This window comes from Lactuca sativa, chromosome 9 (genome assembly GCF_002870075.4).
Source record: "Lactuca sativa cultivar Salinas chromosome 9, Lsat_Salinas_v11, whole genome shotgun sequence".
Lineage (NCBI taxonomy): Eukaryota > Viridiplantae > Streptophyta > Magnoliopsida > Asterales > Asteraceae > Lactuca > Lactuca sativa.
In genome coordinates, this window is record NC_056631.2 from 54,060,236 (window position 1) to 54,132,324 (window position 72,089).

General features: G+C 36.8%; 3 protein-coding genes across 4 annotated transcripts; 1 reads left to right on the top strand and 2 right to left on the bottom strand.

Annotated features, from left to right (window-relative positions):
- Window positions 1–25,946: 25,946 nt before the first annotated feature.
- LOC111921304 (cyclin-L1-1) lies at window positions 25,947–28,526 on the bottom strand. Its single transcript, XM_023916878.3, has 7 exons — window positions 27,974–28,526; window positions 27,541–27,699; window positions 27,317–27,398; window positions 27,083–27,223; window positions 26,818–26,987; window positions 26,457–26,730; window positions 25,947–26,341 (listed from the first exon to the last, which is right to left on the bottom strand). The coding sequence occupies exons 3-7, from the start codon at window positions 27,383–27,385 to the stop codon at window positions 26,153–26,155; spliced, it is 843 nt and encodes a 280-aa protein (XP_023772646.1). The 5' UTR covers window positions 27,386–27,398; window positions 27,541–27,699; window positions 27,974–28,526; the 3' UTR covers window positions 25,947–26,152.
- A 2,784-nt stretch (window positions 28,527–31,310) lies between these two features.
- LOC111921188 (putative E3 ubiquitin-protein ligase LIN-1) lies at window positions 31,311–37,733 on the bottom strand. The gene is made up of 16 exons (XM_023916754.3): window positions 36,796–37,733; window positions 36,652–36,706; window positions 35,815–36,174; window positions 35,639–35,724; window positions 34,328–35,566; window positions 34,087–34,231; window positions 33,736–33,993; window positions 33,341–33,653; window positions 33,126–33,250; window positions 32,943–33,062; window positions 32,731–32,862; window positions 32,527–32,649; window positions 32,332–32,442; window positions 32,100–32,243; window positions 31,772–32,008; window positions 31,311–31,691 (listed from the first exon to the last, which is right to left on the bottom strand). Exons 1-16 carry the CDS (start codon window positions 37,731–37,733, stop codon window positions 31,674–31,676), a joined length of 4,404 nt encoding a protein of 1,467 aa, XP_023772522.1. The 3' UTR covers window positions 31,311–31,673.
- Window positions 37,734–43,896: 6,163 nt separating this feature from the next.
- Window positions 43,897–45,951, top strand: LOC111921187 (uncharacterized). Of its 2 annotated transcripts, XM_023916752.3 has the most exons (6): window positions 43,899–44,334; window positions 44,651–44,699; window positions 44,791–44,842; window positions 44,971–45,134; window positions 45,247–45,360; window positions 45,618–45,951. In XM_023916752.3, exons 1-6 carry the CDS (start codon window positions 43,964–43,966, stop codon window positions 45,798–45,800), a joined length of 933 nt encoding a protein of 310 aa, XP_023772520.1. In that variant the 5' UTR covers window positions 43,899–43,963; the 3' UTR covers window positions 45,801–45,951. The 2 variants fall into 2 exon arrangements, with proteins under 2 accessions (XP_023772521.1, XP_023772520.1); XM_023916753.3 differs by lacking the exon at window positions 45,247–45,360 and having other exon boundaries at window positions 43,897–44,334.
- Window positions 45,952–72,089: the final 26,138 nt, after the last annotated feature.

Consider the following 72,089-nt stretch of genomic DNA (forward strand, 5'->3'; position numbering starts at 1 on the left):
ACAATTACAATGTGGGGAATTTGAAGGAATAGAAACATCCAATCAAACATTATACATTGTTTTCCATCTCAAGTCATGTTTTCTATGTGTGTGATGCAGGGGAATTCATTTGGAATTTGATTCATAAGTGTATATGAATTATATATTGTTTGTTCTTGGTTGAACTATTAGCTAGCTATGCATTGTGTTTCATTATTTGTTGTTATGTCCGCTAATATGCTAAACGTCATAAACTATAAATTGGTCGGTTGTTATATTCAAACATATACGAAAAAAAACGAACATAAATGGGCATGAATATCTAAATTAAGAACCATACGGAAATAAATGAACATACACATCCAAATCAATAACGGATATATATATATATATATATATATATATATATATATATATATATAGATTAGAAACAAGTTAGAGAAACGATAGATTGGTTGGAAATTAAAATATAAACTTAAAGCAATAAAACATATCGTTAAAATTTAATGAGAATAAACTTTATTGAAAATGCATTTGAATTTATAGTATTACTTAAAATAAAACACATAGCATTAACATTTTAATTGAAATTATTTGAAATATATCTAGAAGATTTCCATCGTAGTCACTGTGATATTTTATTGCTCATGTTAAATATGATACCATGAAAAAAATGTTATACAATGATATTTTATGAGATTTTTTACTACAGTGATTATATAAAAAGTAAAAAAAGAAAAAAAAGAAAAAAAAAAGATGAACAACTTTCAATGTGTGATTTGATATTTTTTTTATAATATGAGACCTAAACATATTAATTAATCTCTATTCAAATAAATGAATAGTTTTAATCTTCTTTTGTCAAGTGTCACTCTAATACAACTCTTTATTAATATTATGTCATGTGTTATGTAAATATATTAGGCAATTCATTTCAAAATTCAAATTTACATTTTCTAATTATATGTTAAATTTGAAGTTATAATAACTTTAAAAATTTGATATATCTCTTAATTAATAATTTATTTAAAATGACTTATTTAAAATAACTGATTAATAATTATAATTTTTTATTATAAAAGTTTAATTAATTTTATAACCGTGGTTCCTACGGGTTATAAACTAATGTAATAAATATACCTCATTCTAATATTATTACACAAATTTATTTTATTTATTGAGATTGCAAGACCTATACATTGCAAGACCTATGAAATTTGATTTTATTAATCGTCAGATAATTCAAATATAGAAGTATTACAATTATTGTATAGTGTAGATGGAGGAATATAAGAATTCAGTCAAGCAACATAAATGGTTTTCCATTCAACTCACCGTGTCGAATTGTAATAACGCCAAAGCAGAAAAATAATAGACATTAGATACGTTCCTTGTAAATCAACATTCACATAATGAGCACCTTGAACAAAATCGATAACAATAACTCCATGATTTGAGATGTATTGCGGCCCAAGCCAAAGTGGAAAACATGTTGACGGACCATCTTTACTTAGAAAATGAATAATTATACCGTACTTGTTAGCAATGAAAAACTCTATGTACAACATAATCAACCAACGGTCTCTTAGAGCAAAACATGATCAATAGAAATTCATTGAGTGACTTATGATGTTTAAATCGTTATTATAAATCAGAGCGAACTCGTTGCGGTGCCCTGACAAATTATTGTGTAAATCTGATCGAATTTTACACTAATCATCTTGACTATAACCGAGAGACATAACTATTGTATGAAATCCACAAAATCTATCTTTTGTCACGTTTTGGATATTTGTGTCGTATGTAAACATTTGTTTTTGTTATTTTTAAAATTTTACGGCACCTAAACAAATTAAAACTTTACGATAACATATGTTTGATAGTGAATACATATAAATATATATTTTATTTATAAATTTTAAATAGATGAACCATTCTTAGAATTTAAATTAAAAATCTAAAAACTAAAAGGTATGTTTTGAAACTATTCAAACATGTTGATGAAATAGTGAGACGGTAATGATGGGATCTATTTACAAAACTCAAATCCTTATGAAACATCAAAAAGTTAATCATTTTGTTATCAATTATTTATTTATGATCAATTAATCATTAGACATTTCGTTCTTCATATCATTTTATCCATATTAAATATTTCACGACACATGTCAAATCAGTGAGACCTAACATATTGATGTAATCATATAATAACTAATAACAATTCTTATATTATTACACAAATTTATTTTATTTATTGAGATTGCAAGAGCCATACATAGTAAAGTATAAATTTGATTTTAGTAATCGTCACATAATTCAAATATAGAAGTATTACAATAATTGTATGGTGTAGCTGGAAAAATATAGGAATTCAGTCATACAACATAAACGGTTTTCCATCCAACAAACCATGTTGAATTGTAGTAATGTCAAAGTGGCAAAATAATAAGCATTAGATACGCTCCTTGTTAATCAACATTCACATAATGAGCACCTTGAGCAAAATCAAAAACAATAGCTCTATGATTTGAGATGTATTGTGGGCCAAGCCAAAGTGGAAAATGTAACAGCTCAAAAATTTAGATAAAATTTTTCATTTGATATTCAGAAATCACAATCATATTTGTCTTCCCAAAATCTCATTACATAAACTTATGTCCATAAAGTTAGAGTATCTAAAACAATGAATGTAGAATGTTGGAGAATGCTTGATGCGCCATTAAACTGGGCCCTTGCCCTTAGACCCTGAAGTACTTGAAACACCCAACAAACTATAAGGAAACGCTTAGTGAGTTCCCCAAAATACACAAACATATAACCAAATAATGTCATGCAACATACATATATGTTTGTCATGGACTCCCTACATGGTCTTGACCCGGAATGCCATGGGCTACCCCCATGGTCTTACACCCATGTGTCATGGGCTCCCTCCATGGTCTTTGCCAAGTGCCATGGGCTCCCCCCATGGTATTCATATAAGTCATAACATACTAAATAACAAGACCATTGCATATTCAACTATTGAAATCTCATAACAAGTAATTGATGGGTTTTAGGTAAAACAAATAAACTAGAAAACAATTCCTAAGTTCACATGTAACCTACTTTGGATCTATGTTTTATCTATTGAACATACTACTTTGAATTGCAAAACAAGAACCCTAGAGGAGAGAGGCTATAATCGAAATTTACAAACTAGGGTTTAGTATTTACATACCTTTCAATTGTTATAGTAAACAATTGATAATTCCCTTGATCTTGATCTTGATCTTCTTGGAAGCTTAGCACCACAAGTGTAATGCCTATAATGGAATCACACCCAAACTAGCAAGAAGGAAAGTAGAGGAGAGAGGGGAGAGGGAGTATGCAAAATTTCGGCCCTTAGGGTTTCTTCAAAAGAAAAGAGTGACCAAAACATGAACCAGGAGGCTCCTTATATAGCTGAGGGATCTAGGGTTTAGGGGAAACCCTAGTTATCCTTTGCTTAGGACCTAAGCAAACCCAAGGGCCTTATCCAAGCCCCTATGGACAAAATTATTAGGGTTTCCCCTAAAGATTTCATCCACCCTTATCCAAGGGGGTTCTAGAGCCTTCCACTCAACTATTATATAATTGCAAACTAGTCCCTGCACCTTATAATTAATTCTTTTAACCCTGAAATTAATTCTAATTAATTTCTGGCTAACAACTAACTAAAAAATAATTTCTTATTAATATATTAATCTTTTAACATATTAATAAATTCATTTATATTAATTTATTAATCTTATAATAAATTAATATCTCTCCTTTCATAATTTCATTGTCCGGTTGCTAGGTTTGAGGGCAACCCAAAAAGACCGTGTTGCTATCAATTCAAGTACATACCAATTATAGTTATGGGCTTAGACACCTAATCCAACAGTAATGGGTCGGCATTGGTGCCTTCGACTCATTGGTATAGTGAGAAGACTCACGTCAGTCTGCCGAAATCAATAGATGCTCGACTACCAATCCAAAATCTCACACTAAACAAACATAAAAATAACTCTAATTAGGATTATAACTAAATATAGTCAAAGTGCCCAAAATCCTAACTCCAAGTCCCTCCATGATGACCCAAAAGTTTCCCCTTCACTAATGGGCATAGCATCAAGTCCAATTCTATATTGGGCCACAAGAACTAATAGGCTCAATCATACCAACATTGGCCCAAATGATAAATTCAAGCCCATAACACCAGCAAGTCCGACCCAAAACAATTAGGGCCCAAAGGTTCGAAGTCCACAGAAGGCCCAAAGCTTTCTGAGAGCGTACGCCCAATGTACCTCTTCAGTACGCTTAGCATACTAGGCTTAGGGGTTGTACACGCATCGTACAATCAGAGTACGCCCAGGGTACACTATGACCTGCATCCAACTCCATTAAGTCCTTAATGCATGCAGACCTTTCATTCAAATTTCAGATCTTAAACGTTTTAAGGGCCCTAAGGCATAAAGTTGGCAACTTTATGCCCTTGTATGCCTAATATGCTCCCAAAAATCCATTCTAACACATTAAGACCTTTCCAAGGGTCTTAACTCATGCATGGAGCCATATAAATCATCAAGTTTACATTTTTATGCCATAAGCAAGCCAAAGAACCTCAAATCTAACCTCCCTAACCTCTAGAGTTTCCCAAACTCTCAATAAAGGATTTATGGACTCAAAAATGGAATTCTAGAAACCCTAACTCAACAAGCAAAAAGGATAAGCAAGGTGAAAGCTTTTTACCTCCACAAGCTTCCTAAACTGCACCAAATGCAAGATCCAAAAGCTTTTCCCACGTTCAAAGCTTGCTTCCACTTCCTTCTTTTGCTAACACACCAAAAATGAGGTATTTGAGTCACTTTCAAGCTCAAGAGTTGCTTACAAAGGATTTAGGGTTTTACAAGACGTTTGAAAGTAATGGAGGCTGGTTAGGGTAAGGTCCAAATGGCTTAAGAACGTTTAAATAGGGGCCTTGCCCTGAGATTAGAGTTTTTGACTCGAGCCACGTACGCCCCGCATACGTGGTGCATACCCCCGATCAACTTTCCCCCAGTACGTTAAGCATACACCTATGTACGCCCAGCGTACATAGGGATCCATTTTGCAAAGAAAAATCATTCTAAGGGTGAGAAAGGTAAATACCTGGATTCTGAACGATACAGAAAACATGTTAACGAACCATCTTTGCTTAGAAAATGATTAATTATACCAAACTTGTTAGCAATGAGAAACCCAATGTACGACATAATCAACCAACGATCTCTTAGAGCAAAACGTGTGTAACACCCAAAAATTTCATGCCAAATTAAAACTTTTTCAAAACATTTAAAACCATTCATCATTACAAAGTTTGTTTTCAAAATATCTAATATCATAGTTTTCCCAGAAACATAAAAAAATCACGAGGAGTTGTACGATCATGCCTTCGCCTTGCCGCGATCCCCTGATGTACCTGAAACAATAAACTGAAATTGTAAGCTTGAAAGCTTAGTGAGTTTCCCCCAAAATACCAACGTCATACCAATATAACCACAACATATAACAATTACAAATCAGCATGTATAATGAGCCTTCAGCCTGGCTGGACCGCCTCACAGGGCCTACAGCCTATCTGGACCGCTCCTGAGCCTTTGGCATGACTGGACCGCCTCGCAGGGCCTACAGCCTATCCGGACCGCTCTCTGGGTATGTTGGCATACAACACAAAGCAGGACCGCCTCAAACCAACCCCCAATCAAACAACATGTGCACATAAATATCAGACGCTAGCTCATATTATATAACAGTCAAACCGGTCTAACATATCACTAATCATAGCAACATCCTAATAACCGGGATATAGAGCTAGCCGGTCACTAACATAGCATCATCATGTAACCAAGACACTGACCTAACCAGGTCACTAAGCATAAGCATACCATCATCCTAACTACCAGGATGTAATCAATAAACATATCATGCCATAATCCAAATACAATATATAAAGGGCCGGCCTTCGTGCCTTAGACCCATTGGTATAGTGAGGATAACTAACCTTGCAATTTTCGACTCGAAAGATGAGTTCACACTCTCGGATCTCTTTCGAAAACTCCACCACCTATAATCGCCATACAACCGTGTTCATAAGTTCCCAAAATTCCCCCAAATGTCCAGAAATCAACCCATTGTCAAAGTCAAAGTCAACTGCCAAGGTCAACAGTCCACGTTGACCTGAACTCGCTGAGTGCAACTAGACACTCACCGAGTTCCTTGCATAACTAACCCTCTCGCCGAGTCACTCTATTGACTCTCCGAGTCTACGACAATCTTCATCGGACTCGCCGAGTTGTTCATCCAACCCTTCGAGTTCATGACCATCTTCATATGACTCGCCAAGTCTACCATGCGACTCGCCGAGTCCCTTCAGTCCTTCATCCTTACAGGTGCTTTCTAAGCCATGCAAAGGCTCCATATTGCAGATCTAAGCTCTTAGGGCATGTTTATCACGTAAAGTTACAAACTTTACGTGCATGCAAGGCCTTAAAGTCTTAAAATAACAAACCAAGCTTGCAATGGGGGTTTTGCACTTAAGGAGAGTCTCACCTTTGCAAGAGTTTGAAGCTTTATGGACTTAAAGACCCAAGAGAGTTCAGATCGGAAGTTACAACTTCAGATCTTAGCTTATACACAAGCAAAGCTTCCAAACATACTAGGAAAGCCCTAAAATCCACCCAAAAGAGATCTAGAATGAAATGAGCCAAGGTAACAGTCTAATACCTTCAAAAGGGTGTCAACTGGAGTAGATCTCTACTCCCCACAAGTTTCCTTGCTTTAACTTACTTGTTTCCCAAGTGTTTCTTCACCAAGATTCCTCTTTTAAGCTTTAACACACCAAAGAAACACACACACACACACGATTTAGGGTTCAAAGGTGCCAAGAAGTTGTAAAGGGGAGGTTGGGAGAGGCCAATGATCCTTTAAATAGGGTGCAATACCCTGGAATTTAGGGTTTCATATGCCAGCTCCTACTCGTCGAGTCTCTTCTTGGACTCGGCGAGTAGGTCACTAAACCACGTGGATCAACTCGTTGCTACTCGACGAGTAGGGCAACCAACTCGTCAAGTAGACCCTGAAAACAAGAAAATTCTTATAAAATCAGTACCTGAGAATCGGGGCGTTACAACGTGATCAATAAAAAATTTATGATTGACTTGTGATATTTAAATCGTTATTATAAATCAGAGCGAAATCGCCGTGGTGCCCTGACAACTCATTATGTAAATCTGATCGAATTTGACACTAATCATCTTCACTATAACCGAGAGACATAATTATTGTACAAAATTCATAAACTCTATCTCCTGTCACTATCACGTTTTGGATGTTTATGACGTATGTAAACATTTGTTTTTGTTATATTTAACATTTTACGGCACCTGGACACAACTAAACTTTACGACAACATTGTTTGATAGTGAATACATACAAATAAATATTTTATTTATAAATTTTAAATAAATATAAATTCTTAGAATTTAAATTAAAAACCTAAAAACTAAAAGTTATGTTTTGAAACTATTCAAATATGTTGATGAAATAGTGAGACGGTCAGAATGATGGGATGTATGTACAAAACTCAAATCCTTGTAAAACATGAAAAAGTTAGCCATTTTGTTATAAATTATTTATAGTAATTAAATATCTTTTTATATTTATCTGTGCATATCATCTTATTCATCTTAAATATATGTCATCATTTTAGATAGACCAATCATATGTAGAAATAACTATAGAAGGGTATTTAATTTATCATTATTTTTATAATATTGTTGATATATAAGAAAAACATACGACTCGTTGTCACCCCTTTCTAGATTGCACAATTTTAATCGTGCACTTAGAAACACTCGTTTTCTAATTGCTAAAAGCTAGAGATGGTTGTTAGCACAAAATATAGCTGTTGGTATAAAATATTCGAAAATCTTTAGAAAAGTCTTAAAATTTTAATCAAATTTATAATAAAGTCCCAAACTAAATTTTGTTTACAGAAAAACACAGAATACCGGTTAAAACTTCGAAAAAATCTTTTTCGACCGGTTTTGCAGATTAAGTTAGTATTTTGTCTTTTTTCTTTAGTTTGCTTAAAATTTTGAGACTTTTCCGGAAACTACCTGATAACCAAAATATTAGGATTTTTCTGAAAATTACCATAGAATTAATGGATATTATTATTAACAAATCATTCATAAACATAACAAATATTTTTATTATAAAAAAGAAAATACACTTGTTGCTAATTTCTAGGAATAAATTGGTGATGTAAGTACTCATCTATTACTTATTGACCACTACCTGATAACCAAAATATTATGACTTTTCTGAAAATTACCATAGAATTAATGGATATTATTATTAACAAATCATTCATAAACATCAAACTCTCTACATTCCTCCTATGCATTGTTGTGGGTATAATGGTGAGATGTACTCAATGAGTATTCTTCTAATGTTGGTGTTCATATTATGTTCTTTAACCTAACTACCACCCAAGATCCATACCTCACACGGTAACAACCATAGGCTAACAGACATCTATCAAATGTGAAAAAGTGAAACGTGAATGATAGTTTATATGGAAAAAAGCGTAGGGTGATTATCTATTTAAATTGACTTTCAAAGTTTATTTTTCACTATGTTTGTAATTTGATGATTGTTAGCAAATAATGTATGGGGGTTAGGTGATATTTACGTTAAAGAACATAATTAAAGATCTATATGTTCAAGAATCATTATGTAATGATATTTTCTAATAACATGTGATCATATAGCGTCACACCTAATCGAAAGCAGACACTTATTGATTGTGTATTAATAAATATTATCAACTCTTGTATTTAATTGAAGAAACGTACATAGTAAATCTCACTATGACACTGACAACGATACATAGGATGAACATAAGAAGTTTGAAGTGGTCAACAAACAATAGACCTAGTCGACCATTCTATTTCTAGAAATTAGAAACAAATGTATTTCCTTTGTTTATAATAAAAAAAAATATTTGTTATGTTTATATATGATTTGTTAATAGTAATATCCCTTAATTCCATAATAATTTTCAGAATAGTACTAATATTTTGATTATCAGGTAATTTTCAAAAAAGCACTAATATTTTGAGCAAACTAACGAAAAATAACAGAATACCGGTTAAATCTAGGAAACCGGCCAAAAAGGGTTTTTTCAAAGTTTTAGCCGGTAGTTTGTGCTTTTTTTATAAACAAAATTTAGTTTAAGACTTTTTCATAAATTGGACGAAAATTTTAGGATTTTTCTGGAGATTTCCCTAAAATATTTTCAATATAAATAATTTGATTAAAAAACTGAGAAAATATCCATAATAGTCGTTTTTTATTTTAAAAAAAAAATACCACAAGGTAGACAAAAAAAATGATCCCTTTAGCCACATTTTTTTAGACCCGACAATGGGGCGTGTTTGGAGCGAATCGACCTTGATCCAAACCCATTTAACAAATTTTGATCCAAACCCACTCCGTAACCCGCGGGGTTTTGAATAATCAAATACATACCCTTATCCACCGAATCAGTAGATATCCAAACCCGCCCCGTAACCCGTAGGTTTTTTGAATAATCAAACACATTTTACTTAAATCATAAAATCACATTTATTAAATAAAACTAAGTTTTGATTTAGAAAACACATTAGGTTTTTTCAAAGTTTTAGCCGGTAGTTTGTGCTTTTTTATAAACAAAATTTAGTTTAAGACTTTTTCATAAATTGGACGAAAATTTTAGGATTTTTCTGGAGATTTCCCTAAAATATTTTCAATATAAATAATTTGATTAAAAAACTGAGAAAATATCCATAATAGTCGTTTTTTATTTTAAAAAAAAAATACCACAAGGTAGACAAAAAAAAATGATCCCTTTAGCCACATTTTTCTAGACCCGGCAATGGGGCGTGTTTGGAGCGAATCGACCTTGATCCAAACCCATTTAACAAATTTCAAAATCCGATCCAAACCCACTCCGTAACCCGCAGGGTTTTGAATAATCAAATACATACCATTATCCATCGAATCAGTAGATATCCAAACCCGCCCCGTAACCCGTAGGTTTTTTGAATAATCAAACACATTTTACTTAAATCATAAAATCACATTTATTAAATAAAACTAAGTTTTGATTTAGAAAACACATTATGTATTCGAGGGCTTTCTATTAGAATTAAAATCATTATTTTAGTTACTTTCGATTGGTTTTTGACCGTCGATTGCATTGATAGAGAATAGCAATTACATACTTTCTTCCGGTTGATAAATGCCCTTATTGATTTATAAATAAAATGAAATCATGACTCTTGGGAGAAGACTGAAAGTTTAGAAGTTGAGTCCTCGAGTCCTATGTAAAAACAATTTAGTCTTTGACCTTTTCTCTTTGGACTTCTAGTTGGAATTTAATGTAAATTTTAGGCAATATAAAATATAAATTTATAATTCTAAACCTTATATGGGGCGGGTTATAAACGGAGCGGATCGGTGATGATCCATACCCGACCCTTTTAATAAAAGGGTTAGCAGGTACGGGTCGTTAACGGGTAAACGGATCAAAAACTATGCTCCAAACCCGTATATTTATTAAGGTTTTGGATCGGATCAGGGTCAAAACTCTCTCCATTGTTAGGCCTAATTTTTTTACAAATGATCATATACTGAAGATGTAATCTTTTTTTTTGTCATTTTGGGAGCATTAATTGCAAAATCTATGGTTGACTTACAAATAACGATGTTATCTACAATCTTTTTAGCTCATATACTGTCTTCTCATTTTGACTGCGAAAATCTATATGTTTTAGAGGATGTTACCTTATAAAAGAAAGTTTACTATAAAAAAAAATTAGTTTTTCTACTTATGTATTTGTTTATATTGTTTATTTAATTATTCAAATTTTAACTTTATTACATATTACAATGTATTAATTTATTCCAAAATATATTTAATTATTTAGTTTTTTAACTAGCAAAAACGTTTTAGAAATGGGGGAAATCAAAAATAATTATTCGTATCTGTAAGAGATTTTCATAAAGGCTATTTATGAAAATATGTGGATTTTCGCAGCTGTCATCTGTTAAAATCTAGTTTTTCTCACATGTCATCTATGAAAATCTAAGTTTTTCTTACATGTCCATCTAAGAAAATCAAGGTTTCTCAGATTTCACATGCGTAAATCATGGTTTTACTTAGCCATCCATCTGCAAAAATCTAGGTTTTTCTAACATGTCATCTACGAAAAAGTGATGCCATCCACCAAAATCAGAAAATCTTATATTTTCCGACAAAAATATGCATTACGTAATATGATACTAGTAAATAAGCATCAAGCTTTTTGTATGAATAACGTAGAATAATCACTACCACCACTTTAAGTACCAAATGGTTTTCAATGGTATTTATCGAGAGTTTATAGACTCAAAATCGAGATACGTATAAAAACTTTCTCTTTGATTTGATGGAACATATATACAACAAATAGCAAGCCAAAGACAACACACCAATGATGAGTAGATGTGATATTTATAATTTTGCTATGTAATTTATATTTATATTAATTAATAAATATTTTTAATATTAATTAATCTTGTATTTATTTTTATATTTTATTAACGAATGAAATAGTAAATAATAAATATGAAGAGACCAAGAGTGGTGACCAAACCACTATGAAATGATAGATAATGAAGAATGAAATGGCGCAGAGGTAGTTTTCGATATGGAGTGATTGAGTGTTACAACACCCCAATGCCTAATAAGTTATGTTCATTTTAGAACAAATTATCGAAATCATTCTTATGGTTTAGTCAAAATTACGTGTTTGGTCGCTAACGTTTTTTCGTACTCGGACTGTCCTTACTGTTTGTTTTTGTTTCGGATTTTGTCCCGCCAAATTTGAAAAAGACTATTCAAACTATTAATATATTAAAATTATTTAATAAAAGATATAGCTCCCACCATCTTATACCCATTGATACCACCACCTTCATTGTTAAAGATTGAGCACCACTCCACCATCACCAACTGCCATTGTCAACTTCCACGGTAACCGGTAGCAGCAACCGTTAATGTCATCGTGCATCACCACCTTCATGTCACGCCATATAGAAACTAAACACATGAATGATAACCATAAAACATACTCATAAAACCAAACCCATAAATCAGCAGTCGATGCTCAAACAAATCCGAAAATGGTGGATAACATCAAAATTCTAGAAATCATAGATGAATCAAAAAACCAGAAATTGTGGATGAAATCAAAACCCTAGAAATCATGGATAAAATCAAAATCAAACAATTTAAGACCAAACTTGAACCTGATTAATCCAAAAAAAAAAAAACTGAATTTAGAAATGGTATCGTACTCATTACAGAAATTGACTCCATAAATATCATGATGAAATTCAGATAGAATGTTTTTAAATCCTCAAACCTTGCTCCTATTAGCTTGAAACCCCAAACCAAAATCCAAAAATTGAAGTCCCTAACATTACCGATGATGGAAACAAAAACAATGGACTTCCAGATCTTGATTTTTAGATATGAGTTGTTGGAATCAATTCAGGTGATAGCGCAACCACTAGATTTGAGCGGTCAATATAGTCAAAATTACCTTCAATTTTAAAAACGATGATACATGTGGTTAGCGATGATGTAGGTGGCGACGGTGGGTGATGTAGGGTTCAATCGAAATAGAGAATGAAAAAGAGGAAATGTAGTTGTATAAAGGAGGAACGTTGGTGATGTGCTCTTGTTCTCGATCTTTTTCTGGTGATGATGGCTTCTCCCATAGGAGGTGACCGACGTAAAAGAAAGATGTGTCGGAGGAGTAACTTAGCGAGATAAAGAGGAAGGATATGTAGGAAAAGTCGTGATCACATGAATGAGTTTTATTAAGGTGTGGTTATGTGGTTGTACATCAAGTTTATAAGGGTTGTACCTTTGTTTATTAAATAAGGGAAATTGAGTAATCTAACATTTTTCACGTGCTTTTTTAAAATATAACCCAAATTTTTATTTTTATTTTTTTCAAAATAACCACATACTCCGAAATGGGTCGTTCCGGAACCTAATCTAGACTCATTTTCGCGTGGGCCAGCCCATTTCGATGCCTCTCAATGCCCATTCCAGAGTATCCGTACGTGTTTTGGACCTAGAATTTGAATTTCAAAATCCAAAATATAATTTGCATAATCCAGACCCTCAACTTCATTCTGGATCTTGTTCCGACATTCCGACTCAATTGCGATACGCGAATCTGATTCTGATTCTGACCTCCGACACGCAACTCTGACATGGAAGACAACCATTATGACCCGGTTATTTTATGGGTATGTTCTTCACTTTAAGAACCTACTTTTCTTGTTTGTATACCGTGATTATTCACCAAGAACTACTGATCCGAAATGCGTAGAACTCCTCCGGAATGATTTGAAACCGTTCTGGAGTGTTAATTTAATATGTCATTGCAATAGGACCAACCCAAAACTAGTTTATATGTTTAGGTATTGTTACTTTAGATCGAAATGTAGTGCTCCAACACTTAAAAAATCATTTTTGGAAGGAATCGGGAACACGATGTAATGTTATGGAACGTGTCTGGAAGTGGTCTGAAATATTGGTCAGTTTTCGTTTCGAAATGAAGTGTTATGTAACATCCCGAAATTCAAGGACAAAAATTTCATTTTTAATATAAAAAAACCTTTAATAACTTTGTTCCAGACATTGAAACCATTTCAATTAAAATAAATATCAGAGTCTAATCCCAAAGATCACATAATGCGAAATAACATGGGTGAATGCGTTGCGATCGTCCCGAGCTCCTTTTTCTTGAAAACTGAAGATACTTGAAACCAAAACTGTAAACCGTAAGCACGAAGCTTAATGAGTTCCCCAAATACCACATACCATACATATCAACTGGGCCATACATGCCATACATATCAAACATATCCATAATCAAGTAAGGTGGTATGTGCCAAACATAGTCTTGCCATTATGCCACGGACCGCACGTGATCTTTCTTGCCAAGCCTCGGTCTTACAGACAAGTGCCAAGAGCCACCTCCTGGTCTTCCATGCAAGAATCACAAAGACAACTAGCATACATTCTACTTTACTTAGCTAATCAGCGTATAGTGTGCCAGGAGCCACATCCTGGTCTTTCATACATAATAGCATATAGTGTGCCAAGAGCCACCTCCTGGTCTTTCATACATATTGCCTAGGGCTAACCCCCGGGTCTTCCTACCATACATAATAATATATTGTGTGCCAAGAGCCGCCTCCTGGTCTTTCATGCATAATGCTCAGGGCTAACCCATGGGTCTTCCTATCATACATAAACTAAATAGGTCGGTATTGGTGCCTTAGACCCATACACATAGTGAGGAGACTCACCTCACAAGCTGACTGTAGAACCCTACGAATAAACCTCTCGCTACTAGCTGGCGGATCCTGGAACAGCTGGTCTCTCGACTCCCTGAGCTACCATTACCCAAAGTGATAATTAGTCCAAATCAATAATCCTCCTTAGGGTAAAATGACCATTTTACCCCTAGTCTATCTTGTTCCATATCTAAGGCCCAAGGCCATAATACAAAAAGGCCCAACACTAGGTACGCTTTCTAAGCCCACTAGTAGCCCACAGCCCACTAATGGTACAATTTGCTAAATTGGGCCCAATCCCTCTAATGGGCCTTACCCTAAGCCCAAACATATTCTTGGCCCAAAACATCTAACCTCTGATGGCCCACTAAGTCCCAAATACCCAAAGTCCACTACTTGGACCAACTCGAGGCCCATAACACACCGAGCCCATAACTGATGAGTACGCGGGGCGTACTCTTCTGTTCGCTAAGCGTACTAGCTGAAGGTGATGTACACTGCGTGTACCTGCATGTACGCCCAGCGTACTCCTCTATTAAGCTACTTTTTCCATTGAGTGCTTAATACTCCATTCCAGAAGCTACAATTACATATCTAAGTCCTCTTCAATGTCTTAATCCATAAAGTTGATTACACGGTGGCTTGCAACCCACCAAATGAGCCCAAACTTGAAATGTGACAACAAACTTCCATGAAAAGGGATAGATCTCATGCATGATCATAAATGAGCCCTAAAGATTGAAACTTTACTACTTATGGGACTCATATGACACTAAGGGTGACAACCTCGGACCTAGAAAACAAGTTGAGTCATAAAGGTCCATTCTTGGCACCTAAAAGGTCCAAAAACTCCATTAACATAGATTTAAGCATTCTTGAGGAAAGTTTCAGACTTTATACCTCCAGATGATCTGAAATGGAACCACAATCTTGAATCTACTGCTTCCCCTTCGATCCACCACCTTTTAATACTCTTCACTTGCTTGAAAACTGGCTTCACAACACCAAAATGCTCTCTAATGGCCTCCAAAGCTCCAAGAACACTCAAGGGAGGGTTAGGGTTTCGTGGTGGCTGTTTAAGGATGAGAGGGGACTGGTATCTAGGGTGTTATGCTCTTTATATAGTGACATACCCTAAAAATTAAGGTTTAGGGACTCTGAGCATACGTTGGGCGTACTTCTCGTACGTTGGGCGTACCCAGCTAAACACACACATACATTCCTTGCCTGCATGGGCTGCCTTTTCACAAAACTCCATTAAGGGCTAGACAATAACTTCAAAGTGTCATAACTCCTTCATTCTAAGTCTGTTTCCGGCGAACTTTATATCCATGAAAAGGTGGCAAGAAGCCATACGCTCCTAGCCACACCCCCAATCCTAAAACCTTCCAGATAAAACCTGAGACCCATAAAAGACCGAATCGCCCCTACCCTTTGGCATTCAAGACCACAACCGAGTACTTTCAAAATGGGGTGTTACATGTTAACACCTTTTTTATTTGTGTAGCACGACATGGTTTTTGATGCATCCATTACACTATCTTGTAAACCCAAAATCGGTGGGCAAATTCATGAGGCATTCAAATACAAACTGAAATATGAGTGTATGTTCCAGAATTCATGTTGTGGGAGGTGGTCAGACATTCCTAACATAGATGGGATCCTTTGCTTCTACATTACGTCTTTTGCCACGAAGTTATCACAAACCTCCGAAGCGAAGTAGAGGAAATGGTTTTTGAGATTGGGGGTTACGAGCTATTTTTAGGTAAGAAAGAATTTTGTCTTGTCCGGGCTACCGGTTTGGTGACTATTTTCCTGCTTCTGTTTCCGGCGCCACTTTCCGTTCCTATGTCTTTTTTATGGTCGCGAGTAACGTCTTGGACGATGTGATTAAGGTGTTTGAAAAGTCACTTAATAAGTTATCGGATGTGGATGCGGTCCATGTATGTCTCATCTATCTATTAAAGAATGGTTTCAACGTCGGTTGAAAAAATAGCCTGTGTTAGAGGAGATTTCTTTTTACTATCCAACCTTGTTGAATTCAACAAGTATCATGACGTTATTTTATAACTATATATTATAATTAACCATGTCATTACTAATATTTTTTTTTCTATTTTTTACAATTTTAATTGGGAATTTTTTATGTCGTGGATATCCATGGTGGAGGATAAACAATATGTGCAGCTTAATTTTAATTGTGGGCTGTTTAAGTGTTAAGTTTAATTAACCTTGGTTTATTGTTAAATTTATTATTAAAACACTAATTTATTAAGTAAAAATTACTTTTACAAATATTATGATAAATAACTTAGTATTGTCTGGACTCATCCTTATACATGGATTTTGGCATGCGATGATATCTACTCTAATAAATGAATGTTTTTTTGCCACATGTCGCATTCTCATTCAATTTGTCAAATGTAATTTTGTGGTAATTTTGAATTACTTTTTTTTAATGTCATTTTATGAGTTTTTCTATTTTATTAAATTCAACATAATATTTTAATGTAATAATTACAATAAATGTAATAATAAATGGATATCAATTTTATTAATGAACTAACCTTTTAATTTCAAATTTCTCAAATTAAAGTTCATTAGTTTCTTTTTTTATTTATTTAAATTATCTGTTTAAATTTAAAATATAAAAAACATTCAATTATAATAATTCATTATTTTTCTTATTTTCTTATAAATTCAAAGTTCTCAAATATTTTAACCTTTATATTTAAATTTTTTTAAAATTAACCCATGTAATACATAGGTCTCACAACTAGTTTTAGAAATAAATGAAGAATATAAGCGTATTATGGCATATCATTAAGTAATTATTAGGTTGTTTAATTAGAATAACTAATATATATATATATATATATATATATATATATATATATATATATAGAGAGAGAGAGAGAGAGAGAGAGAAAGTTAGGTTCAAATGTTGATTGACATCTATTGTGCGGACGTGTGAGCGGTGTTATTTTGTGAGAATAACAAAAAAAATGTCTTTAAATAATATGAATACGTTCAATCTTACATAAATACTGTCATTATCACACATTCTCACTAGTTAAATCGACTATAAGGTTATCATTGATTTTTTTATTATTCTCATTTTGTCAGAATGTTTATTGAGTCATATTCTGTAAGAATGAAAATAAGTGAAAAACGATATATGAAAACAAAAATGAATAAGAATTAGTGAGAATGCATGAAAATGACAATACTCGTGTGAGTTTGAATGTATTCACATTACTAAACAACCTATTCTCTTAGTAATTCTCACAAAATAACACTGTCCACGCGTCCGCACAATACTTGTTCATCCACATTATAACCTAGCCATATATATATATATATATATATATATATATATATATATATATATATATATATATATATATATAGTCTATATGAATTAAAGATTTATTATCAATTATTCACTTATCTGGATTAGACTATTATTTTAGGCAAATTGTAAATTATCGGTCTAAAGATATCAAATTAAGACGATCTCATGGCGATAAATATTAGGTCAACCTAGCTAAAGAATTGAGTTGACACTGTTGTTAACTCAAGTTACATGTTATTAATATGGTAGTAGTATTTTAAGAACTCGAATTCAACTTTAGCCGCTTTTGTGGTTTATACAGTGTTTTGCTGCATCACGTGAGTTTTTCTCACTGTACTTGTGGGTCGAAGGACCAAGGTCGGCCCATTAGGTTGTATGATGTATCCTGATATATATAATGTTGTTATGTTGTAGTGATTAGTAGATCTGTCGGATTATCTGTTGTTGGTTATATGATTATCTGTTTGTTGACTATATATTTATCTGTGGCATATCTCAACATAGTGCGATTGGGTTGAGGCAATACTGCTCTGTGGGGGAGCCAACAAACCCGCATTATCTGTTACTCATATCTTGAATTTTAAGAGGTATAAGATAAAAGTTGTATTTATTTTTATTACATAATAACTACTAATAAAATCTAATAATTATTTTTTGTAAGAAACTATTCACCAAAAAAGTTATTTATCGTCACCGTTTTACGCGGGCAAACATGTATATATATATATATATATATATATATATATATATATATATATATATATATATATATATATATATATATATATATATATATATAATGTGTGGGCGTATAAAGCGACGACGACAAATAGCTAATCTAGTGAATAGTTTCTTATGAGGAAATAATTATTATATTTTATTATTAGTTATTAAGTAATAAAAAAATTATAACTTTTAAATAAAATATTTATTTTTAAAACTTATATTTTTGTTGTCTATTTATACTATTGATGTAAATTAATTAATAATGATGTCTAGTTTAAGAAATATAAATTAATTAATATACATGACTTTATTTTACTAAAAATTAACTTTATTAATAACCTTTCTTAATCACGCCTTCACATTTTTTATAAGTATTAATGATTTATTTTCGAATAATTGATTTGAAAAAAAAAACTTTGTAATTTATACCTCTTAAAGTTTAAGATATGTTGTGAGCATGGAGGTTTGTCTGCAATGACTCTAAGACATGAGGCAAAGTCTCATGTTTACAGCAATGGATTAGTCGGTGCACGAAAGCTGGCCTGGACATCCCTATTAGGAAAGTTTCATTCGTTAAAAAAAAGTTCAAGATATGATGAATATGTTTTATTATATATATATATATATATATATATATATATATATATATATATATATATATATATATATATAGGCTTAGGTTATTCTATTCAAAGTAATTATTGTGTTATTATATGCATAAATGTGGGGCAATCATTTTTACTTATTTTAAGAAAGTGATTAATACATATTATTGAATTAAAAATAATCGAAAAATACCATCTAATTTAACTAGAAAGGTATTTTAGTCAATTAATATAGATTTAATAAAGGAAATTTGCATATTTTAAGGGATCATAGATTCTATTAAATTTAAAAATCAGATTTTACGAATTATAAGGTTTTTAATTCGGACATTCTGACAGAATATGTTTGAGTATGTTCAAAAATAAAAATATTCTAAAACCATAAAATAATTAAACTAATCTTGAACAAATTTCTTGATCATGACTTTAAAAAATTCTTGTAGAATAACAAATTCTCGTACCAGCAATTGAAGAATTAAAACATAAATTATATTAATTCTTATAGAATACAATTTAACAACTGCTAAGAATTACATTTATTGTTAAAGAATAAAACTAAAAAACTTTCAAATCGGGAAAAAAACATCAAAATCTAACAAATACACTAATTCATTCAAAAAGAATAATGTTGCTAAGAGGCATCGTTCAAATTTCGTAGTCCGTTCTTCAAGCATCAGCTTCTGTGGAAACAAATCCCATGAATAAATTAGTGAGAAAATATTCATATTCCATTACAACATAATTGGAATTTGTGATTCCATTCTGATAGAATTGGAATTCCTTCACCAATAATTATATTAATTTGAGGCATTCTAACAAAATATGTTCATGCTTATCATAAAAAACATTTTTTTTTCTGGTAGAATACTATAAACGAAGAAATACCATTCAGTTGAAGCATTTTAGCAAGCGCTTGGTGTGCATCAAAACAACTTTCAATTTCCTATAAAAATTAGACAATTAGAACAAATTACCAATTAGCATCATTGCCTATTACTTTCATATACATACTAGATTAGGAGAAATACCACAAGCAACTGCAGATCCTCTAATTGTATATTCCAAAATCAGTACACAATTTGTTTCTCCCCTCCTTCCCTCTTCTTCAGCTTCGGTTAAGAAAACCTCCACCGGTGGTGGAGTTATTCGGTGGTCAGGAGGGCAGCAGCCTCCTGCGCATCTCCCTGAACATGCGTTGTTGCTGCTTGCCTTTATACACAACAAAATGAAAATTAAAGAAGTATCATCATGCGTATTCGATGCCAATCAAATGCGTTCAATCCCAATACTCCATATAAAACGAAATCGAAATACTTTGGATTCAGACTTGAAACTGATTTCGACCCCAATAATCAGTAAGTTCAACTCTTCAACCCAATTCAACATAAATCGATTTCTTGACTCAAATCGAAAATTAACATCATTCGACTTCAATGAGTTTGACTCCAATCAACAAACAATTTCGATTTCTCAAATGGAAATCTATATCAGTCATACCATTCGACTCAAACATGAACAATCAATCGAAGATTTAGACTCCAATCATCAGTCGACTTAACCAAAGTTGATTCCTGATGTGAACAATAATAGGTCAATTCGACCTCAAACCGTAGTCAAAACTGATTTTGTGGACGAATCTAATTTCAATTTCGATTTTATGATAAGAGAATTGAACCTCGATGATTTTGAATGAGCACCATCAGAGCGTGGACTGGAACGACGAGGCTTCTTCGTCTTCTTGGCGCTTTCATTGCTGATGCTTTTTTGCTTTAATAAATCATTAACTGGATGCTCTGTGCCTCTGTTGAAATCACCTCGATAATGTTTGATCACAAATTCATAATTGACAGGCGCTTGGGTGTGAGGCCGATGGTAAGTGTCACACCCCAAAACCAAGAACGGCGGAAACGTTCGGGGGTGGAGGACGTCATGTACAGTATCACAATAGTGTAAAGTAGTAAACAAGAAACAACATCATCCATTGCATTAAAAGTAAAGTTTTAATACATGTGTGTTCTTTCATTGTAGTAAGACACCAAAATATACAATCAAAATAAAAGACGAGTCTTGTCTGTGCTCCGTCTTCTCAAAACCTGGCCATTGTACCTGTCTACTGGTGACCTGAGAATACAAGTTATTTGAAAGCGAGTATCAGCCTAAAGCTAGTGAATTCATAAGTATTTAAGTGTCATTGTCTTGTTTTGGAAAGCTGTTATGAATGTCATGTAACTCAATAAATGAAACAGTTGATATAAGTATGAAAACCCTAGAAAATCCCTTATTTCCTACTAGTATGAAATGTAGTCTTCTACCAAGACCCGAATGTTTTGCTATAAAAATGATAGTTTTTCCTTTCTTTTGACTATTACTAACAATACTTAGTCTAACTCATCGTTTATGTGAATGTATCACAAAATAAAGTAATAGGAAAATGTACTCATGTAAGTGTTATCCTTTTGTATTAGGATTAACACGAAATCGCGATTAGCAAAATGTATAACCTTGAACATCCGTAGATTGTTCAATTTTCCTCTGTAGCTACAGCAGGTTTAAGGAAGGGTTAGTCCCGTAAAGGTACTCCTAATATAAGTATTAACCGTAGGCATCCGTAGATGGTCATTTACCTCTGTAGCGAACAGTAGGCTAAAGGAATGGTTAGTCCCGTAAAGGTACCCCTAGTATAAGTAATAACCGTAGGCATCTGTAGATGTTCATCTACCACTGTTGCTAACAGGTGGGTTCCGGAATGGTTAGTCCCATCTAGATATCCCGTTGAACTGGGATAGGCAGGACAACTTACACATAATGTACTAATAAATCATCCTAGTGAATTGAGGTACAAGTATCCATGTAAGTGTATACAGGTAAATGTATCTATGTAAAGGTATTCATGTAAGGTATTCATGTAAGCGTATTCATGTAAGCGTACTCATGTAAGCGTATTCATGTAACATGTAATGTATAGTATAGACCCATGAATGAACTGACTCTGATGTAGTTCCTTGTAATAGGAATAATGTTTTGTATCTTCTAACTATCCTTATAATAGTTAACTGGAAGGTAATTGGTTGTCCAAGCAGGTTTATACACCCTTGCTACACAAGAGTGTGGGAAACTGAATGAAGGATGAAAACTATAACATCAATACATATATAAGAACATAAGTGTATAGATATAGTTTTGTTCAAGAAGGTAAAAATGGTTTTGTAAGACATCTAAGAGTTTTGAACAATAATTAACAATGACTTGATGTCATTTTAATAAACATTTCAAAACTAATACTTTTGTTACCAAGGTATTTTAAGATAGAAAACCATTTCATGCATCACATTTTGAAGTATGTGAAATCTGTTGGATGAAAACACAGTTATAAAATACATATGAGTGATTTAATAACATACAATTTTCTACTTGTATTCCCCCCATTAAAGCATTTAAAATCATTTAAAACATTGATTAAGGGGTATGAACTCACTTGCAGCGAGTGGATTGGATTGAAGTGTCGGATACTATGCTAGGTGACAAATGGAGACTTTTACACACGCACGAGCCTAGTTATCATATAATGAACATATATATAACTAATAGCCAATTTATAACTAGTAAATTAAGTTAGGACACTCTAGAACATGAAAACACTTTGTTTCAAGTGTTAAAGATCACAAGGGTTGCATCAAAGTGTTTGTAGGGCAAAGCTAGAGTGTTTGGAGTTCAAGGGTAAACTCCTTTGGAGTTTACGGTTTTAATGACCATTACCCAAGGAGTTTACGGCAGTAAACTCAAGGGTTTACGGTCGTAAACTCTACACCTTATGACCATATGTTGTTTTGAGGTTTTACAAGTCTTTTGAAGCATTTCTACTTGGTGGTTAGGCCTTAGGAAGGGACTAGGGCAACAAAACACTCCTTTGAGGAGTTTACGGCCTCATGGTCATTTCCCTTTGGGTTTACTACCTTAAACTCATGAGTTTACTACCTTAAACCCATAAGTTTGGTATTTGGGGGTTTTCAAGTCCTTAGCTCAATCATGGCAATAGTCTAGGTTAGATTTAGACATAAGGAATAACCATTGGACTTTTATGGGACCTTTATGCACTTTTTGGGGTGTTTACAGTTTTGGGAGATCCCCAAACCGTAAACACATAAAAATGTAAGTATTTGGTGCTTTTTGTGTGATAAACTCATCAAGGATGAATCTAGACAAGTCCCTAAGGCATGGTGAAGCATCTAGGCACCTTAAGGCACCACTTTGCACCATATTTGGTGTTTACGGTTTTGGGAGCCTCCCAAAACCGTGAACACCTTGATCTTGGTGTTCTGTGGACTTTTCTTTGATGTTAACATGTAACACAAGCTTATTAAGACTCAAGGATGGAAGTACTTACTATTAGGAAGCTTGAAATGAGCTATAAGTCCAAGAACACTTAGTGTGTGTTCTTGGTGTTTTTGGAAATCTAATCAAAACACAAAAATGAATGGATGAAAAGATGTACAATCATTAGATTAAGTGTTATACCAACTTGAAATGGCTAGAACACTTACAAGTTTGAAGATCTTGAATTAAATCTTGGATGATACCTGAGAGTGTTCTTGAGTTTACTCTTTTGGTAAATAGGGAGTAAACATAGAATGACTAGTTTGGGGAGTAAACTCATGCTTATGCATGAGTTCACGGTTTTTGGATGATTTTCCGACCCAAACATAAAAGTTTGGCCGTGAACTTCTAAGACACGAGGTGTTTGCGGTTTAGAAATTTCGAGACCCGAGAAGGCCCATCCGTTCACCCGTTCGTTTAAAGATTAATTATTAAAATAATCAAATGAACTTATTTTTCCCAAAAACAAATAAAAGTGAACTTGACTTAAAATATGAAGTGATTGACTTTTAGGGTTTGACCGAATGAAATTTTCGGGTTGTCACAGTAAGGGTGTGAGGCGATTTATGAAGGGGATAAATTTAGGGTTAGAAAAAATCAATTAGATAAAGATGGAATCTAGAATATAATACCATGATTACAGGGGTTATTTTTTGAAGTTATTAATCATATTACTAAATTACCCTTCTTTATTTATTTAATTATTTAATTTTGATTAGCCCACATTTATACATACAATAACACAATAAATACTTTAAACACCTAAACATATATATATATATATATATATATATATATATATATATATATATATATATATATAATATGAGGGTTTTATAAAATAGAGATTATACAGATATTATTAGCATAAACTATATATTGTTATCCATATAAAGTTATAGTACCGAAGAATCGTAGATGATGTGGAATGTGGGAATGTTGATTTAAAAATTAAAGCTAAGAAAACTAATAGTATGATTTTGTACAAGCGATAATTAACAAAATGCTACTCAAGTGGTATATTGGAAAATGATGGTTCAAGTATTAATGTAATTTCTAGGAAGGATGTTCATTGTATATGTGGTGATGTAATTTAGGGTTAGAAAAAATCAATTAGATAAAGATGGAATCTAGAATATAATACCATGATTACAGGGGTTATTTTTTGAAGTTATTAATCATATTACTAAATTACCCTTCTTTATTTATTTAATTATTTAATTTTGATTAGCCCACATTTATACATACAATAACACAATAAATACTTTAAACACCTAAACATATATATATATATATATATATATATATATATATATATATATAATATGAGGGTTTTATAAAATAGAGATTATACAGATATTATTAGCATAAACTATATATTGTTATCCATATAAAGTTATAGTACCGAAGAATCGTAGATGATGTGGAATGTGGGAATGTTGATTTAAAAATTAAAGCTAAGAAAACTAATAGTATGATTTTGTACAAGCGATAATTAACAAAATGCTACTCAAGTGGTATATTGGAAAATGATGGTTCAAGTATTAATGTAATTTCTAGGAAGGATGTTCATTGTATATGTGGTGATGTAATTTAGGGTTAGAAAAAATCATTTAGATAAAGATGGAATCTAGAATATAATACCATGATTACAGGGGTTATTTTTTGAAGTTATTAATCATATTACTAAATTACCCTTCTTTATTTATTTAATTATTTAATTTTGATTAGCCCACATTTATACATACAATAACACAATAAATACTTTAAACACCTAAACATATATATATATATATATATATATATATATATATATATATATATATATATATATATAATATGAGGGTTTTATAAAATAGAGATTATACAGATATTATTAGCATAAACTATATATTGTTATCCATATAAAGTTATAGTACCGAAGAATCGTAGATGATGTGGAATGTGGGAATGTTGATTTAAAAATTAAAGCTAAGAAAACTAATAGTATGATTTTGTACAAGCGATAATTAACAAAATGCTACTCAAGTGGTATATTGGAAAATGATGGTTCAAGTATTAATGTAATTTCTAGGAAGGATGTTCATTGTATATGTGGTGATGTAATTTAGGGTTAGAAAAAATCATTTAGATAAAGATGGAATTTAGAATATAATACCATGATTACAGGGGTTATTTTTTGAAGTTATTAATCATATTACTAAATTACCCTTCTTTATTTATTTAATTATTTAATTTTGATTAGCCCACATTTATACATACAATAACACAATAAATACTTTAAACACCTAAACATATATATATATATATATATATATATATATATATATATATATATATATATATATATATATATATATATATATAATATGAGGGTTTTATAAAATAGAGATTATACAGATATTATTAGCATAAACTATATATTGTTATCCATATAAAGTTATAGTACCGAAGAATCGTAGATGATGTGGAATGTGGGAATGTTGATTTAAAAATTAAAGCTAAGAAAACTAATAGTATGATTTTGTACAAGCGATAATTAACAAAATGCTACTCAAGTGGTATATTGGAAAATGATGGTTCAAGTATTAATGTAATTTCTAGGAAGGATCTTCATTGTATATGTGGTGAAGCTAGTAGCCTAGTAATAATATTTCAGTCTTTACTTTTTGTCTACCCCTCTTGACAACCATCTTGCTCCCTTTCTCTTCCGGAATCGGTCCTTTTTACACTTGTGACTTTTCCTTTCCTTTTCATCTGTTACATGTTCTTTGCTCTTTAAAACAGCTTTTGCTTCAACCTTCCTTGTATTTGCATCATCAAGCATCAGTGGACCACTTGATGCACCTTCCTGCAACACAAAACACAGAAAACCTAAAATCATGATACGCACACAACAATAAAAGAAAGGTAAAAAACCAAAAAAAAAAAAAAAAAAAAAAAAAGAGAGAGAGAGAGAGGTGGACCTTTGCAAGAGGTTGGGATCGTGAATCCAATGATGTATTACACATTGTAAATGAACCATCTTCTTTGCATACAGGTATATAGCGCACTTTGGTTAGACTATATAAATGATCTAGAACTCTGCAAACTTCATCTACGTCCTTTTTGTTGGCATCAAATAGTTCCCACCATGGAGGGTTTTCAGGAAGAGGAACATAGCATCTGCGAGCTGCAGTGTATATAACACCACATGCCACAACGTGACTCTTCAACTGCACACATAAAGTTGTACGCAAACTGTTGAAAAAAAAAACAAAAGTGAATTTAGTAGTACAAAGAATCTAAAAACATCGTACTTGTCATAATGGGATCCAAATTACATACCTGTCGTTTGCAATATTCCACGCTTCTTGTATCATCTGATGGGGTGCTTCAAGAACTTCAAGGTAAGTTACCATGAGTTTATGAGGAAGTTCAACATGGCAGATGTAACCCATTTCCTTCAGTACTTGTAGTTCGCATCTTTTCAAATCCGCCTCTAATTCCAGATATTTCTGTATAACAAAAACATAAAGCATGATTTAGATGGGAGATAAACCGGGTTTTCAACTAAACCAGGTTCTTGTGAACTAATACCAAAATTAAATACCTTTGAAGATGTATTCAAATGCTCTAAAGGTAGATTCTCCCTTCTACATTCGATTATGTGAAAAATATTGATGATTCGCCTTAGAGTCCTAATGTTTTCCTCTAGTTTTGACGCAAGCCAAAGGCAAGTAGCAGCAACTCTCTGTCAACAAGAAAGAATAAGAAGTACATGTTAGCAACAAACAAGAAACATAGCTTTATATATTATGAATGGAAACGAGTAAAAGAGACAAACCTTCACGTTGAAACTAGAAAATGATTGCTTGCAATAAAACCGATGAAATAGAACTTGACCTGTGCCCATTACTTGTTGTGGTCTGCATGTTATGTTATATGGTTAAGAACTTCTATGATCTAATCAATATCTGTGTAAAATCACACTCTCATGGATTTGGGATGAATAAAAACAAAAAAATTAAATGTAGAGTTTGGAAAGAGGATACACATTGAGTAAATTACCACTCTCTTGTATAAGATCACAGCCATATCTTCTAAGTGTCGTTTCAGTGGCTTCATCTATTCCGTCTTTTCTTGAAGGTGTGTTCTTAAGTTGTTTATCCGTTAGATAGAATGTATCGATAGCTGTGTAAACCATGGTTGACTTGAGAGATACTGCAACTGTCACAAGGAAAAAATGGTTATGAAATATCAATAGCAAGGTTGATCAGAGATATTATGTAACCTACCTTGAGGGTTCACATACGAATCGTTGTAAATTGTAACAGATAAAATTTCCCGGATTAATTCAACAAATTGAATTATAAGAAATCCTTAAAAAAAATATTAATTCATCCGATTAAAATATAACAATAAGTAACAAACAAATAAATAAATAATTGTTGACGAGTAACGAAGAATTATGTATTTCGAAAACAGGAAGATGTAAATATACCTCAAGATTCAAAATCCTTTAACAGGTAGCGGCGGCAGTGAGTGGCGGTAGGAGAAGGTTATCGGAATCACGACGGGAAGATGACCGGAGGCGGGAGTGGGCAAGGCGCAGAGTGGGAGACAGAAAGAGAGGACTGCGGGGGCGAAGCAAAGGCTTGAGTTTTTTTTTCAGAGATTGAAAATTCGGGCCCTCTCTAACTATTTTAATATGAGTAGGAGCGGTTACAATATACAAAGAATCGTAGAGTACACGCCATTTTTTATTTTTTTTTCGTTAGGGTATTGGGTAATGGGTGCACCTCTCACAAATTGATCTTCTACGGTGAATTCCAATTTCCTACCGTACTTCACTTTTTTTTTTTTTTTTAATTTGTATTGTACAAGTTCATTTGTACTGTATAAATACCTAAATAGCGGGTGAGGAGTGAGAGTTATGTAAAATGGAATTTAAGCATTAACCATGAAATAACTATATTTTTTTATACTAAATCAAAAGGTTGATGTAAAATATTACATGTGATAAAATAGATTAATGTTAATATTGAAGTTGAAAATTTATAAACAATAAGGGACAACTAAAATCCTAACTATCAACGTTATATTTTGACAAACTCCGGATAAAACTCTAACTGTGTCGAGCATAACTATTCAACCAGACTATCAATAAATGTCCATACCACATGAGGCTCCATTTTGATTTCGGGTTTTATCCAACCGTTTGTCAAAATATAATGTTGTTGATAGTTAGGAAGGGTCAACATGCATTCAAGTCATATCAATGCTCAAATCATATTTTATAATAACCCTCAATGTGAATATTTTTCCAAAAAAAAAAAAAAATCGAAAATTCAAACACACTTAATTATCAGTTCAAAAGTTCAAAAAAGGATACACAAAAAATAGGGCTGATAATTCTCGATACGACTCACGACACGACACGAAATAAATGGGTTTGAGTTTAGTTTTTCAACCTGCTAACTCGTTTATTAAACAAGTCATATATGAGTTTCTAAAAAAAATAAACGCGTTGACCTGCCAACCCATTTATATTTTTAATAAAAAAATTATATTATTTTTAAATGTATCAAATATTAATATTTAATAAGTATTACATACCACTGATTTATAATTCATTCACCATTTGACATTTTGACTCATGCATGTGGTCGTAATGACGTAACCTGTAAGGCTAAAAGGATGTAACCATTTTGCTCATTTGCCCTAAAATCTAAATAATCTCAAAATCAAATTTGCAAATTGCATAACTCCCACTTCCAAGCTTCCAGTCTCCCGGTGACCCGCTCTCTTACTCTCCCCTGTGTGATCGAAATCAAGTATCGAAATCAAATCCACGAACCCAAATCGGATATGTTTACATCAACAATCAAAAATTTTATTCATGTTTAATTATCAGTTTTATTTATGGAATCTGACCTACGAACCCACCAACCTGTAAACTCGTATAAATAAATGGGTTGGTGGGTCATATATGGGTTTATGTTTCAAACTCGTCAACCCATGACACGCCAACCCACAACCTGTATAGTTAAATGGGTTGTGTTTGGGTTGGCATATTTTGACATTTCAACTCGAACACGACATGATTGTCATACCTACAAACAAATAATAATAAACAAAAACAAAGGCTATATGGTACAAAAGATAATATTTCTCTAAAGAAAATAAGTCGAAAATTCAACACATTTAAATTGCTGGTTCAAAAGTTAAAAAAAATGGTATACAAAAAAATTATAATAAACAAAAACAAAGGCCATGTGATACAATACACACATGTTTTGTAAACATACTTCCAAAAAAAAGTGACTTGGATTTTAAAGATACCTTCCATAAAAGATATTTGTCATCGGTAACTCGAAATCTGAAATTTGAACTCGTGACTCGACTCAATATACAAGCATGCATACACCCCAAAGTAGGGCTTTGTAATTTCTTAAGTGATCGTTTTTCTTCATCTCATTTTCCACCCAAAAAACGTCATGTATATATATATATATATATATATATATATATATATATATATATATATATATATATATATATATATATATATATATATATGAGATAAGTGTCGATTAATAACCATAAATTAAAAAAAAAACTACTAAGTTATAGTGACATAAGTTATAAAACTCTTGAATTATATATAGTAGGAGTTTCGAAGAAATTTGGTGCAAACATTTGTGCAATTATTATTATAGATATATAGGTATAGATGTTTTATTCTATGTCTTTTAACGTTTAAAGTTTTAATATGTTTTGATTAATTTATTTTTAATTTTAATCTACAATATTAAATATTAAATCCGTAATGATCATAGCTATTTATATAATAATTTAATCATTTTTTATATAATAACATTTGTTTTATGTGGCAAATAGGGGTGTTCGTTTGGATGGATCGGTTCGATCCGATCCAATTAAGTAAATCCAAATTGATTTCGGTTTTCAAAAAATGGATCCAAATAGTCCAAACTAAATTAAAATCCGATCTGATCCGATCCGATCCAGTTACAATTCGGTTGGATCGGTTTTTATAATTCAGTTTTCAAAAACCATAATATTTTAAAAGGACGTAGAATTATAATATTTTCTAATTTTACAGAAGAAGCAAAAACAAATTATTTACTTGTGATTTAAATTTATACAAAACCACTAAGAAGGCATATTATAGTTTATTATTTAATAGATAAAAAACTTTTGAGAGAAAGTACATACTGATGTCTTTTATTAGGTAAAACATTTTGAACTTATTTAAAAAAAATTATAAAATTAATCAATAATTATAGATATTTTGAAAATAAATACATAAAAAATTGTTATTTGGTTTTTTTGGACTATTCGGTTCTTATTTTATAAACCAAAACCAATCCGAAATCCAAAATAATAATTCGGTTTTGTTGAAAACCAATTCAAAAATCTGAATATCCGAACCAAATAGTCCAAACCAAATTATCTAATTGGACAATTCGGTTTTATCCAAATAGTGAACAGCTCTAGTGGCAAAACATGACCGATAAACAAGTTACATATCATTAAATGTTGTATGATGAGATAGATACAAAATACGGAGATAGATTTAGTTTATTTCAGTTTGATAATAAAAGTAGTCCAAAGGCTATTTGTGAACAAATTTTTGGTCATTTTCTCGTTTAATTCTACAAATTAAAATCCAAATATAACATACCAAACTATTAACTTTTCTTGTTTTACGTCCCCATTAATCTATTTAAAAAGTAGCTAGTAAATTTGATGTTGAATTGGAAGCCGGAACCATCTTTTTTTTTTAATAGTCATCAACATAAATAAACAATTCAAAATGTTGAACATCTTAATTAAAAAAATCATTACATTTTGAGAAAATACCGAAATTCGTTATCGAAGCAATATAGTTGCATGATGCAATATAGTCTTGATTAGGGGTGATTATAAGTTTATCAAAGTTGGGCTATACATGTGCCTAGAAAGAATGTGCAATGATGTGACTATAGCAATAAACAACAAATGCAAGAGAACTAACTATTTGAACAAAGGATGCAAAGTCTCTGATGTATTTTATTAACAGGATTCATATGGAGTTGAAAAACACCACTTAGAAATTTTCATCATGCTATTCTATTTGTGGGCTTATGGATTCAATTTGTTCATCACCACTTTATATCTTCTTTCTTGTCACATATATATCAATCTAAACCCCAAGTCTGAAAAGCAACATACAAAAAATTGTCATTTTGGACTCACACAAAAATGCCATATGCGAACCATTTATTCAGTAACATACCTGAATTCTGCCATCAGAAGAGCCAGCAAATAGCATTTCTCCATCAACATCTGATGCCATGGATGTGATTTTGGAATTCTTAATGGAAGCAACTTTAGTTAACCTTTCCTTCAACCACACCTCAATACTCCCACTCTTTGTAGCTCCAAATATGAAATCATTATTCACAGCCAACAACTGAATGTCAAATCCCGTTGATAATGATCCTATTACTCCTCTGTTTGATAGAGAGAATACCTACCAGATTTCCCAACAGTTTGGCAATGAAAAACTTTATAATGTTAATAAAAAAAAATTGTAGTTTTTATTTTATAGTTTTTTTTACTACCTTTCCTGCAATTCCATCTATTGATGTTCCACCCACAAACAGAAGATTGTCTTGAATATATAGCGAATTGATTGATTGTTTTCCCAATAATTTTCTTGCTCCTGCGTAAAATGTTGTTGATGTGTTTTTTCGCAAATCTACTTCCTGATGACAGTTTATATGATTCAGAGTTTTGAAATGTTTTATTTGTGAGGAAAGAGAATTTAGATTTGAAATTATATGTTATTATTACCTGTATGTTGAAACCACTGCAACCACAATACAGTTTATTCCCATTCAAGGCAAGGCTTCTAACAGTTTGTTTGACGTTGAGATTCTTGATAACTCCAGACCATCCATAAACCTACACATGATGTAATTTACTCAGCATTTTCTTTAAAGGTCTACCCTAATGGGCAAAAAGGTCTTTTTAGTTTAGAGATCTAACCTTGACTCCAGCACTTTGAGAGAAAAAATATGCAAAATCTGCATCAGCTACCAACCCACAGACAGTCTCTTTAACATCATGAACCTGAATACAGTGGATTCCTTCTTGTTTGATTACCCATACCTAGGGGTGAAAAAATATAAATTGTTAAAAATGGTGAAAGTAAGTTTTATTTAGAAAAGCAAAATAAAATGATAGGCATACTCGTATTGTTTTATCCAAGGAACCACTATAGATCTTATCACTTGAAGGTGAAACATACAAGCATGTGACAGCTTTTGCATGATCACGAACCTCCTGAATCAACCTTAACGCCTTTTTCCCACTATCCCAAACCTAAATTAAAAAAAAAAAAAATTAATACCAATCACTCAAAAAATTAAGAAGATGAAAGTACATTGCTATTTCTTCCACACCTTAATGGTTCCATCAGAGTGGCTGCTTATTAGTCGACCTTTTATGTTAACCAAAGATAGAACCTCTCCATTCATTGATATATCCAGCTCAAACCCTTCTGAACAACTCCACATATCTGCCTGGAATTCAAAGAGTCAGGAAAGATTATGTTAAAATGTACACATATTGAAGGTTGTACTCACTGCATTGACAGATGGCAAATTCATTAATGTTTTCATTATGTCACTGACAACCACAGAGCTCCTCTTGAGCTTTTTCAAGGTTTTGTACAAGCCTTTAGCGTAGCCACCAAGTTCAACAAGTGCACCTGAACAAACAATTATCAGTAAAATTGTTTTGTCATGTCATGTCTAACATACAACAAGGTCTAATATTGTGGAGATATGGTTGATTTCACCTGGATCACTAATGAAGCTTCTCAGGGCAACAGTTGACAAAATCTTCTCTTCAAGATTCTTAGAGGATTGTAGAATGTATATGAATTGGTCAAGCAAAGCCTTCCGGGCAGCATCTCTAACACCTGTGTCAGGCAGATTGTAAAGCATGTAAATGAGCCAAGTGGCTATGGAAAGACACTTCTTTGTCATGTCTATGGAGTTGCTCTTCAGACATTCTTCTAAAGCGTTAAATATAAGACCCTTTTCATGGTTGCAAAGTACAAAAGCTATCCTTTTCTCCCAAGAGTTTGCAGCTATCTCCTCTTCCTTGTCCTAAAATAAAAACATGAGTTTTTTTTTTTTTTTTATCGAATGGATTTTGTAATTGTAAGATGAAAAAAAAAAAAGAACAAACCATATTCTCAATTGGTTCGTTTTCATTAACTTTGAGATTTTCTTTCTTCACAGAATCTTCATAAGGTTGATCAAATCCTGCAAGCTTGAGTAGCCAGGCTTCAGTAAGAGACTTCCCTGAAGCACTAAGGTGGCCTGAAAGAGATGACAAGGCATCAAGAGCTGCAAGTTGTGAATTTGGGAAATCTTTTTTTGGGAGGGATTCAATAAGTGTTTGAATCGCTTCCTCTCGATAAATGCTCATTTTTCTAGGCTCAACCTATAAATAACAGAAAGATTTTGTTAAACATGACTCAAGTTGCAAGCCTTTGTTGATGGATAACTTGAAATGATAAAGATGTTAATGGCTAACCAGGAGATCAAGCTGAAGAAGAAGGGATGCAATTACAGGCTGTTGCTCCATTGGAGCATTTTGAAGATAGACTAGAAGAGTATGCATTGTGCTACATGCTCCTTCATCCTTTATTATTTGCAAAATCTGATTGCATAATGTTCTCCTGAAAAATCCCTAACAAGATTAGGTAATGTGCTAATCATAATATGAAAAAAAAAAAATCATTTCATGACAAAGTACTACAAAAGATGAAACATACCTGTTTAACTGAACTAACTCCCAGAGAAATTCTATACACAGGCCTCTGACATATTCATTTCCAGCATGAAAAAGTTCAAGAACATAGCACAAGTCAATTCTAGTTGCTATTAAATTCCTGCAACTTCTATCTGCATGGATGCAACACAGCAAGATATACATAACAGATTGTCGTGTATCCACTCTCTCTAAACACATAACCAATGAAGGCACTGCATTCATAGATATAACACTCAAAGCATTAGAATTTCTACTATTCTCATCTCCTTCGATTAAAACCTGTGCCACTAACTCTACAGCAGCATCCTTTGGATTCATCACCAGTTCAGAATCCTTCGATTCTTCATCTTTTTTACATATGTTTTGAATAAGATATGGAACTAAGTTAAACTCTGAGAGCTGAGAAAACGAGGGTTTCAGAAGGTATATAAGAACAGCAGCCTCGGATAAACCGTTTTGTAGTAAAGCAGCTAAACATTCAAGATCAACATTTGTTAGAATCTCCCTGAGTCTTTCATCGGCTACTAGTAACTCGGATAGAATGTAAACTGTTGTTCTTAAAACTTCCCTGCTTAAAGAAGCTGATAGAACATCAATGAATCCATTCACTGTTGTTGAAGTTGATAAACAAGAGTGGACACCCGAATCAGCATTTGACTCCTTCCACATCTTGGAAATTGTCAAAACTGCTGTTTCACATTCTTTCAAATCTTCTGAGGTGCAAAGGCATGTAATGAATGGTTTTAAGCCACTGATGATTGATTCCACAGCAGCTTGAGATATCACACTCGTTGGTGACGTGGCGATTGTAGCTTGCATGAATCTATTTGGTTTGAAATTGTTGGAATCATATGGATTTGATGTTCTTGATTGGATTTGTGACATTTGTCTTAAAGAGGGACTCCCATGGGAACTTTGTGGTGTTGCAGGGTATGATAATTCTTGTGCAAGATCTGGATGTTGTTCTTTCCATGAGGTGATGAGTCTTTTCAAGACATAATTTGTTTTTGGGAGTGAATTGGCTGAGAGAGGTTGTCTTGTGATTGGACATGTTGTGTTCCCTCTCTTCATCCATTCTTCAATGGCTTTTCTTTCGTATGTTTGACCTGTTTCTAGGGTTACTGGATCACTGAAAATATGGCTAGTTATGGGACATACAAAATCTTTTGGTGGCCTTGATTGTGTAGAAGATTGAGGAGAACCAAAGTTTGGACTTCCATTATCATATTCTCCATGGAAGCTGAAATTTTCAAAAAAGAAATATAAATTTAGGACAAAAACAACAATAGAAAAATGACTCATAGTTAGTTACCTTTTATCTGATGTCTGAGTCTTCATATTTGCAATACTAGAACTTCGTCCATGTCCAACTTTTGTCCTTACACTTTTCTTATGATCCTAAGCATTAAAGCAACAATTAGTAGTAGCTAATAAGGCATCAATTTAGAAAAGGTTTTTGTTTTTGTAAGTCATAACTTCGAGACATACTCTAGATTCATTATCTGAGTCTGCTGAGCTAATACTGAGATCATGGTGCACTAATGGTGAAGTAGGCAAAGAAGTGGCAACTTTATAATCCATTGATCGATTGGAACGTAGGGTTGAGGTAGATGTGACCTTATTGTTTCCATCTTGTTTTGGAGATGAAACTTTTGGGGATGTTTTACTTGAGATTACAGGAGAGAACATCTGAGGTGAAAATGGTCGATTCTTTTCCTTCAATGTGTGTCCATTAGGTTCAGGTTTATAATTATTGTTCATTTCAACACTTGGAAGTGATTCTATGCTTTGAATTCCATCTTCATCCTGTTCATACTCAGATTCATTGTTTTCCTCTGGTATTCCCTCCTGTATGTAAAACAATAATATATATATAACTTATGGATATTCAATAAACTGATCAATTTTGAGTGGCTATCTTCTTAGGGGCTATTTCTTTTTCACCCAAGTCATGTATGGTAAAGTGGTTGAACGGGTAATGATGTCTATATGAATAACATGCTGCGTACATAAGGTATATTCTTTTCTAGACCGAATAAACAATCTGAATGAGACTAAATGACCATTTTACCCTTACATTTCAAAAAACAAATTGTACAATATTCATCAATGTTAACTTCATCTTTTAACGTGAGAGTAGTCAGGAGGAAAAAGAAGGGTAAGTAGTTAAAAGGTGAGTGTCTTAATACAGTAAGCCAGGTTTTTTGACTTAACCCATTAAGTCATTATGTCCAAATTAAGTAAAAAAGAAACAACCATGTATAGCTGTCCAGATTAAGGCTTAACCCATTAAGCCCATTAAGTCAAAAAGAAACAGCCACTTACTTGAATATCCCATGCAGCAGAATCCTCTAGGTTCTCAGAGTCGATGTGAGTGGCACTGTTCCATTTCAGATTACAGAAATGCATAAGTTTTACTTATATGTGAAAGTTGAATAAGAAAAGAAAGAAAAAAGATAATAAACTAACCTGGAAGCTTCTCTAGAATTCTTATTAGGTTTTAGAACTGGTGAGAACCCTGCACTTTTAGGCAATATGGGACCAAATCTCACATAATCTGGAATTTTGCGACTCACTTCATGCAAAGGAGTCATAGGAGCCTCTGCAATTGGCATCATAGGAATTGCTTTCTTACTAGTTTCAGGATCATGATTCATGCAATCTTTGAAGTAATTCGCATAATTCCTGGTATTCTCATCCAAAGATTGCCCATAATGTTTTTCCAACTTTTGCAATTTCTCTGCTTGATCTGGCCTCATAGACAAAACCAAGGATTCATTAAAATACTGGTCAAAATCAGCAGTGAAAGACAAATCACCTGAATCTGGAATCATGTTCATCATAATCCTATGCCTTTCCTCTGAGTACCAACCAACAATCGAACTCATGTGAGGGAGAAACAGTGTTTTCCAGATCTCAGGAGCAAAATCAATCCTTGAAAAGAAGGGGTCGATTGAAAACATCTCAAGAACATGAAGAACAGCATTTGTGACATTGTTTCTTAACTTCCATAAGTAAGAAAGGTTAAGATGAGCCCAAGCTGAGAGATAGAAATTAGGGACACCAGCGGTTTTATCACTGGAATTCAACATAGCACAAACTTGTAACATCTTTTCTGCATGATCAAGTCTTGCCATTTTTGTCTCAGTGTTGGATGTATTAATGGCTTCCTCAAGGGCATCCATACCCCAATCCAAATTTGCCAAAACTGCTTGATCAGAATACCTAACTGCTGTGTCTTTGTTACTGCTCTCATCTTCTGCTGCTAATCTTTCACCACATTGTTCCTTCTGTAGGGCCCTTTGTCTTTGATCAAGTAACCTGTCTTGAATAAAACTCCCAATTGTGGTGATTAAGGATCTTGCTATATCATCTCGGTCCATTGAAAACCTATAGTTTCCAGCCATGATTATGTATTTATCAGAAGGACTAAAATTTTACTTTCAAATTTGACATTAACTTCTCTTAGACTTTGAGATAAATTGACAATCACATATAATCCTGTGAAGAAATTACTACACAGGGATATGTTGATGAAAAGTTATTGCAAATCCAAGTCGAATTGAGATCAAAATCAGTTCGACCTCAACTCAACCAGGAGAGTATCAATTTGTAAAACCTGAATTCTACTGATTTCTTTATGTTCAAAATTCAAATACACTGAATTAACGAAAGGGCAACTGCTAGTGTTCCTCACATAGAAAAGAAGCAGTAATCTCTGTAATCCAAACTATATTACCGAAAGCAGTTTATTCTACAAATTGCACTTACTCCACACTAATCAATCGATTAATGGTGCAAAAGTTAATCAATCAACACACGTATACATAAACCTGACAGGAATAGAGACGACTTACAGTAATGATTGCTACTACCAGTCAGTACTCGGTCATGATCCAATAAACTTCAACGAGAAGAATAAGGATTGAGTATCCAATTAAGCAACAAGTAGAAGTGTGACAATAAAAAAATCAAATGAAGAATACGATTGATGACGAGCTGGAAAATTGATCAACCAACGATTAGATTGACGCTCCCGATCCAACGTATTCTAGAGAGAGAGAGGCCGGCTTCCAAAACTGCCGGCCGGCGATTGTGGTTGATGGTCAACTCACCTTATTTGGTTGAACTCAAATTCTAAAATCCGAAGTAATATACAACTCTGCTGCATGATGTACAAGCATTTAAAATAACAACTTTCTGAAACTTGTAAATATTGCTCTGGGAAAGAAATTTGGCGGGAAATATTATTTTCTTATTATACTGAGGAGGTACCGTTAAAGACAAAAAGAATAAGCTCGTTATTAATTAAATTATTTTACAAACGTTTAAAATAACAAAGATACTAACAGTATAACAAAATATATAATCTGTTTCATGTTAGGTGGTTTTGGCCTATTTTTATGTGATTTTAGATCCATATCCAATATGTCTCAAAATAGTTTTTTAATTTATTTTTATTTACTTTCATATTTTTTTAATTAAAAAACCAAAAAAAAAAAATCCAATTTCACTCCCTTCTTGAATCACCATCTTCTCCACCTTAACCTTACCCTAAAACCCACCATCATCAACCTTGATGTACCATCTCAACACTTGAGATCCACACCAATGCGATTGTTTACCATCTTTACGCTCCATCATCATCTCCATCAGATACCAATGCAACTAGTAATGAAGGTTAGATCGATTTCCCCAAAATTGAAATCGATGGCTTGGGTTGAATGCATACTCGATAATGGTAATGAAGGTTATATTGATTTCCCCAAAACCGAAGTTTGGCGGCAACAATGATGGTCTGAGGGAAGTCTAGCTTGTCTCACCTCTCATTCCCCATCTTGAGTATGTTGTCTTTGTAACATCCAACAACCATGTTTCATCTCCGCCTACCTTCTTTACTCTTGATCGGTGGCTTATTTGAGACAACCCAAAATTTTCAATTCAAATATGTCAGAGTATAGCTACATTATGCGGAAACATGTTCCGAATAACCTGGTTGCGGGACTTAACCACATACGTTGGGCGTACGTGGAGTACACATGGCGTACGTGAGTCTGAGGCAAACCCTAGTTTTTAGTGTTTGCACCCTATTTAAGGACCTTAAGTCCCCCAAGCCCTTTACCTATTCAGCCTCCATTTCCCTTGTTGTGCTAATCTCGAATCTTCTCAACTCCAAGAATCCAAACTATGGGACCAAAATATACCATTTTCTACCCTAAACCTAAGTATGCAATGATCAAGGTTTAAACTTTATACCTTCAATGGGCCAGAAATATTGCCAAACTTCGGGATTTACAAGCTCTTTCCACATCCTTGCTTCTTCCCTAGCTTCCTTCTTATTCAAAGACTCTAAAGAACACCAAAAGCTCTCAAGGAAGCTCACAAATGCACTAGTTAAGCCCCCTTTAGTGCATTTGTGAGCTTCCTTGAGAGCTTTTAGTGTTCTTTAGAGTCTTTGAATAAGAAGGAAGCTAGGGAAGAAGCAAGGATGTAGAAAGAGCTTGTAGATCCCGAAGTTTGGCAATATTTCTGGCCCATTGAAGGTATAAAGTTTAAACCTTGATCATTGCATACTTAGGTTTAGGGTAGAAAATGGTATATTTTGGTCCCATAGTTTGGATTCTTGGAGTTGAGAAACTTCAGGCCATATAAGTTGTCCTTTTGAGCTCTTGAGGGTGTTTTGAGTCATAAAAATCGGACCTGGATGGTTAAACCTCAACCATGCAAGTGTTAGGAACCATCCAAGTGTGCTTATGGACTTGATTCATGTTTTGGGCCCCATCCTTGCATGTAAAAGCATAAAGTTTGCAACTTTATGGCTTGGGACGTTTTTAGGGGCCTGGATCTAAGTTGTGAACCTTAGGTCTTAATGGATTAAGACATTGAAGTGAATATGGGTTGGTAGACCAGTACGTCATGCGTACTCAATTGTACGTTGCGCGTATTGGGACATCGCCTCAACCCCTAGTCAACACCAATTTACGTTGGGCATATAAGCCAAGTACGTCGTGTGTACGTAGTTAGTAGGCCTAAAAGATTTTTGGGCTCGTTTGGTGTTGGGATTTAGACTTTAGTAAGTTGGGCCTCGGGCCCACCTGATCGTGGCAAGTCATTTTCAGTCCTAAGGCTATGTTTGGGGTTCTTGGGCCATATTGGTCCTTAAAGGCCCTATAGTGGGTTTGGATGCCTTTTTGGGTTTTGTAGATTTGGGCCTTGGAGGAAAGGAGGCACAATAAGGCAAAGGTAAAGGAGCCCTTTTGCCTTAAGTCAAGAATTAGGGTTTTGGACCTTCGGGTTAGAATGTGACTTAATTTCTAATTGGGGTTTTATGATTGTACGATAGGGAGATGAGTTCACGAGTCATCGGTTGAGTGCGATTTGATACCCACAGTCTTAGGTGAGTCTTCCTTCGTAGCAGCCGTAGGTCGAAGGCACCAAGGCCAACCCACTAGTTTATGTTATAGTGTGATGATTGTCTTTGTGATAATTATCAGTTATGCCTATATCTGCTTGATGACTTTGTGATTTTCTATTATGATATTATGTAGTAGTAGTAGGGGTGAAATAGACTCAGTAACCGGTTGAAATAGACTGAAGGGGATTGCAAGCACTTAGATATGCTTGATAGTATCCAGTTGAGATAGACCAAAGGGGTAGGCAAGCACTCAAATATGCTTATTAATATCCAGTTGCAATAGACCGAAGGGGCAGGCCGACACCCAAATATGCTTGGCAGTATGTTTGTTAGTATGTGGTATTTTGGGGAACTCACCAAGCTTTGTGCTAACAGTTTTCGATTTCTCTTTCAGGTACTTCCAGTTCGAAGGGGAAGGGTCCGGCATGATCGCACCACCACCACATCACTCTATGTTTTTCTACACCTAGTGATTTTGGTATTTGTACTATGATAAAATGATTACAATATGGCTCTTTTGAATATTTTGATATCAATTTCTTATGAATTGAATGAATTTAAGAACAAAATTTTATATATATATTTTTAGGATGTTACATAAACCATATTGGAACACGGGTGTTATGTATATATATTTGTGTTGTATGTGGTGCTTTGGGGAACTCACTAATCTTTGTGCTTACAGTTTATGTTTAAAAAAAGGAAGGGCCTGACTTGATCGCACTACATCCCCTGGAGTTTTATTTCGCACTAAATGTTTGCAAATTACTCTAATGTTTTGAGAATACTTTGACTCTGATCGTCTTTTAGAACAATAAATGAATGACTTTAACTTAATTAAGATGAAATTTTTACTGGTATTTTTGAGACGTCACAATAACTAATTTTATTATTCTTTATCTCTTTCTCTTTTTGTTTGCAGGCCAATACAATTCTTGTGGGTTTGAAACAAAAGTGTAATGTCAATACAACTGTTCAAAAGGTAGAACGTTGAATAAAGACAAAATTGCAAAAATGGTCCATGCGGTATGTCAAAACTAGCAACTTTGGTCTGAAATGGGTTTGGCTCGCAAGGATGGTCCAATAGTTTCGTTTTGTTGCGAGTTTAGTCCAAAAATTATAAAACTTTTTATAATGACGGATTTGCCCTTGGTATTTTCCCTTTTTTTTAATTTTTATTACAGAAAAAAAATCTCTTTCTCTTTCTCTGTCTGTCTCTCTCTGTCTTTCTCTCTCTCTCTCTCTCTCTCTCTCTCTCTCTCTCTACACAAAACACATCTTATTCATTTTGAGAAGAGGGTTTCGACAAAGAGGGCGAATGAGGCTTCTCGTGAAGATGTTTCCGGTGAAGATGCTTCCGACGAAGGTGCTTCCGGTGAAGAGAGTTCCGTTAACCGAGGCTTCTAGCGGATTATCGTCATCGTTGCTATCCTTCTTCCCAAACGTTGATGGCTGTGAGGGTCTTCAGATCTGGTTCAATGTTGTTTTATCGTGGCGGCAAGATTAGGGTTTCGTTGGTTTGTGCTTATTTTCCTCCGACTGATACAGTGGCGGCTAGATTAGGTTTTAGGGTAGCGGTTGTAATAGGGTTCTTATACCCAAATTTTTGCAAAGCTTAAGGTGTAACTGCCACCGTCACCTCCATACATGCGTTGATTCCGTGTATGTGGTGTCTTTGGCTCTAGTGACGTTTCAGGCGGCGTTGAAGCCAAAACGGAAACAAGAAGGGTTTTTTTTGGAGGTGCAATTCTATTGAAACAAGATCAGGTGCAGCTCTGCTTGTAATCATCTCATGTATTCCACACTCCAATTAATTGTTCTTGTTACAAATCTGATTGTTCTTGTGGGTTTAAACATCTAGTTGTTCTTGATTTTAAAGTTGCAAATCAGGAAAAAAATATGTTTGAATTCATCATACGGTGGTGGTAGTTATTGAGTTTCATTTTGAAATTGTAGATGCAGATTTATATGATGGTGGTGGAAAAAATATGTTTGAATTCATCGGATGGTGTTGGTGGTGACCGGCGGTCACAGTGGCAATGGCTATTGTTGGTGACCAATAGTGGTGGTAGCGGTAGTGCTCGTGACAGACGGTTGTGGTGATAACATATCAATAGTTGTATGCTAGAGAGGGTGGAGGGGTGGGGTAGGGATAGTGGTAGTATTATTTTGGTTTAATTATGTAAATTGTAAAATGTATTTATATAAATTAAAAAAACCAAAAGTAAGGGCAAAAACGTCATTATAAAAAATTTTAAATTGACTTGGACCAAATCCGCAACAAAAATGAAAAGTTTGGACTAAACTCGCAACAAAACGAAGCTATTGGACCATCCTTGCGAGCCAAACCCATTTTGGACCATAGTTGCTAGTTTTGACATACCACAGGGACCATTCTTGCAATTTTGTCTTGAATAAAAGTATTATATAATACACATGTGATATTTTGTTGGTCAATAATAGTAGGTTGAAATTGAAATTTTCAGCTTTTTGAAGGAAAGTTTTTGATTATGGGAGGTTGGATGGTTGACGGGTTCTTGAGTGGGGCAACAATGTCATACATGTCGTACCTCAATACCAAACAAATTGGTAAGAAGTTTGAAATCTTTGTGGAATCTATCAAATTGTAGCATTGTCCTTTTATTTTTTCCTTATCATGACAATATACATTGAAAAGTATACTCAATAACAACATTGTAAATTGTTTTGTAGTTGGATATCATTAATATATTTGGTTAGATTTTTCGAAGCACAATGTTTTAGTCGGGAGAAATAAATGTATGATGCTATAATAAATAAAATGATACAACTAGATTTCTATTTCTTGCATTTACTTTGCCATAATGATGTCTTCTGTTGGTTTTAGCCTTTTAGGGTCATATCACATGTTGTGTTGTACTTCGTTTGAATGAAGCAAAGATCCATATAACATATCCTTTAAAATTTGAGTAGATGACCATACTTTCCTTATATTGTAAATAAATGTTTCTTTTTAATATACATGTATTATATTGAAATTTTATATCAAACAATAATTATTATTTTTTCGGCCCACGGGAGCATGGGTTCACCCCTGGTTATTATTATTTTAGATCAATAGGGCCCTCAACCTATTGCTTATATCCTTATGGACCTTATAGTATAATTATTATTGGGCCTCAATAGTAGTTGATTAGGTTACAGGGGTTCAGGAGTTGGGACCAACTCACAACGAGCTGACCAATGGCTCAGTTTGTCAGGCCGCTAATCGTCTCGCCGGCGTCCAAATTGCCTTTCCGGCGCTGCATAAACTCTCTTTTCGACTCAAAAGTGTTGACTTCTTCCACCGGAGGATTAATACACCGTCGGTTCCTTACGGGAACAAGTCCTTCAATTCTTATCCACCGGAAGAATCTCCATTTGTCTCGATCCCGCGGTCTACGTCCGGCAGACGCCCCGTTACCGCCCGAACTCAGTCAGAGCGACAACGAATCGAATTCTTCAGATGCAGAACGGAAGAGCCGGAACGAGAAGAAACGACAGGCTCGTCGCTCTTTTCGCTGGGGTATGGAGCTTGCCGACTTAAACGATTCTCAAATTAAACGCATCCTCAGGTAAAATCCAAACAGTTCTCGGTTTCAAGTAAAATAGTGAAGCAGTCTGTGTGTTGCCGAATACAAATGCATAAGAATACTAAAATTCTACCAACTTCACTCATATACATATACTACTACCTCATTAAAAGTCCTAATTGAGTTTCTCATTGAATTCTTATATTGAGATCGATTTAGTGTTTAATTAGCCTTAAACATGCACTTTGCAAATGAGATTTCTGATAAAGAATGCTTGTTAAAGCCCACTTGAACGGATGCTTTATTTTTGTCTTCCGTGAAAGTTTAGTAAAGCTTGTTTTTTTTGTCTACTGTGTAGAGTGGTTTCACTTGAAAAAGAAGTGTTTGATGCTCTCATGTTGGCGAAGGTGAGACTTATTAATAGATCTATTACTATAAGTTTGATCATATGGTTTATATGATGACAAAGAATTAAAGACATGTTCTAATTTACTACAGAGATTAGGTCGTGATGTTCGGGAGGGGAAGAGAAGGCAGTTCAGTTATATTGGTATGAATTGCATGACATACTTTTCCTAATTTAGAGAAACTTACACACGATAGGTCTGAATATGTAGCATTCATTTTTTTTAACTTCAGTTCTGTTTTAAGTTTTAACTAGTTATTATTTCTTTATAGGAAGATTATTGCGTGATGTGGAGCCTGAATTAATGGAAGGATTGATCAAAGCAATGAAAGACAGTGATGTTCAAAAGTTTCAGGAGTTATCTGGTTCAGATAAATTAGGTATTGGAGACGCCAATGAAGAGGAAGAAGAAATCACCGATGAGGAAGAAGAGGAGGTATATTAAATATTATTATAGAATATACAATAAGATAAATTAATTAGTTAAAAACTAAAAAGAGATTTGAAATTTAAATATAATTATTTGATCTGTCTACATTTCATATCAGGAGTCTTGTGATTACCATGATATAGCAACCAGGTGGTTTGATGGATTAGTTAACAAAGACATCGATATCACTAACGAGATTTACTCTCTGAATAGTGTTGACTTTGATCGTCAAGTAAGTTAGTCAAGACTAAATTACAAATTTGGTCCCTATGCTTTTCCAAAAAATCAAACTTCAGTCCCCGTTTTCAGATTGTCCCTAGGTTGGAATTTGGTTGCGTACAGCCGTACATGGACTGTATCAGCAACAATAATTAAGGAGGATTCAGAATTTGGATTGAACTTGCAATTTTGTGTAAAGCATAGGGACCAAATTTGTAACTTAATCTAAAATAAAACTTTGTTCTCATCTTGAATAGTCTTGCGTTTCAGGAGTTACGTAAACTGGTTAGAAGTTTCTGCTCTATGCAAGATCGTGTTAATGCTACATCATCATCAGAGGATAATAAAGAAGGAGAAAAAGATGTAGGATTAATGAAAGCTAAAAGACACCTAACACGTTTTCTTGTTTCACTTGCTAAGCAACTACCAACTGAAGAAAACTACATGCTTTAATCCTAAACATATCTTTTACAATATGATGGTGAGGCTAGTTTCGGTATGGATGTATAGATTAATGGAGAGCTTAGTTTGTAAAATGTGAGGTATCAATTGTTATTTTAATTTTAATAAATTTATTAAGAGAAAGAGAAGTGGTATTTTGACATTTGCATCATGTAGGTTGGAAACCCGAGGCTCAGAAGTAAATAACTCGAGGTTATTTTCAGTAAAGAATACATTTTCACATAAATAGGTAATTTTCAAGGCACAAGGCTACATAATTCTTTTTATTATTATTTTTTTTTTCTAAAAAGCAGTAACAGCAATAAAGGGTCAAATAAAGCCCAAAAAACACTCTAAAATCTACCATTTATAAATTATAATTTGTAAAACCAAAAATGAATACAACACTATACAAGCATAATAAATGTAACCTAAAATAAAAAAGGTATCAACGAACATGTCGTGTAGTTGTAGCAAGTATCTTACGACTTTGTAATCTACAGCATAAAATAAAAGAGGTAAAAGACATAATGTCTTTCTCATTATTTAGTAGTACGATTCGCATAGGACCCACACCCTCTTAAAAGCTGCTCATGTCCCTAAGATCCAATGTTGAAACGAACCTACATTATTACAATCAACCACTACAACATATCATACTATTCAAATGAATATCTAGTTGAGTAGAATCAGAATGGATCGCAGTTTCTAACAAAAATCAGCAAAAATTATATAAAAACTCAATCGAAACACTTTCCAACAACATTCAGTTTGAGATTATGGTTATGAAGAACAAGAAACTTAAGACTTAATGTAAGAAAGTAGTATACTGCATCAATTTGAGAAACGATAATTCGGACATGCAGAACATGAGGCATTGAATTCATCTCCTGTTTGTACAAAGACCCAGAATTGGTGCTGAGTTTTTTCTTTCTTTTTCAAATTGATGTATTTGTTTGGATCTACGTTTTTCACTTCAAGCAAATCCGACAAGCAAAAATCAAGAAAGGAGAGGGTAGGGGACTATCATCGCAATAGAATGGAAAAAGGGGGTGGGGTTGACCAGATAGATTTTAGGACAAATTACACAAATGATCCTTGTTGTTTGGGATTGCTTGCTTGTTTAGTCCCTGATATAACTTTTTGTTTGGGGTTTTTTGATTTCAGAGTTAAATCCCCACGTGCCTTGCACACCGGGGTGGTATTTTCATCTTTCAATGGTTTACCCTTCCAAGGCAACTTCATGTTCTCACGATTGTGACGAAGATAATATCGATTTTTTTGCACAAGGAAACTAGGTGTCACACCCCGAAAACCGAAGGCGGAAACATTTCCGGGGTTGACTCCATATTGAGTATCAAATCCAATGCACATAGTAAAACAGTAAACACAAAACATTACATTACATAATATTGTTTACATCTGTTTGAAAGAAAAGTTATACAAGTGTTTTACATATGTAATATAAACAAAAGTAAAGACGAGTCTTCGGGACGCTCCGTCTTCTCCAAATGGTTGTGGTGTACCTGTCTAACGCTGACCCGAGAATACAAGCGGTTTGAAAATCAGCATAAAGCTGGTGAGTTCATAAGTGGTTTAGTTTTGAAAAGAACGAGTTCCTTTACTTTCTGGAAAAGTTGTTGATCAAGAAAATCCCATATTTTCTTATGAAAACGGTTTGGTTATCCTTTGTTACAATTTTGAAAACAATTCATTATGTCGTTCCAGGAAAATCTCATATTTTCCTTATAGTTTTAGTTATTCATTTGTTACTTTATCCGTTTATGTACTGTTATGCTACTCAGGAAAATCCCATATTTTCCTATGTGTTGAGTTGTCTATTTGTATTTAGGTTCGTTACTGATCGTAATGTTATCCCAGGAAAATCTCATATTTTCTTATGTGTGGTGGTTGATTCTTAGGCCTGATTTCGAAGTACTAGTAATTACCATGCGAGTAGCATTAGTTATGTGTTCTAAACCCTTAGTTATTCTACATTCGGATGACTATAATCTACTAACTTAGTTGTATTTTCGAATATTTGGAATCACACAGAAGCGTACATTACAGTATTTTCGAAGTTCTGCTGAGTTCCAAAAGAGTATATTAGTTGTGTATTCGAAGCTCTGTCGACATTCTGAGGCGGATATATTTGAAACTCAGTAGAGGTCCAGAGGAGTATTTTCGTATTAGATTCGAAACTCTGGTGACACTCAAGGAGTACACTAACTGTATTTTCGAAGTCTTAGTGTCAACCAAAGGCGTCTCTTCGCATTCGTAGTCGTATTCGCATTCGTAGTCGTATTCGTATTCATATTCGTATTCGATTACATTCGTTGATCTTAAATATGATTAGTGTGATTTCTTATTCAAAGAGAATATAGTTATAACACTCTTAAAAGAAATCTATGTTTAACCTGCAATTCGAAACGTCAGTTATCACAAATCTTTGGAAATCAAAACATTTAGTAAGTAAAACCATTGAGTTGAAAATCAGTTTAAGTACAAAATACACTTGTACTTTTGCTTGTATTCCCCCCCTGAAAACATTGAAAAACCATTGAAAACACGGAAAAAGGGTAGGGGTATGAACTCACCGGTTGAGAAACGCGTCGGTTTGAATCCTAAGCGTCAGTTCTGGGTTCGTGAACGCACAAGGTTCCTATGGATTATGAAATGATACATATTTGTAATTAATTAGGACATGATTAATTTATTTGTTAAGGACATACACTTCTAGTTGCGGAAACACCCCATTTCGAGTGTTTGGAAGGACCCAGGTGGCGTTTAAGGACTTGAATGACCGGGCAATGGAGTTTACTCTTCAAGAGTAAACTCTTACAAGAGTTTTCGGCCTAGAACACCCATTCCCCATGAGTTTACGGCCGTAAACTCATGGTGGGGTGTTTTATGGTGCAAATTTGCTTGAAACACTTAGGGGAAAATTTCTAGGTTTGGTTTAAGGGCTTGGAATGAATTTTAAACACCAATGGACATACTTAAGGGAGTTTACGGCCTTAGCATGGAGCTTACGGCTGTAAACTCCTATGCACCCTTGAATAATTGTTTTAATGCTTCCAAATCAATCACATGTGATTTCTAAAATTGTTCCAAGGCCTTTCATGAAGTTTTATGGGACTTATGGGGTGTTTTTGGAGTTTACGGCCATGGAGCACCTTCTATGGCCGTAAACTCTCAAATGGAGAGTTTTGATGTGTTTAAGGTCCTTAAACTATTTTTGGTTGGTTCTATGATTTATTCCAAGGCTTTTGGTGGTGTTGGATGACTTTCTAACACCTTAGAAGTGAGTTTACACCCATGTTTGAGGAGTTTACGGCCCAAGCACATGCCTTGGCCGTAAACTCATACAAACCCCTCAAAATTCATGTTTGAAGTGTTCTAGGTCCAAAACCAATATTCTAAAAGTCGTATCTAAGTCTTGTTTGAGCCATGGAAGGGTTTAAGGGCTTAAAACCCTTATAATATAATGTTTACGGCCTAGACACCTTCCTGGGCCGTAAACTCATAAACAAGGCTCTAAATTATGCTTCAAGGCATTCTAAACCCATTCCATAAAGTCATCTAGCCATATCTAAGGTCTAATTATGGTTTAGAAGGGTTTTATTGCTCCAAAAACCCCATTTATATGAGTTTACGGCCTAGGACTGTTCTAGGGACGTAAACTCATGGTAATGGTCCTAATCCATAGATTAATCTCGAATTTGAAGGCTAAAGAGGTTACATAACAAGCTAGGGAAGGTACCTTGGTGATTAGGAGCCTTAAACTTGAGATTTGGACCCTTAAACTTGGATTTAGGAGAGAGGTTGGTGTGAAAGTTGTAAAATGGAGCAAAAGATTCAAAATGAAGACTTGGATCACTTTAAATAGTGTCCAAGTTCGGGACACGGTAGAATTCTACCCGATACCGACGTTAGACGGGGCTTTCGGTCACACCCGGCCAATTTGTCGTAACCCGATATGGTTGATTCTAGAAATGTTCCGATCATTAATATGAGACGTTAGAATGAGTTCTAAGGGTATTAAGACACTTATTAAGTCATAAAATAAAATATACATTAATGAATTAATAAATTGTCGGAATCGGAAACGGCGATTGGATGATCGGAACGAGTCGCGAGAAGGGTTACATTTAGGGATATGAATTTTGGGTTGTTACATTATCCCCCCGTTAGAGGGAATTTCGTCCCGAAATTCAAAGATTCGAACACAGATCATGAAGTGAAAAGAGATATGAGAATGAATCTACTGCTTCGAGTCTTCAAGCTCCTAAGTGGAATCGGGTCTCCGCTTGACATTTCAGCAAACCCTCATTGTCAGGATGTGGCTTTGTTATGCATGGTTAACCTCTCAATCCACGATCTCAATTGATTCATCCATGAAGATTCAGATTTTTATTGGTTTTGATCTCCTCAAAGGAATTATTAGGGTTTCGTCAGGTCGGCAAGCCTTACAAATAAATATGCAGAATATCATATGATTGCTACTGAGTCCTGAAGATAGCTCGGAGAGGGCTATGGAATCGATTCCTAACGAGGATCTCGAAGAGTCTAAGGTTCCACAAGTTAAGTTTTCCGCACTTCCCAAGGCATACTATGTCTTTCCAGGGTAAAACCTCCAACAAATGGGTACGCTTTCACATGGCAGAGTAACTAAGGGTCCGATGGTTCTAAGGGAAACTTCTACATGAGTTTACGATTATAGTCGACGGAATCCCAAGAATCGACAGGTTTCCATGGGTGTTCCCGGTGTCGACTAATTCTTTATTGCCTTTGCTTTTGGAAGGGTTTACGAGTATGACTGCTTTGCTTATCTACGGACCAAGAAAATGGTTCGACCGAAGGGCGCCACTACTACCTCGTAGTGATCGTATCATGCCCTGATTGCTGCCTTGCACATATCGTGCTCATTGAGGTTTGGCTACGAGGAAATTCCTGGAATTAGGTCGATGCGAGACTGGATTCCAATTCGAAAAGAATTACCAAGAATTCTTTGGAAATAGTATCGGGGAAGGAATCGTAGACTTCTCGTTTCTCGATGATCAGTCGGACGAGAAATACATGGAAAGACTTTTTAAGCTTTGATGTACAAAGATCATGAAAGTCGAGTCGGAGGAAGGTTGGAACGAATGGCTTTCTCGAAACTAGGAAAGACAGCATGAATGAGGCTCGGTCATTACATGCTAAAGGTAACATCAAAGCATCTCATAAAAAGTTTGCCACTAGGTCGAATGGGAAAAGAATATCGCTCGGATTGAGAATACAATCTACGGATACGACACAAGCGTTCTCGCTCTCACGTGATAACCATCTCGAAGATATACATATTCGGTTACTCGCAAACGACGGGGTTAGAAGATGTTCAAATGGATGGTTAACGAATTTCTTTCGGTGCTAGAATCGAAAAGAATCACAGGCATATAAATTTAACAATGGAAAATATACCTGTGGCAACGGTGGGATTGGCGGCTGTCCTTTCTTGCCCCATAGTTAGGACTCTCCCGGTGTTGCCAGACGTTACTATCTTTGGACAGTTTCGCTTATAGTGCTCGACCTTTCCACAGTTGTAGCAGGTTTGACCAATACCTGCTCCAGAAGCTTGACTAGTTGACGGGGTTGGGGTTTTGCAGGTTCGTGCGAGGTGACCTTCCTGGCCACAACTTCTACAGAACTTTGGACGACAAGGTCCAGGGATGCGATGGTGGTAGTTACATCGGTCACACCACGGGAGGGTACCGACATATCCGGTAACAGGTACTTAAGATGTGGAATTGACAACAGAAACAGCAGCAGGGGTAGTGGCAGCGTGGACTGCCACTATTTGTTGTTTCTTTGAGGGTTCTGGGGAAGACTGACTCTTCTTCTTCTTTCTCCAAAACTTTCTTTTCTCGCCACTCTTTTCTGTTGGCTCAGGAGTGGTGCCTGCTTCCTCTTGATCATCATTGTGTTCGATCAAAGTTTGTGCCAAACACTTGGCGCTGTCATAGGTATCTGGATTTGCTGCTATAACGTTCCCTTTGGTCGGCTGAGTTAATCCCCAGATGAACCTTTCTACCTTTTTGCTCTCCGGGGTAACCATTCCCGGACAGAGAAGTGCCAAGTCGTCAAACCTTGAAGTGTAAGCGGCGATATCGGAACCTTTCATCTTCAGGTTCCATAGCTCATGTTCCAGCTTTTGGATTTCACCCCGAGGGCAATACTCCGCACATAGTAGTTCCTTCATAGCTTCCCATCCCATAGCATTAGCTACAGGTAGAGTCAGGGATTTGACTCGGCCGTTCCACCAAGTCAAAGCCTTATCGGTGAGCGTACAGGCGGCAAATTTCACCTTATCAGATTCCGAACAGGCGCAAATCTCGAAGATAGATTCAATTTTCTCTAACCACCAAGTTAGAGCAATGACACCCCCTGTGCCATCAAAGAATGTGGGTTTTGCATTCATAAAGTCTTTATAGGAACACTCCTTCCGGTGTCCTTGATTACCTTCTTGGTTTTGGTTTTGGGAACCACCTCCCGAACCATTGGGGTTTAGTTGAGGTAGGAGAGCTGATATGGTGGCAAAAATGGTTTCCTGAAGTGTTTCTAGATCGATTTGAAGAGGAGGTGGTGGCGGCGGAGGGTTGTTGGTGTTCTTTGAGCTGGGTCTCTTTCTTTTAGGCATCTTGATCTAAAAAGATCAGGAAAGAGAGGATCATAAGTCCTCTGAATTGAATCAAGAGATATGGATCAGGGAATATCTCATCAATACAGATATAGCACCATATTAAGCGATAAAGCAGGAAAGAGTTATCAAAGCAAATGATTTATCGCTAAGGGAATGATCAAGGAAGAACGCGTATACGAGGATTTCTACAAAGGATCGGCTCGAGAAATACTCCCATAGTATTTCATGGTTCGTTACGACGTTGGTTCGATGTTTGTGGTATTAGGGTAAGTTTTAGGCATGCTGCATACCACAGTCACTCCCAAACACATGTTGGCCGTGTCTCGAATGAATATAGTTGGCCAGGCTATATTGATTCTAGACACGACTACATAACTGCCCAGGTTTAACCGCGGCGTACAACACCCATTTACTTATGTTTTGTTCTACTTGTAGTTACGGATTTCGACAGTCGGTATACTTGCATACTTTTAGAAAATACTTATATTCGTAGAGTATACTTTTAGTTCAGAGCACTTAGGCCCTTTAATGTTTATAGTCTTATACCATGTAAGCTTTGGTATACCAGTTCACTATAAACAAGGGCTCTGATAGCAATCTGTCACACCCCAAAAACCGAAGGCGGAAACATTTTCGGGGTGTGACACTAGGAGTGAAAAAACCTTTCTTGGTTTTGCTTGAAGAGGAGCCTTCAAGGGTCTTACCCTTGGTACCCTTAGAAGGGTTCTTTCTCTTCTTCCCTTTGCCATGCCTGATTGCCAAGACATTGGCCGCAGTTGGAGTAGGAGTAGGAGTAGTAACAACCAAATTACCCTTTAGACCACTTTCCGCGGTCTTCAAGAGTCCCTGAAGTTTGCTGAGGGTGACTTCTTCCTTGTTCATGTGATATGTCATGCGGAATTGATCATAACACAATGGTAAGGAGTGCAAAATGATGTCTATTGCTAACTCCTCGGGGAAGTTCACATTCAACTTCAGTAAACGGTCCACATACTTTTGCATTTTCTGCATGTGGCCCGTGATGGGTTCACCATCCTTCATTCGGGTTGTTATCATGGAGGAGATTATTTCATATTGCTCTTGAAGAGCACTTTGATGGTAACGGTCCATCAAGTGCTGGTGCATCTCAAAAGGATAATAGTCCTCATAGGACTTTTGGAGCTTGACTGTCATGGTGGCCATCATGATGCATGCTACTTTTGTAGCATCTCTTTCATGTACCTCATATTCAGCAAGCTCTTCAGGAGTAGCAGTTGGCTCGGGTACCTTTAGCTCCTTGTCGAGAACATATTCTTTGTTCTCATACCAAGTGACCATCCTGATGTTCCTGATCCAATCAATAAAGTTGGATCCATCGAAGATGACTCTCCCACAAAGATTCATGAGAGAGAAAGAGCTAGTAGGGTTAGAGCCAGAAGCATTGTTATTGGAAGACATCTGAAAAGAAGAGGGAATAGATTAGATTAGATTTAGAGATAGTCCTTAATAAAACACCCAAATGTAGTATTAAGGCTAGGACCCAACACAATATTTTATAACTTAGAAGAGAGATGTCGTAATCTAAGCTATAAGATATTTGAAGGTAAGTGAATGACGCTTCACCAATTTCCACCATGAAAAACGAAATTTTTAATTAGGTTTTTAATTGGTTTAGAAACTCCTAGATTCTTTGAGATTCATTGAACTTTCTTCAATGACATGTTTCAATCTCGAGTGTGCCCTTCAAGTTTTGTGACTGGGATGCCGAGGATCACAAAACAAGGTGTGAAGTAACCATGCAAATTACTTGGTACCCTTAATGTATTACCCCTCAATCGATGTGCTGGTTAACCACACACGCTCCATCGATACTATGATAAACATTAAGTCACCCTTTACCTACCTTGTTAAGTTCAAGTTAGTGTGCCGGTTAACCACACACGCTCCACTAACGACTTAAACAAAGTGTAAAGTGTAATTTCATGGATTAGCACCTTATTCACATTTTCCTAAAATAACTAAGATTGGGAATTCAATAAAGTTTAGTTACTTTAGCATTATCATTATACTTTTAATGAGAATTTATAAGTCCTTGTCCTACCCGTTCGGCTAACGACCCTCCACCGATCAAGGAAGCGGTGGGTGAGAGTGGATACCCATTAAGTTGTCATTTTATAGGCAACAACCTTATACCCCCTTACAGACCGGCTTCGTGAATGAGGCGTACTAGCGGTAAGACGACTTTGATCTTATACATATATATATTATTATTAACTTATAATATTATAAGTATAAGGGTTGAATTTTAACTTTTAAAATTCTAAGGGTTGGAACTAAAGTTTTAATCATGACTTTACTTGTTCCAAAACTTGAGGGCAAGTTTTGTAAACTTTTAAAACTTTTCATTTCTTATAACTTATGAAGTTAATTGAGTATTAAAATGAAGACTATTCATTTTTCTAACTCTTGTGTTCTTTTAATGGTTTTAATTCAAGTGTGACTCTTGGTTTTCGATAACTTGAGGACAAGTTATGGACTCCATTAAAACACATTATGATCAAGAATTAAACTACCAAGTAGGTTACAAACAATTCCTATAATCATCTAATCTTCATAAGTTCAAGAACATGAATATGAACATTTCAAGAATCATAAATTACTCATAAATCTTGTAATTTTTTGATTATAGTCATTATAAATGGATTAGCATAAACATTACACCATCTAAAACAAGTTTTATAACACCAAAACAGTTTAGGGTAATGTTTCTAGTCCATTTCCAGCAACAAAAGTCAAAAATCTGCATTCTGAGGCTCCTGCTCGTCGAGTGCACGAACCTACTCAGCGAGTAGGATGAAGAAACACATGAACTCGGCGAGTCCCCCCATGGACTCGGCGAGTTCATCAGGCAGACATCAAGATTTTGACTTTTTCCAATATTTTGCATCAAGTATCAAACAAACAAGCCTAGGCTCTGATACCACTGATGGGTTTTGAGCATTCTAACACTTCCTAAGTGTACATGCAACCCTAATAAACCTTGGATCTATGTTTGTCTAAGATACATGCAAATAATTATTTTTCAAGGTTCTTATCCTATCTAGCATGGCATGGGGAACTTGAATCAAATAAAGCTAGTAGAATTACTTACCTTGTAGTTGTAGTTGATTGCTTGGAGTTTTAGAGCCTAGCACCAATAGCGTGGATGCCTCAAATGGAAATCACAAATCACCACAAACTTGGATCTTTGAGAGAATAGTCACAATTATCTTGAAATCGGCCGTCTTGCTTTTCTCCCCACAACTAGTATGCTTTCAAGAACCAAAGCCTCCTTTATATAGTGTGGTGGATTAGGGTTACATCCATGTAAACCCTAATACCCATGCCTCTTCATTTCCATGAGATCCATGGGTTAAAGCTCCATGGAGTATCCATGGACTTTCCATGCAAGCCTAGCCCATTCCAAATGAGCATTAACCCACACTATATAAATATAGGAGCCCATATTTAATTAGTAATACTTTTGATCTCTAAATTAATCCTAGATTAATTATAGATCAATACTAATTAAATAATATGATCTTATATTAATATATTAGAACTTATAATATATTAATAAATCATAACTTATACTATTCTCCAAAGATTATCCATAAATTGTTCGGGTGAAGTGCAACCCAAATGGACCATGCTGGGTCGGGTCAAGTACATACCAAATATAGTTATGGACTTAGACACTATATCCAACAGAATAAGCCAAACATTTCTTTTGCAACTTGAGCTGACTTGATACTCCTTCATTGAATGGAGTGCGATGCAACGTAACTGTTGCTGCAATCATGCAGACCGAGGCTACTAAAGAGTGTTGTGCGACACTGATGTCGATAAAGTGTCGAGTCGGGGTAGCTAAGAACCATAACCTCGCCATACAGTCTCTAAGACCGTTGTTATGTGCAGATGGAATGTCACCAATAACCATCTACATAGTATGCCTTGCATGAGCACTTATCGTCATGAAGGTGTCTCCAAAGTACACTATACCTAACTGGATTCCCCCCAGTCTGATGTGGGTAGCGTAGGTAGCCGGATCAGACTATGATGAATAAGGCAAGGTTGCTATGTCAATGCACGACAAATTTGTTGGCATAAAAAGTTGCAAAAACTCTTTGTTCGAGATGGATTTTGTCAAACCAATGATCTGTATGGTTGTTGACCGAAATATAAGTAGCAGGGGTTGTAGGTAGGGGATGCGCAGCGGGACTATTGCCGAGAGCCAGACAACAGAGATGTTGAGGGATACATGGCGAGGCTATAGGTAGGGGTTGTGCAACGAGACTAATTCCGAGAGTCAGGTGACAGAGGTGCTAAGGGATATGCGGTGAGGCTACATGCAAGGATTGTGAAGCAAAACTGTCTCCGAGAGCCAGGAAACAGAGATGCTGAAAGGTAGTAGGTAGTAGGGCCGCTGTCGGGATAACCTTCTTGATGGAGAGTAACCTCACTATAGCAGGATGTAATGTGGAAGACGCTTCATCGATCGTTCGATCATAAGAGAACCATGATGACTGTGAGAGAAGAAACATCGAGAGCGTGGTGCTAAGCATGGTATGAACCTATGATGCACGACTTACGGTGCGCGACTTATGTTGTGTAACTTAGAAGAATAGCTTGGGCTTAGCAGCCAACGATCATGGAGATGTTATGTGGGAGAGCATCGCCTGCAGATCAGGTTTAGCAACCAACGATCGTAGGAACATCACGCGGAAGAGCATCGCGTGGAATGGATCGGGCTTACCTCCCCGCGATCGTAGATACATCATGTGGTAGGGCATCGATCAAATCAGTACTTGCTCCTGAGCCGAAACCAGAACTTGAACCCCTTACTAAGTGCTCAACACCATACCGAAAACCACACGCGAATGATCAGAACATACCCAAAAATCCTCATCTCACAGGCTCCACAGATTCTCCAAGACTCTCCCCGATTCGAGTATGGATCCTGTGCTTTTAGTAGTACGGGCCCAATACTACCTTCCACACTTATCCATACTTTTCAACAAGAATCCTCCCGAATCCTATAAGTCACCTTCTCAATCCATACACCAAACACTCTCTAACCAGCGTAACGAAACCCACCGAAGCAAATCCCTAAGCTTTCTTAGGTTCTCGACCTTACCCTGCCATCAGCCGCTGAAGAACTCCATATAATGTAAATTAGCTACCTCATGAACACAATCACATGCAATAAAGCTCAAATAATACTTCGAGTAAAAGACTCATCCCTACAACGGTTAGACTCAAACAAGAGCTACACAATAGGGTCAAATCCATCACTATAAGATTATTCAACCTTTATTACATGTGACTGAACATATTCACTTAATTGCTTACTCACATCACTTAAGAGTCCCAAAAAGCACAAAACAAGCAACATTCATGCAGTAGCACTCCAATCCATAAAATAATCATGAGCATCCAATCCCACATACCACAACTCATACTAGGAGCTCCCACTCCCGCTACTGATTGCCTTACGCATACAAGTTATACCCAATATAGCATCCCATACTTCCTAGGCTACAAGGCATCACATATCAGGCCAACCTATCACTGGCTAATCAGAACTAGTATGCAAGTCTACAAGCTCAAACAATAGGCATACAAAGGTATCTCTCTTAGCATTCTACCATGCGAAAACTGAGCAGATCCTTATCCATAACTAGCATGAGATTCACAAATTCATAAATCAAATCATACCAGATAGCATGTATGGGTATTTTGGGAGAAACTTACTTGAGCTCGGATGATTGCACACACCACACCCTTTCTTATCTTAGAAAACTCTTTTCTTAAAAAGTACTTTTCTTTTTGAAAACTTTACCAAATCCTCAGTTTGAGTTTAGGCACACCCGAGAGTATGTCTGAATCCCTCAAACCAAGGCTCTGATACCAACTTGTAACATCCCATAAGTAATTACATAAAATTTTCGTTTTGAGATTAAAAAAATGTTAATACATATCATTTCCACAAAACCAAGGTAATAAAGATTTATCAAAACATCATCCAATAAGAGTACATCATAGAATGCGAAAACATATGTTGTTTTGCAATCATCCCAAGCTCTTCCATTTGAAAACCGAAATACCTAGAACATAAACTAAAACCTTAAGCACAAAGCTTAGTGAGTTCCCCAAAATACAACATACCATACATAACTAAGCATATAACGGGCCCTGCCCACTGAGATATGGGCCTCGCCTACACTCACATAACGGGCCCGCCCACTGAGATACGGGCCCCACCCACATTCACATAACCATAAAATCATATAAACATTCAAACACATGCGGAAATCACAAACACAATAGCATATTGTACAATCATCGGGCCCCGTCCACATACAAATCGTATATGCGTAACTAGATGCAAAATAACCATCGGGCCCCGCCCAGTAAGCATACAAGCTCGTACACATAAAAGAGTCGTGTAGACATCTAACACCCTACATAGCAAACCATGGGTCGTAATTAGTTCCTTCGACTAATTAAACATAGTGAGGAAACTCACCTCGCACTACTAGATCTCACAGAAAGAACCTCTAGCTGCAGGCTCACAAGAATCCCTGTGTTATCAATCACAAGTTAAACATCCATCAATACTCGGATCCGACCTACACAAAGTGTCCAAACTAGGATAAAAGGCCTTTTACCCTCTTTATAACTTGGCCCTAAAGCCAAGGCCCAAATAAACTGTAACATCCGGAATTTCAGGTATTATATTTATTCATTTTATTTCGAGTTTTGTGGAAGGACTCGACAAGTTGGTGCGTAGACTCGCCGAGTAGAGACACGATTTCTCACCCGGATTAATGACCGGACTCGACGAGTTGCATTGGTGGACTTGGCGAGTCCACGCTGTTTAATGAAACCCTAATTTCTCGGGTTTGGGACCTATTTAAAGGGCCTTATGGCCGTCATTTGTGCTCACCAACCCCTAGAGCAAAACCCTAGTGAGCTTGAGCATTTGGAGTGAGAGAAGGAGCCATTGTCGACCTTGGAGGTGTTGTCTAGCAAGGGAAAGGAAGCTATAGCCAAGAGGAAGCAAGAGGGTTAACTTCCTGAATATCTGAGGTCCAGAACATCACGTTTGAGGTACTGATTTCGAACCATTTTCTGTCGAGGTGGTGTTCATGTTGATTTAGGGCTTATTGAGCCCTTTTGTGACTAGATCTAGTCCTTTAAGCGAGTTAGGTTCTGGATCTGGAGGTTTTCGTTTGGGATCTTTGTGTTTGAGGTTAAAACACCATTTATGAGTCATTAAGCGTGATATGAGCACCAAGACATAAACTTTACGTGATAAATAAGCTTGGAAAGACTGGATCTATGAGTTAGTGGATCAGATCTGACCTCAGAAGGTCGTTTGGGGTTGTGCATGGAATGTACTCGTCGAGTCCATTGGCAAACTCGACGAGTTGGAGCGAGTTGTTCCGTGTTTTCGAACCAGGGGTTGAGTAACCGAGTTGGGTGAGTGACTCGGTGAGTCGAAAGGGGATTCAGAGGAATCGGGTCCCCGTAAGGACTCGGCGAGTCCACGCCAGACTCGGTGAGTTGGGTTGACCGTTGACCAGAGTTGACCGATGTTGACTTGCTAGAGTTAGTCAACCCTAGTTGGGAAAGTGTTAATTAGAGATGTATTTGTGTTATAGGAGGACTATAGCTCGGGAGATCGAGCACTAGTGATTTCAGGGATTTACGAGTTATCGAGATACGCGAGGTGAGTCTTCTCACTATACTTTACCTTGAGTAGGTAACCAGAGTTATGTGACAGAGTATTTGTATGATATGTATGTTATGTGTTATATTGCATTATTTCTATGTGATTTATGATGTGCATGTTTACAGAGTTAGAACCGGAAGGCTCCCAGAGTTAGAACCGGAAGGTTCACAGAGTAGGGTCCACGGACCCACAGAGTTATAGCCTCGAGTGGTTAATATGTGTTATGTGTGGTATTTTGGGGAACTCACTAAGCTTCATGCTTACAGTGTTTCGTGTTATGTGTTTCAGGTTTCTCTCAGGATCACGGGACGGCACCGACTCAATTGTACACACCAGGGAAAGAGTCATGTTTTGAGGATCCTGGTTTATTATGCAAGTGAAAATGGAGTTATGTTTGTAATTTGGTTATGAATGAGATTTTTAGCAAAGTGTTTTAAGAATTAAACGATTATTATTAAATGAAAAATTGTTTTGAAATTTTCGGTGTTACATAAACAATCGAAAATGCCCAAACTTAGCCCAAAACATTCAAAGATTAACCCTGATCAAACTTCTGGTCAAAATCAAAGTCAACAGTCCATGTTGACCAAAAACGTCGTGTTGACTTGCAAACAAGCTATGTTTCGCCATCATCCAAATAATCGGAAACCCCTAGCCAACACATCTTGTTGTCTTGCAAACACGCCGTATTTGCCTGAGTTTCCACAACTTAATACATTAAGTTGCTTTCTCCGATACCAAGAGCTAAAAAACTCAGATCTAGTCCATAATGTGGTCCTTAATACATAAAGTTTCCAACTTTATCCATTGGGACTACCCAAAAGTCTCAAAACTCAATCCATAAAGCTTAATAATGCAAGGGCTTAACCAATAAGCACTTAATCTGTAACACTGTGAATTTCAAAATAATTTTTCGCAATATAAAAAAAACATTTCTCATTTAATTTCATAAAAACATTAAGTTTCAAATTCCAATCTGTATCATACAAAACCCAAGATCACATAAATATATCAAAGTCCCTTGCGTGTGTACAGATCAAGCCGACGCCTTCCCACGGTCATCGCTAGTACCTGAAACAACAACACTAACACTGTAAGCACGAAGCTTAGTGAGTTCCCCAAAATACCACACATAAAACACATATTAGCCACTCGAGGCTATAAATCTATGGGTCCGTGCACCCAACTCTGTGAACCCTCAGGTTCTAACTCTAGGAACCTTCCGGTTCCAACTCTAAAATCATGCACAGCATAAATCACATAGAAATAATGCAGTACAACACATGGCATACACATAACATACATACACTAACACATAGCTCTGATTACCTACTCAAGGTAAAGTATAGTGAGAAGACTCACCTCGCGTGTCTCGGGTTCTCACGAATCCTGGAAATCCCTCGTGCTCGATCCTCCGAGCTCTAATCCTCCTATAACATCACATGACTCTAATTAACACTTTTTATCTCTAAGGTTGACTATCCCTAAGAAGTCAACAAAAAGTCAACGGTCAACGGTCAACTTTAACCGGACTCGGCGAGTGCACACGGCAACTCGGCGAGTCTAGACGTTCTCACCAACTCTCTAGGATTCCCTTTCTACACGTCGAGTACTCCCCCTGACTCGACGAGTTTCACCTGGCAGAAATCGCGGGGCCACCCCGACTCAACTCGCCGAGTCTCAAGAACGACTCGGCGAGTCCCAGCTCGACTCAGTCCACTTGACAACCCTCTCTAACTCGCCCTGACTCACTGAGTCAACCCATGACTCGACTGGACCACTCACTGGCCGGTCCAAGGCAATCTTCAAGCTACTCGCCGAGTCTGCTCATCGGACTCGGCGAGTCCATGCCATGCAATCACTCAAACTTGCTTCTAAGGTCAGATCTATTCCAACAATTCATAAATCTGGCCTTCCTAGACTGATTCACCACGTAAAGCCCCAGACTTGGTGCATAAACAACCTCTATATGACCATATATGAAGAATTTTCAACAAATCTCACTGCTCAAGGTCATAACCTCCATTGTTCTCTATAAAGCTTGATGAATGAGGCTCTCTGGACCTCTATGGATCCAGATCCGAAGTCTCATCACTAGCAAGGGACTATTTGGCCATCCAATCAACTCAACAAGGTCACAAGAAACCCTAAAATCAATTATACTTCACAAAACAGGAGATGAGCCGAAATCATACCTTTAGATTGAAGGGCTAAGCTTCAAATCCGCCGAATAGCAGTCTCCTTTGCCTCCTCTTGGCTAGAACCTCCCTCTTCTTTGCTAAACAACACACAAATGTCAAGAAATGCTTCCTTTCTCTCTCAAATCGCTAAAGCACTCTAGGGTTTCTCTCTATGGACTGTTGGGTGCAAATGACGGCCATAAGGCCCTTTAAATAGGTCCCAAACCCGAGAAATTTAGGGTTTCATTAAACAGCATGGACTCGCCGAGTCCATATCCTGGACTCGCCGAGTCCAGACGAATCCCGCGTCCAGAATCGCGACCCTACTCGGCGAGTCTGAGCTCCAACTCGCCGAGTCCCCTCTCAAAACACCAAAAAAATCAAAACAATAAAATACCTGGAATTCCGGGCTGTTACAACTCTCCCCCACTAGAACTAGACTTCACCCTCGAAGTCTCGCTCTGAAAATAGCTCCGGATGCTGCTCCCGCATCTCGCGCTCCGGCTCCCAGGTCATCTCTGATCCCTTCCGGTGTTGCCACTGAACCAACACCAGAGGCACCTCCTTGTTCCTCAAAACCTTGATCTTCCGATCTCTGATGGCTACTGGTCTCTCGGCATAATTCAGACTCGCATCCACCTGAATATCCTCTAATGGAACTACTGCCGACTCATCGGCAATACATTTCCTCAATTGCGACACATGAAAAGTGTCGTGGATTTGCCCCAACTCTGCTGGCAATTCCAAACGATAGGCTACCCGGCCTACCCTTGCAATCACGCGAAATGGCCCAATATACCGGGGCCCCAACTTGCCCCTCTTCCTGAATCGAATCACTCCTTTCCAAGGAGAGACCTTCAGGAGAACGAAGTCGCCGACCTGAAACTCAAGCTCGGACCGGCGTCTGTCTGCGTAACTCTTCTGTCGGCTCTGGGCGGTCAATAACCTCTGTCTGACCTGCTGAATCTGCTCTGTCGTCTGAAGCACGATCTCTGTACTGCCCATCACTCTCTGCCCAACCTCTCCCCAGCAAATGGGGGTCCGACACCTCCTACCATACAACAGCTCAAAGGGTGGGATACCAATGCTCGAATGATGGCTGTTGTTGTAGGAAAACTCTGCCAAGGGTAAATACGCATCCCAGCTACCCCCGAAATCCAACACACATGCTCGAAGCATGTCCTCAAGCGTCTGAATCGTCCGCTCACTCTGACCGTCTGTCTGGGGATGATATGCGGTACTAAAATGCAATCTAGTACCCAACTCCTCATGAAATTTCTTCCAGAATCTGGAAGTGAAGCGCACATCACGGTCTGAAACAATCGAGATCTGCACCCCATGCCGAGATACCACTTCTCTCACATATAACTCTGCCAACTTCTCCGCTGAAGAACTCTCACTGATGGCAAGGAAGTGAGCGCTCTTCGTCAACCTATCCACAATCACCCAAATTGCATCAACTCCTCTGGCAGTCCTCGACAATTTGGTGATGAAATCCATAGTGATCTGTTCCCACTTCCATTCGGGAACCTCCAATGGCTGCAACTTGCCATGCGGTCTCTGGTGCTCGGCCTTAACCCTACTGCAAGTCAAGCACCTCTCAACGAACCATGCGACGTCCCTCTTCATACAGGGCCACCAATACTCTTTCCTCAAATCCAAATACATCTTTGTAGCCCCCGGATGGATCGAAAATTTCGACCGATGAGCCTCCTCCATCAAGGAAGTGCGCGTACCACCCACAAACGGTACCCAAATCCGACCCTGAAAAGTCATAAGCCCTCGACCATCCGTAACGAACTCTGAAACCAAACCAACGACCCGTTCCCTCTTCTTCATCTCCGGCTGCACAGCCTCGGCCTGTGCCCCACGAATGGCATCCAATACCGGAGCTATCATGGTCAATCTCAAACATACATTTTGCAATGGAGTGCTCTCCGCCCTGCGGCTCAACGCATCGGCCACCACATTGGCCTTGCCCGGGTGGTACAGGATCTCACAATCATAATCCTTGACCACATCTAACCACCTCCTCTGACGCATATTTAGATTGGGCTGATCCATCAAGTACTTCAAGCTCTTGTGGTCCGTGTATATCGTACACCGAACCCCATATAAGTAGTGACGCCAAATCTTGAGGGCGAACACTACTGCCCCCAACTCTAGATCATGCGTGGGATATCTCGTCTCATGAGGCTTCAGCTGCCTCGATGCATATGCTATCACATGACCCCTCTGCATCAATACCGCACCCAACCCCAAAATCGATGCATCACAATATACTACAAAATCCTCCATCCCTTCCGGGAGAGCTAATACCGGGGCTTCACACAACCTCTGGCGAAGTGTCTCAAAGGAGGTCTACTGCTCGGGACCCCATGAGAATGCAACACCCTTCCGGGTCAATCTGGTGAGCGGCACTGCGATCTTGGAGAAATCCTTGATAAATCTCTGATAATACCCTGCTAATCCAAGGAAGCTCCTGATCTCAGAGGGTGACTTTGGCACCTCCCAACTCATCACCGCCTCAACCTTGGCCGGATCGACCAGAATCCCTTCCTGGTTAACGAGATGTCCTAGGAACTGGACCACCCGTAACCAGAAATCACACTTGGAGAACTTTGCATAAAGCTTCTCCGATCTCAGTACCCCAAGGACCTCCCTCAAATGCTCTTCATGCTGCTCTCTCGATCTTGAATACACCAGAATATCATCGATAAATACAATCACCGACCGATCCAACATCGGCCTGCATACCCTGTTCATGAGATCCATGAACACCGCCGGGGCATTGGTGAGCCCAAAAGGCATCACCACAAACTCATAATGCCCATATCGCGTCCTGAATGCTGTCTTCTGGACGTCCTCATCCCGCACTCTCACCTGATGATATCCCGACCTCAAGTCGATTTTGGAAAACCAAGATGCTCCCTGCAACTGATCAAATAAATCGTCGATCCTCGGCAACGGGTAACGGTTCCTGACCGTCAGCTTGTTCAACTCCCGGTAATCAATACACATCCGTTGTGAACCATCCTTCTTCTTGACGAACAGAATAGGTGCTCCCCACGGCGAGCTGCTCGGCCGAATGAATCCCTTCCCCAGCAACTCCTGAAGCTGCGAGGATAACTCTTGCATCTCTGAAGGTGCAAGACGATAAGGTACCTTAGCTATAGGCGCGGCTGTGACATCCCCAATTTCACGGCCAGAAAAGACCGATTTGCTTATGCTTTGTTTTATAAATCAGAGTGATCGTTTAAAGAAAACGGTTGCGGAATTTGTTCCCAAAATAAAATATGATAACCATTTATCAAAACATTTCTCAAAGAGAATGTATTTCCATTAAATAATAAAACCTCGGGATGTCATGTTCCGATACAGACCAAAAGCATAAACAATATAAAATAGACCTTACAATAGTTATTCAACTACTGATCTATAATCCAAAACCTCTCGTCAAGTCCACCAACTTATACTCTTGTGTCATTACCTGTAATGCAAAGAAAACTGAGTGGGTCAGGCTTGGGAGCCTGGTGAGCATATAGGGTTTTCAACCCACAATAATATAATTATTATGTTCAACCATCAAACAATCAACCCAATTACTCATCCCCATTATCTCCTTTATTTCTTAGGATTTTACCCTAAGAATTCAACTACCCGTCATTCATCCATTCCTAGGATTGACCTAAGGAATTAGCACAAAAATCTATTGCTACATAAGGCGCATCTACCAACATCATCCTTTAAGCGCCTCTGCCAGGATTACGTCATACACTATGAGGCGCGACTGCCAAGTTTATGACCTTTTCTTTTAGGCGCATCTGCCGACATTATCTTATAAGCGCATCTGCCAAGATTACCCTATAAGCGCATCTGCTATTATTATGACAATCTCTATTTGGCGCATCTGCCGACATTATCCTATAAGCGCATCTGCCAGGATTACGACATTCACTACTTGGTGCATCTACCGATATTATTCTCCAGCACATCTGCTAGCTTTATGACATTCTTTAATTGGTGCGTCTACCAATATCATTCTTAATTATCTTTCATACCTCATCACATACCAACTATCTCATCTACCCATGTTCTACCCAACATATTTGTAGATATAGAATACACATACAGTTTATCTCTTTTAGAAACTATATAAAACATTCATTCCATACTCATCTCAAATAAACAACAATATATAAACACATAACACGTATTTTATACCAAATACTTCATATTTATGTGTTAGAAGAAAGTAACCATACACTCTCCCAAACATACACTTAATACATTCAAACAATACTTGTATTATACCTGTGTTTATGAAAGGGACTATACACCTACACATATAAACAACCTCATATTATACACGTAGCACGTATTTCATAGAAAATACTTAATAATTATGCGTTAGAAGAAAATAACTACACACTCACTTGATCAGAAGATGATTGGACAGCACTACGACTTGCAGAAGTAGTAATCCTCAGCAGATCTGGAAGATCTCTTCAAACATCGAACTTCTCGCGGGCAGAGCTTCGGCTCGGGAACCGCACTTCTCGGGATCTTCGGGATCTCGGGACTCGCCTCGGGGCTCGAGTATGATACCGGGGCTTTGGGGTATTTCTGGCACGCAAATCGATGCAAAACGGGAGAGAGAAGAGAGGAAATTGGCATTTGGGTCGGCTGCCCTCGCATCCTATTTATAAGAGGCTGGAGCCTCGGAGTACGCGGGGCGTACTGGTCCGAAAAACGTCACTGCGTTCGTCATCCGAAGCCACTTGCTGCGAATGTCGACACTTCGGAGTACGCGGGGCGTACCTCGGATCAGACCGGTGACTCCTTCGGATAATGCTTCCGAATTAAAGATTAAAAATAAATACAAATTATTTAATAATCTTCGGAAATTCATATCTTCTTCATACGAACTCCGTTTTCGACGTCTTTATATCCACGCGAAGGTGAGACTACGATCTACAACTTTCGTTTAGACTCCGTCGGCTAATTTTGACTTTTATTTTTATTATTTATTTTTAATAGGTCGGGACAGAAACTTTCGTTAAAAAGTCATAACTTCTTCGTTTGACGTCCGTTCTCGCCTAACTTTTTATCGCTTCGATACCAACAATGAGATCTTCGATTCTCATTTAGATTGCTTCGGCTAAATACCGCTCTAACATAAATTCACTTTTTACGTTGCATTGTGTCGTGCCGATTCTGTCATGAAACTTCGACGGGTCATAACTTCTTCGTTATAACTCGGATTTTGGCGTTCTTTATATGCTCGAAAACCTTGTGACATATACTACAACTTGGTTAAGATTAATCCTTCTAGATAATCTTCCATCAAAAAGTCATTTTTGACGCCTATCGTCTCTAAATTGACTAGCCCGGATCTACGGGCGTTACAATTATCTCCCCCTTAGGATGATTACGTCCTGGAATCATCAACGAAATAGGACTTGCATAATGATTCCACACTTTATTTATTTATCCTAGGTAATAACCGTAACTTCTATGTTTTCTCGAAAGAGTGTTTAACTCTATGGCTTTCTTGACCGCAAACGAGGCCCAATCTTGCATCTGCTTATCGTACTATGTTGTACTTTCAATCGTAACCTTCAAGTTACCAAATAAGTCCTCATTTTGGACTCCTTCTTTTTCTCAGGATAAATACTTTCCTTTATCTATTGCAACAAACCGATGGGTCATGCTCTATCGACCTCTCATCGCACGATGCGACGCTTAGACTCGGTCTTTAATAAAGTTAAATTCCAGAATGGAATATACCTTCCTTCATATTCTAATGTGATATAATCACATTTCAGCATGTAGCATTTCTACCTACAAACTTCTTTTAACAACGAGAGCGACACTATCAATCGCATTAACTTCAACCTTCCGACTTAAGTCAGATGTTACATCTAACTCGGTCCTCTAGACCACGTACATACTCCTCGCCATCGAACTCAAATTTAAATATGACCACTAGGGTCGGAACAAGAAACATCTTACTAGTCATCACCGAAACAATGGTAACGACATACCAGAATAAAATTGAATCAATCACTAGCTTCTTGGTAACCTTGTGACTTTCCCTGATCCAAGTGCGAGTCCTGTGCTTCCGGTAATATATGCATCTACTACCTTTCACACATACTCATACTCGTCCCAAGTATTGTCTCGTAGTCGACCAAGTCACCATACAAGAAAATCAGACAATCATTCAACACATCAGTTAACAAAACTAGGGTTTATATAAATTCCTTGAAACGATTACACAAAAATTCAAGTTCACCCTATACCATGCCTCTAATAGGCTACATACATGATACTTTTCATATCGCTACTTTATAACTTGATCTTTAGATATAAGATCCTTATTCCTGATTCCTTGCATTGCCATCTGCTTCATCAAGGATCATTTGAAATGCTCTTGCCTTTAGCTTTGGCGGCGCCTCTAGCTTTGCTGCTTGATTTTTCCTTGGGCAGTCTTGCTTGAAGTGCCCCTCTTCTTTACATTCATAACACACCTTTTTATTGAAAATACATTCATCGGCATAGTGCCCATGCTTTCCACACTTGAAACATGTCACCTCCACGCCACATTTTCCTGAGTGCTTCTTTTTGCACTTATCGCACCACCTTGCCTCATCCCTTCCTCCTCCCCCAGACTTTGAGAATTTTCCTTTCTCATTAGAACCTGAAGTTCCTTCCAACTTTCTCTTCTCGCCAACTTCAACCTTACTGTCAGTCCTCCCCTTGATCATATTCTCAACAGACTTGGCAGCCCAAATAGCTGCCTCTAAGGTAGGTGCCTGACGTACTGGCACTGCATACTCCCATGAGAGTCCCTTTGCGTACCGGTCAACCTTTGTCAGCTCATCTGGAACGATGCGCAAAGCAAACTCCATCTTGTCTGTAAAGTTATTAGTGTATTCATCAACTGACATGCTGCCTTTTGTCAATGTCAGAAACTTATTCTCCAATTCCAACAAATTTTGAGCCGAGCAGAACTTGTGCTTGAACTGCGCCAAGAACTCTGCCCATGTCAATTGCAGTGGCTCATTAGGGCTTAAAGTCTTCCCTAGAGTGTTCCACCAACGAACAGCTCCACCTCGGAATTGACGCACTGCATAGATAGTTTGCAACTTGCCTCTGCAGCCATAAGTCATGAAGGCTAACTCCATTTCGGAGATCCAATCCATAACTCCAATCGGATCCTCCTTTCCATTGAAGTTCGATGGTTTGCAAGTTAGAAAGTCCTTGTACTTGCATCCCATTCCATCATTCCTTCCATCATGGTTGTTTTGCCTAACTATCGGTGGGTTGGCTTGACCAATAGACCCACTGAAGTTTCCACCTTCTGAGTGCCCTTCATTTAATTCGGGCTCTTCCACACGAATTGACAGTTCTTCACGATTCTGTTGAAGCAACCGCCTAGTCTCCTCCATTTGACGATCCAACATAGTTTGAATCATCATTTGTACACCAGCCATTGTTATCGGCTCGGGTGCTGCTGCTACGACAGGTATTTGCTCAATCACTGGTGGTTGATTCCTGTTTTCATCAGCATTTCCAACTCCACTTCTGGTTCTTACTGTAACACCCCAAAGTTTGGAAAGTCAAGAAAAGAAAGAAGACCTCAATTTTAAGGGGAGACTCGGCGAGTCCTAGGAGGGACTCGGCGAGTCCGAGCGGGATCCGGGTCGAGGTGTAAGCGACCGACTCGGCGAGTCGGCCAAGGAGACTCGACGAGTTGGGTCTGAACGAGGAAAACCCTAAATCCGGGACTTGGAGCCTATTTAAGCGTCTCATTCTCCTTCCTAGGGTTCCTTTACTGCCTCTCTACCCCAGAACACCAAACCCTAGCCACCATATCCGTTTTTGAGCTAGATCTTGCCTTGAAGAGTGTACTAAAGCTTGGAAAAGGAAGAAAGGCTTTGGAGGTGCAAGAAGGGACTTTAGATCCGGGATTAAGAAGACATTTCAGACCAATTGGAGGTAATAAGCTGTTGCTTGGAATCCCTTTGCACCTAGATCTATTCTCATGTGTGAGTTTTGGACATTTTGGCATGATAAGTAACCATTTCGAGTTAGAGGTCCAGATCTGAGGTTGCTACCTCAGATCCATGTTTGTTTTGGTTTAGAATCCCCTAAAGTATCAGCCCTTGGTATGTTGAAGAAGTATGTTGCCATAAACCCTAGTTTGAATGAGTTTTAAGCCTAGATCTCTTGATCTACACGTAAAGTTTGCCACTTTACGTGGGGGATAGGCCTTAGAAGTATGGATCTATGAGTTGGAAGCCCTGCTTGGCTCGAAAAGCCACTGCATGGATTAAGGACTGAATAGACTCGGCGAGTCCTTCGAGTGGACTCGGCGAGTATCTTGAAGATGAGGAGGAACTCGACGAGTGGGATGAACAGCTCGTCGAGTCGGATGAAGTTAGGCATCAACTCGGCGAGTTGGAAGAACAACTCGATGAGTTGGTTGAAGATTGCCTTGGACTCGGCGAGTCAGGTCGCGAAACCTCAAACCCTTCGAGTTGAGACTCGAATCAGTGAGTCGGGTGGTGACTCAGCGAGTTGGGCAGGACAGGACTTGGAACTAGTTGGACTCGGCGAGTCATAGAATGACTCGGCGAGTCGAGTCGCGAATAGAAAGACCCTGAGCTTATGAACTCGACGAGTCATTAGGAGGACTCGGCGAGTAGGGTTGACCTGGAAGGTTGACTTTGACCAGGATCTTGACTTTGACCAGAGTTGACTTAGTTGGCTGTCAGACTAAGTGTTATATGTATATTGATAGCTCGGAGAGCTAGAGGAGCAGCGGTTCAGGGGATTGTCGAGTAGCAGCCAGAGGTTTATCAGTAGAGCTCAGCAGTCCAGGTGAGTTTCCCTTCAGTAGGAACGGGTCTAAGGCCACAATGCCGGCCCGTTTAGCTAGCAGTCAGCTTCGGACCTCGATCCGATGTAGTAGTTAGTATGTTTGATGCCTTCGTGGCTCAGACAGGATATATGTGTTTATGCCAGTTGATATGTTTATGCGATGTTCAGTCAGCTTCGGATTTCGGTCCGATGTAGGGGACAAGGTCCCAGTCAGCTTCGGATTTCGGTCTGATGTAGTAGTTAGTATGTTTAATGCCTTCGTGGCTCAGTCAGGGTTTATGTGTTTATGCTAGTTGATATGTTTATGCTATGTTCAGTCAGCTTCGGACTTCGGTCCGATGGAGGGGACAATGTCCCAGTCAGCTTCGGATTTCGGTCCGATGTCAGCTTCGGACTTCGGTTCGATGTAGGGGACAAGGTCCCAGTCAGCTTCGGAGTTCGGTTCGATGTAGGGGACAAGGTCTCAGTCAGCTTCGGACTTCGGTCCGATGTCAGCTTCGGACTTCGGCTCGATGTAGGGGACAAGGTCCCATTTAGCTTCGGACTTCGGTCCGATGTAGGGGGCAAGGCCCCAGTTAGTCCGGACTTCGGTCCGATGCAGTGGGCAAGGCCCAATATGTGCTTTATATGTTATTGTGTGGTATGTGGTAGATTGGGGGAGCTCACTAAGCTTCGTGCTTACGGTTTTCAGTTTTGGTTTCAGGTACTCGGTTTTCAAAAGGGGAGCTCGAGAAGATTGCAGAGCACACACCATAGTCAGTTAGCCTGGGAATGTTTGACTCTGATAATGATAT

What these genes read in the sequence shown, in the direction of transcription:
- LOC111921304 (XM_023916878.3), bottom strand. Translation starts at nt 27,385, where the DNA reads ATGGGCACAGGTCAAGTTCTATTTCATCGGTTTTATTGCAAGCAATCA. An exon ending in TTTCTAGTTTCAACGTGAAG is followed by an intron (nt 27,224 to 27,316) that starts GTTTGTCTCTTT and finishes TCTTGTTGACAG; the next exon opens with AGAGTTGCTGCTACTTGCCT. An exon ending in ATTTGAATACATCTTCAAAG is followed by an intron (nt 26,988 to 27,082) that starts GTATTTAATTTT and finishes TTTGTTATACAG; the next exon opens with AAATATCTGGAATTAGAGGC.
- LOC111921188 (XM_023916754.3), bottom strand. Translation starts at nt 37,733, where the DNA reads ATGGCTGGAAACTATAGGTTTTCAATGGACCGAGATGATATAGCAAGA. An exon ending in ACTCAGACATCAGATAAAAG is followed by an intron (nt 35,567 to 35,638) that starts GTAACTAACTAT and finishes TGAAAATTTCAG; the next exon opens with CTTCCATGGAGAATATGATA. An exon ending in ACTCTGATGGAACCATTAAG is followed by an intron (nt 32,863 to 32,942) that starts GTGTGGAAGAAA and finishes TTTTTAATTTAG; the next exon opens with GTTTGGGATAGTGGGAAAAA.
- LOC111921187 (XM_023916752.3), top strand. Translation starts at nt 43,964, where the DNA reads ATGGCTCAGTTTGTCAGGCCGCTAATCGTCTCGCCGGCGTCCAAATTG. An exon ending in AAGGCAGTTCAGTTATATTG is followed by an intron (nt 44,843 to 44,970) that starts GTATGAATTGCA and finishes ATTTCTTTATAG; the next exon opens with GAAGATTATTGCGTGATGTG. An exon ending in CCGATGAGGAAGAAGAGGAG is followed by an intron (nt 45,135 to 45,246) that starts GTATATTAAATA and finishes ATTTCATATCAG; the next exon opens with GAGTCTTGTGATTACCATGA.